Genomic DNA, 72,089 nt, shown 5'->3' with positions numbered 1-72,089 from the left:
CTCTTCTGCTCCTATTGCCCTTCAGGACATCACTGCTTTACTCAGATGAAAACTATGTCAAGTACCCTTGACGTCCTCACTGCTCCCTTTTTAAATAGAGTCTTTGACTCCATTGCGCCCTGTATTGTGGAGATGATTAATATCTCCCTGAGCGATGGCTCAGTTCCCAGCTTCTTCAATAAAGCTGTTGTTGAGCCACTATTAAAGAAACCTCATTTAGATTCATCACTTCCAACCAGCTAAAGACCAATATCTAAATTACTTTTTTTGTCAAAGATTATAGAAAAAACAGTAGCTGTGATATTCAACTTTCTGGGAGTAGAAAAGCAGTGTAAGTGAATACTTTCCATTCTGGTTTTCACAAATCACACTCTATAAAGTGATTTGCTTAAAGTCTCTGGTGACATTTTGATGGCAAAAGAAGAGAATACAGCTCTGGTTCCACTGGATTCCTTCCTGGCCAAATTATTAGACATTGCAAAACTATGTCTAAACAGAAACTTTGATTCCAGTTTCTGGACAAGGTGATCTCAGACATCAGATGAATGCGGCCTTATGAAATCAGGTATTCTCTCTGAAAGTTCCATGTTTGAGCATTGCTTTAAACAACAGAGTTTAAATTGTTTTAATCATTTCAGTTATACTTCAAAAGTTCTGGTGACAAAACCTGAATTTAGTTATTCATTCATGCTATTATCGCTTCTCGTTTGGATTATTGTCTTGTTCATTCTGAGCACCTTTGGACGGTCTTCAGACTGTGGCAGGACCACTTTTAAGTCTTATTGTGACGCACATGATTTCTATCTGTGAGAAGTGCTCCTTAAATAAAATGCACCTATTTACTTCATTTTACTGGAATTTGAAAAGCAGCCATAGAAATGACAACGATGAGATATTTGTGAATTAAGTATTTTGATGCTTTTTTCATTGTTCAAATCATGTTTAGGTTATGTCAGCTCTCATCACACACAAACACACACACACACACACACACACACACACACACACACACACACACACACACACACACACACACACACACACACAAACACACACACACACACTGATTATTTTTCAGTTGTTCACTTTTGAAATTAATTTCGGTGCAGCACAATTCATAATAGGAAAAAAAAATTCTAAATTCTCCTTTAATGCTTGTGTGCTGAAGTTTCATGTAAATCCAAAATGTGATGAAAAGACTGCAAACAGAATATCAGTTCAGTGACTTAGAATACTTTGAATGTGTGTCAGAAGTTTCTTTTTCATGAAATATCTTGTCATTTAGTGCACAAACTCAGGACAAAGTGAAAAGTCTTACTAATATTTTGTTGCATAAAAGTGCCTGTTTCCTCGTATTTACATCATGGCTCCAAGCACATTTAATCCCACTGTCACAATGATTTAAAGAGCGGAACAAATCTCTGAGATGTAAAGGAGGAAAATCACTGCAAGACAGTTTCCAGAGGCAAAAGGCTCCGAGTGAATTTAAGATACGTTGAGGTATTTCATTAATGTGAGCTGACTGGATGTGTAGTTAGCTGCTGATCTTCTTATACATCAACATACACATGAATATGTAAAGGTTTTCTCGTCCGTCCATTTATTCTGGATGGCTAGAGTCAATCTGAAAGAAGTTAAAAAAAAAGTTCTAAACACACTGAATGGTAGACTGAAAGTAATCCATTATCCAGCAGTATTTTATATCTTTATCCTATTTTGAAAGCACGCAGTGGTGGAGTGTTTTCACCTCACAGCAAGAAGATATCGGATTCAAGTCTGATCAAGAGCCTCTCTGGCTTTTTCTCTGAGTTCTCCTGTTTCCTCCTACAGTCCAAAAACATGCGTCTGAAGGCAACTGATGGTTCTAAAATTGGACTGTCGACCTGTCCGGGGTGTACCTGCCTTCACGCACAGTCAGCTGGGATCCACAGCAGCCCCAGACTAGAAATTGGATGGAGCAGTAAAGAGTTTGGGTGGAGGCTTACTGAATTATTTTATAAAAACACATACATACGAGTAATTCGCTTTTTAAAGGCTGTGGTTGAATGAGTTTTCCAAACTATAAAGGATTAAATCATATATTTCTGACATAAACCAATTTTTACTTTTCTTAATCTCACAGTAATTTGATGATATTCATTAATCCAAAAACAGGAGTGGCATGGTGTTGCAGTGGGTTCACTGTATTGTGTAGGGAGGATTAATAATTTGCTATTGCATATTTTAATCGTACAACTGCTCCTCGGTTGGTATTTATTGTATGACTGGCTGTGCTTGCTTGAATTTTCATATAAAGGAAGATTTTCTTTCCTTTAGTGAAAAGGCTTTAACTATCATCAGAGCAGTTTTATGATTAATATCCACTTAAAACCATGATCAGTTGTGTGATCTCCTCCCAGGAGTTCATATTAATCTAAATCATTACATCCTCAGCTCCTGTGAGACGACCTTGAACAGGTTAGATTGGGGTTTTTTTCCTGCACGCTGGGCAATAAAAGAAATTGACACCGAAATGGAACTCCAATCAGAAATAAATAAATTTACTGTTTACCATCAGAGATCTCGCCGGAGCGATAAATCACCTTTTGTCCTTGAATGCAGTCCGCGGACCACTGCGACCTTTGACCTGAGTGTGTTGTGACAGCATGTCGTTATAAGTCACGAAGGGAACCGTTACCTCGTGTGTAGTAACAACACTCGTGCATAGTCATGCACACGCATGGAAAAACCCAACAGAGGGTAAACTCGGAATTAAACATGGACGTCAAGCAGCGGAGGAAACGTCTGCTGCCTGTCAGCGACATCCAGCTCTGGAGTGGTTTTCTTTGATTTCCAGTCAGTCACACAACAGAGTAAAATGCTGAACATGTTGGAAACCGTTTCCCCTTGATGAATGATTAATAGTCTATCAGTGAAACTCTTGAATAGAAAACCGAGAATTGAGCAAATTGGTGTGATGCAATGAGTTTGCAATTTCTTTCTCTTCTGCATATTCGCAGAAAATCGAGTTTTCACTAAGTTCTAAACTAATTATATGACATAAAAGTATCTTTCCCTGGCTTGCAGCTCATCCTCGGAGTCGCACGCGGCGGGTGGCATCGGCCAGAAAATCCTTGTTTAATATCACACGGTTTGGGGAGGAGGATTTCTCAAACAGAAGCTGACAGTGCTGGAACAAAACCGTGGTGCGACACGGGGATGAAAGGACCAGTGACCAGGAGCGCTGTAAGAGATCGTACCGGATCACAGCGGCACAAACGGAGGAGCGGACGACACGCTGGATGTTGTGTCATAAAGTGCCTTTGTGCTCTTGGCATTCATCCCTCTTCGCTTCTTCCTGTTCGGACGGCGCCGATACCCCCAGGCGGACGCACAAAGCACTCACCTTTCAAAAGCAAAGCTCTCATTCAAACTAAAGGTGGATGGGAACCTTCACCCCACAGGACGTACGGCCTACGCCATCTTAAACATAAAACAGTGCTTTAAATGTTATTTACTGCTCCAATTCCCAAAACCTGACACATCTTTTCTTCATAAGCAGAACAATCAAAAATATTGATCACTCTGACAACAGACATGACTGTTTTTGAATCAGCGCTTGTCACAAAACATTGATATTTGTCCTTTATGTTGTGCTATTTAGGTATTTATATCAAAGCAGAAAGTTACCAGAAGTATTACTGAGGGATTTTATTAATCTGCTTCCTTTTCTGCCCATTAAAATAAAGTAATCTATTACTGCAGCCAGAAGATGGGAAGTCTCAGCGCTATTTCGCTGATATAATTTGAAATAATTTGCTTTTCTGACTGTAAGCAACAAAGCAATCGACTGTGATCTGACTTCTTCTTCTCCGGCTGCAGTGTCAGGAAGCAATGACCTGGAAGAAGGTAGAAGGAGAGGATGGGACGCCCCAGAGAGTGGATGCTGATGGTTCAGAATTCCAGGATCTGAGAGGTGAACGACCAATGCCACACTGATATGTTGAACAGCAGCGTAAAAAAAAAAAAAAGAGAGAAAAAGTCAGGTGACTTTTGACGCCTTTGAAGCTGAAAGTGATGAAAAAAATAGGGCAGCACAAATAATACATAATGCTCTTAGATGAATTCACAAAGGTTGTGAATGGGCAGGTTCTCCTCTATGAACCAATAAGTCTCTTTCCTGCATTTTTCATAAGTCTAAAGCAAGGTTAAACAACACTGCAATCCCACCTCCAGGCTGAAACTTGTTTGTCTTGGTAATTTCTGGTTGAATAAAATTAATCATCTGTAGAAATAATGGGTACATTTTACACCTTGTGATATTTATAATCAATCATGTTCCACAAATGTGTTTTAATAAAAAAAAAGAATTATAGCTTTACTCTCCATTTATTTTTTTTTCAGCATGATTCAGGAAGAGTTGCTGCAAACATGATCTGAGCATCACTTCATTGTGTCTCATTCAAGTTATTCATTCAACTGATTAATATCAAGCTATCAGCAGACACGACGAGACTGTTTTTATTGTTTGAAATAATACAGACGCCGTTGCTTCTTGGCCACTTTCACATGAATAAATCTGGTCCTTGTTCTTGGCACCTCTGCTGTAAAGCAACAGATATTTCCTCCCGGTGTTACCAACAACAATCCCAGGCTGCGTTCAGGTGACGTGACGCCCACCTGAGCCGACGGAGCAGCCGGGGTGTCGCTGTCACACGGCATTCAGCGCTGATCTCTGTTCATGCCTAAATGTGTTTGTACACACATACCACACCCTCACACACACACACACGGAAAATAACACTAAAGGTCAGAACAGTTTGCCTCACATTTGCTGCTAAAAGTCAAGCATGCGCACATTTCCACACACTGGCAAGTGGCCCAGCCGAGTGGCAGTTTGTTGGGTCACTCAGGCATGGGACACTGAGGTGTGTGTGTGTGTGTGTGTGTGTGTGTGTGTGTGTGTGTGTGTGTGTGTGTGTGTGTGTGTGTGTGTGTGTGTGGGTGCCTGTATGTCTGCAGAACGAACCCAATCTGTGGCAGAGGCTTGTTGTTTTAATCTTCTGTTATGGTTCACTTGGAAATAATAGCACAAAGGACAAAGCAATCATTTCTGGAAGGAGCTCAAAAATGACAGAAAAGACATTTGAAAGTCAATTTTTCAAATAATGGGCAAGTTGGGCCACGGGCTGAGATGAATATCCCAGACAGACTGACAGATGTACACAAAGACAACCAGGTGATCACAGAGGAAGTTTTTTTTTTTTGGACAAATTGCTCATTTCCATGAATTTCAGGCTGAAAAAACAAACAAAATAAATGAGTTTAGCTGCGTCATGTGCGTTTCCAGAGGTGAAGATGTCATGAGTCTAAATGAAATCAGACATATTGGAAACTAAACATCATTTCAGGAAGAGCAAAGGCAGATAACACAAGAATGACAAACAATATAAGAATTGGAAGAGCAACGACAGTGTCCACCGAGGACCTGGACGACGGTAAGGGAGGTTCAGAAGTCAAGGCTTCTTCTCAGTAATAGCACTACACTGCTTAAACAAACTGAAGTTTACAAATCACCCCCTCCGTGGCCCCCACTAAGCACTGTCCCCTGCTGTGATGTTGGGTTACTTCTCTGAGGGAACCGGTGTTGATCCAAGCGGTATCAATGGTGGATAGATTAAAGTTACACTTCTTTTTTTGATATATAAACAATTTCAAGAATTTATGAGATTTGAAGGACGTATGACATGGATTTCTCGAGGTGTGCACCTGTAGGTTATACCAAATTGATTTGGCTTGAGCTGCCAAACGATATCCAACAAAATCAGAGAAAGCTGAGAATCTCCGAGGTTTCTTATGATACTTTAGAGAAATACATACTTACAATCTAGCAGAAACAAGGGAGAATCAGTCCCTTCACTGCAAAATGGTCCAACAACAGTGAATTTGATTTAACAGGGTTGTTCTTGTGCTTGTACTGATTGCTTCAGCGCCTATCTCATCACCTTAGGGTCACCAGACCTGCATTATAGAACTGTCATATTACCGTCTGCCATACATATTTTTTTAATCTGTAGCCCAGGGCAAAATAGATTGCACTCTCCTGATGCACATATTATTTCCCGCGCATGGTAAAGATGTGGCAGAATAAAAGAGCAGAACTGGACGAGGCAGCGGTGGCGCGGAGGTTAGAGAAGCAGGACTGTGGTGGAGGTTCGCAGGTTTGATTCTACAGCAGGAACCTGAGAAAGTCCCCGTGGGTGCTGTAGTGTATCGGCCCACTGCTTCCAGTATGTGTGCTGAAGATTAAATAGATCGGATGGGTTAAAGGTGATCAACAAAATTTGGAGACTTTTAGAGATATTTCTTAATTTCTATGGAAGCCATCACCTCTCAACATCATATGTATTTAATACCAAATAATGCTCAAAGATTGCAGATATATTATACTATAAATTCTATGTAGATGAAAAGTTCATTTTTCCCTTGAGTGATATGTTGGGAATACATGATATGCAATCGATATTTCTCACAGATTAAAACCTGAGAGGGATCTTAAATCACACTTTCACCCAGGTCAGGTATGTTTATGGGTATTTGTGTGCACGGCCCCACTGCAGCTGTCAGAGACCTTGGCTGTATATGTGAGGCCTTGATGTTGTTTCTCTAGAATAAAGGGAGTGTTTTCTGGGAGGACTGCAAGCAGAAGGATGAACAGTCAGAGGTCAAAGCACAGCGCTGAGCTTTTGTCCATCTGAAGTGAATGCACGCACACACACACACACACACACACACATACACTTTATCCATTCACAAACACTAAGTTAAGTGATTTTTATACTATATGTATGTATCAGCATTTAAAATGAACCAAACACAAAATGTCTTATCTGTATTATAAATAAACATATTAAAAGGGTTAATATGAAGGTATTCTGATCACACAGACATGATGCAAACCAGAGGATTGGCTGAAACTCTGCCTCAGTAGAAAGAGAGAGTCATCTGTTTCCATCGCATTGAGATTGACAGCTATAGCTGAGCTCTTCATGTGGCTTGTAATCTTGGCAATGTCACCAGGTGGCATTCGAGGGAAAAAAACAAACAAAAAAAAAAACAACCAAAACAAAGCAGCCGTGGGGTAATAAGGCGTTTGGCTCGGGGTGTTGTGCAAATCCATTTTCTTTGCGCCCTTTGGACAGGAAGACATTTGAAAATGTCACAAAACGCACCAGCTTTATTAGGATTCTGCATACGACCAGGAGGGACTACATCCAGCCAGACTAGGTCATTGTTGAGGGGAGCTCCGGCACCTCGCCTGTCATTCTGCTTGTAATGTCACACCTTTAAATGCTTTTTTTCATCCCATGAAAACATGAACAATCCATCTTGCTAACAAGCGTTTCCTGATTTAGATTTTGGCTCTGAAGCAAAGCCACATCGTTCCACATAAAGACAGAGAACACTGTGGTGCCCTGCAAAGTGTTAAGCCTTCTTTTTTTTTTTTTTTTTTGTTGGCTTTCCACTGAAAATACTGACCATTACAGTGAGGCTGTAAATATTTTGTGATCTCTGTTTAAAGTTTTATATCTTTATTGAGAGCCGGGGGCTTCGGGTCTGGGTGACCATCTGATGCTCCAAGTATCAGGTCCTTTAATGGAATTTTGACTTTCAGATGTTTCCAGTGCCAGTGTTCACCATTACATAAAGACACTGTCTAAGAACGTATGTGTGCCCATACTTTAGGAATATTTCCAACATTAAGACACATATATCATTGTTTTGTCTGAAACAATCTGCTGCTGAATATTTAAATTTCAGCTATAAGGCAACTTTTCCAGCTCCAGTTGTTTTTAACAGCGCCTGTTTACACAGAATGATTTGTGGAAAACAATATTATCACCATGTCCATGTGCTCGAACATTCCACTGAGTGATTAGAGAGACGACTGGACTGGAGGAAGTTATCAAACATAATTGATAATTAATCCAGTAGAATAAGCTCCTTGCAGTATTTTGCATGATCTGGAACCAAGACCTTATATTCCATATTCATGAGGACAAATGCAATAAATGGATTCGGTATCATACTTTGCACGTCTGCGAGCATTCTTTTTGTAGATTAGCTTCCACACGTGTCTCTGCACAGAATCAGAGTTGGACCCATTTTTATCTGCCTAAACCTTTAGTTGATCTGACTCTAAGTTTTATGGGATCTTATTTATTGTAGAAGTTAACTGATTTAGTAAGAACTCAGATATTTATAGTTAAATGGGGAGGTTAGAAAGGAGCAGACTCATTTGGTCAAGTAGATGATAATAATAATAATAATAATAATAATAATATATCACATAAGTTAAAATAAGAGAATATATGTGTTTAAAGAACAGCTCGAGTGACTGTCTTCAGTGTGAATTTGCAGGTGGCTTATATGAGAAATGGGGAATGTAACATTAAGTGTAAAGCAGTGTTAGGACTGCATCCTTGTCTCTTACTCATGGTCAAACGCACACACACATATGATGAATTTCAATATATTCAGCTGATCATTAATTATGAATCACCTGCCTTGTTGGCTATGCATCGGTTGAGAAAAGGCAAACTAAGGCGCGCTGTATACAGTGAGTGCTTGAAGCTGAGAAAAGGTCTAATGCATGAAAAGTGTGTGTGCACATGCATGTAGCATGCATGATGTGTTTGTGTGTACAAGTGTGGGAGGAGGAGCTTTTACTCATATCTCCTTTGGCAAATACTAAACCTGTGTGTGTGTGTGTGTGTGTGTGTGTGTGTGTGTGTGTGTGTGTGTGTGTGTGTGTGTGTGTGGGAGGGCTGTGGGGATCTCTTTTTATGATATATTGTTTCTCTGGGGGCTTTAACTCCATTATCTTCTTGTTTGATTCTTGATACATGGCTGTTTGTTCCCTGATGCAAAGATTAACAGCAAGAAACAGAAAGAAAATGTTATTTATCGGCTCTGACATGGAGCTGTCACAGCCCGAATGACACCTAAAACCCTCTCAAATCATATATAAATGGGATTAAATGGAGAGCCAAGCCAATGTTCTAATAACTTCCCCATAAATGAACACATATGTGAAATCAGAAACAAGCACATGCATTCTGGGCAGTGAGAGCGAGGGTGACACACCACATCAGTCATAACGCAGGCATTCATAAAAGCTAAGGCAGGCCAGCCTAGTAGGTGGCATGACATTATTCCAACTCATTACTATCAACCTGGAGTATTACTACATGACAGGGCCAGTTCGCTTGTTAATAGTCTATTTTTACTGAGATTACACCGCTGTGAATCAGGGCCAGTGAATGCCCAGTGGCACATCCAAAACAGAATGAGAGAGCAGAGCCGACAAGGTTTGATAAAGAGCAGGACAACCGCAGAGAAACACGTCGGGATCAGGCTCAGCTTCACGTTGCCATAAGTGATGTTTGAAATGTTTAGATACCGTTTGACACTACCAAAGCTGTCAAAAAAGACATTAATCCTCGTGAAACCCCTTAATCAGGATAAATAATAGACTGATTTGATCATTTCTAACACTGAAACCAAACAAATCAAATATTTGATGATTGAATTTTCTCATTTTGTGTGAAAACACATTGGTTTTAATGATGAATGTTCAAGTTCCTGCACCACCATGAATGACTGCAGTATTGCATCGCTAACTGATTTAATTTCGATAACTAACAGTCTGCAAGCTCTGTTAATAAAGCATAACATCAGCAAGCTAAATATGTGCGGCTTTCCTAACTGGATCACCGAGTCACTAGAGGCCAAGTTTCTCACCATCTGATTTTAAGAAATATTACACCCGTCAAAGATTCACAATCTCACTACAGATTTCACCGTTTGTCTGTGGAAACCGAGCTGTCACATGAATTCCCTTCCTGTCAGTACAGGCCTTATTAAAATATTATGTCACATTATTTATGAGTGTGTGCAAAAATAAAAAAAGCCAGAAGAAATCTAGTTTTGAGATATTCTCTTTGCTGTGGTAGATCTCACAGGAGAAATTGCCAAGACCTCAACAGTCATTATAAATGAATCTTTCAAACAAGCCTGTCTGTTTTTCTAATGAAAACAGACCAAAAACAGTGTCCTGCATTAACTTTAACGGACTCAAACTTCATTTTTCACAACGTTCTACTTTTCGTGCAGGCGGCCTCTTTTCTCTTGAAGGACATACAAACATATTTCTTGTCAAAAAAAGAACATTTTCATGGAGTTGCACTGCTATAAGTGATATATATTGAGTGCTTATACTTAATGTTGTTGACTATTTTAGATAAAAATGCATATTTTATATGATGTTTAAGCATTCACAAAAAATATGGAAGGAGTTTTCTTATATTTTTTCAGATTATTTCTTTGTCTAACAATGCTCATTGAAAAGAAAACATATCAATGGAAATCTGGATTATGAATGTATATGGAACAAGTACATAAATATATTTAAGTAGGCTATATATACTTACTGTACACTGGTATGTTTTTAAAGTGTCATATAGAAAGGCGTGCAAAATAAGAAAGCCCTTGCATGGTTTAAAATTGATATGAACTTCTCAAATCTGCAATATGTTCTCCAAATGCTCTCATGAATCAGCGAGCTAATACAGACATTAAATCCAGTTCAAAGGGGCTGGAAGTACAGCCTTGAACTGCAAAGTTAAATCACCCCCACGCTGGAGAATTGGTTCGAATGTTGTGCACGCCTGCTCAGCAAAAAAAGCTGACAGGAGGACGGATTGTGAAACGCTGATCTAAGGAGATCTCCTCCATCCACTCCATAGCGGAGGTTATCGTAAACCACAGTATGAAAAAACAACAACATGGGATCGCTTGAAGATGTTGACCCTGCCATAAAAGCCTCTAAAGAAGCACTGAGAATTTAGAATTTTAAACACGCAACATATTCCGGGTCTGTTGCTTCTTTTTCTTCTAATGCTGATTGATTTTGAGATTAACAAGTCGGGCAAATGCTGCTGCAGAGCTTTTGGAAACTGCTTTATATGTGGACTCCTGTGTTACCCTACCAAGGATTGAGTTTTAGTATTCACAGTGAAGGCCGGGTCAGCAGTAAATTAATCACTCCCTGTACTGTAAGTAGAGCTTGTTAATTGGCTCTTTGAAGACACTCTCCACTGAATAATAGCACTGTCCTTTATTCCGCAGGCCTACTTAATTCAACAGCATGTCATTAGTTTTAGATCGCAGGTTTTCAGTGGATCCACCGACGGCTTCCTGGGAGTGAAAACTCCATCCAACACGCTTTTTATTTAGTTTCAAAGATCTCACAATGAAACCTGTTGTCCTCCTCCATGGTCCAAAACACCAAACACACAACACAGCTTCGATGAAGGAGACAAGTGTGTGAGAAGAGTCTGTTGGACAGATTATGGTGTCTTTAAGAGTTTCTTTTGTTTTCCCTTCAAGGGGTTTTGTGTTAAATTCAGCTCATATCTCTGTTGCATACCAGGCAGCAGCGTGGAGTCACTTTAGTTCTCAAGTATTCAAAACTTTTTCTTTATTTGTTATTCACTGTGGTCTAAATTAGGCCCAGAAGGTAAATGGAGTATATTTGCTTATCGCAAAGAATTCATTACAGCGTGATAACCAAGGCGTTCTTGCAGCTTCTTTTAGTGACTCAGTGCACTATATAGAGTCACAAATTTGCCTTTCAGGACTAAAATAATATGGAAAAGCTGGACTTTCATCGATAAACCCACAAAACTGTGTTTCAGGTGGAACTGTGGTTTTGACTGAATCAGCCAGTTATTTAAGGTTTTATAGACTCATACAAAACTAATATGTTCTACATTAATTGTATATTGTGAAGTGTAATACACTGTTTTTTTTACTGTGTTTGAAAAGGCGGTTTAAATCAGCTCAGCTCAGCTTATCACAAGAATTCAAGAGAGCAATTTTTTTATCTGGCTCATCCCGACTTCTGTTTGCCGACTTCACTGTAAGATACTTTCTACATTCTACACACTCCAAAAACACTCCAGTATGTTTGAAAACTCCCTCCACCAACATGTACAGCCACACATTTCTGTGCTGGAAGGGGCTCAGCGCCACATTCAGTCTCTCAGGGACAAGTCGAAGCGAACAAACACAGAAACAGTGCAGTTTATAGATGACTGTTCTTGTGTAAACAGGGTCTAAAACATGCAAAGCCCTTATTTAAATGCTCATGTTTGAACTTCATGTCACTCAAAGTGTTAATCTTAGGAGATCACCTCGACAATCTATTTCACTGAATGTGCCTTTTTACAAACTTTACAGAGTAAATCAGGCCCAGAGAGAAAGACGGTCACACATGTAAACATCCGCACCAACAAGCAAATCAAAACTCTGACATTAATTTCAATGGACTGTGGGGAAAAAAAAACAAGCTTGAATACAGGGAAAACATCCAGGCCCTACTCAGAAAGGCCTTGAGCCCAGAATCCTGTGACTGTGAACCAGAGGACCTGTGTGAGACGGCAGCCCCGCGACACTCTCGACTCCATTAACTAGGAAGCAAAGCAACACGCAGCGAGAATGTGTTTGGCATTTCAAAGGACTGTGTTTGCCCTCTTCACAATTCTCTCAGTGGTTTGGTTCAAAGGCATGTCTGAACCTGCGCAGCACTTTGCTACCGAAGCGCCAGCACCTTGGAAAGAGCACAAATTACTTTTTAACCAAGAATAGTAAAGTTGTGTCAGTATCTTTTTCTTAATATTTTTTTTTTTTTAACCACCGAGAGGTATTGCTGTTTTTCTGGCAGACATGGGTTAGACTTTCAGAGCTCTACAATGAATTTAATGTATTAAATCTTTCCACATTTTAGGTGTTTTTGCATTTTTCCAAAGCCAGATGTATTTTGGTTTCACAACAAACCTGCTTCCTTGGTGGAAAATACGTAAAAAATATGGTAAAAGTATGAAATTATATACTTTTACCATATTTTTTCATGTATGGAATTTACATGTTGAATCAGTGACTGAAAAAAAATAACTTTATGTAATTTGTTTTGAAAACAATACACATATAACATTGTACTGTTGGATTATATCATAAAGTGTTGTTGAATCACGACTCATTCCTAATGTTCCTTTACTGGTAAGCTGTTACAAGATGCAAACTTTTTCTTGACGGGAATTGAACCAAAGTCCTGAACTCAAGGTCAAGCCATAACCTCGTGCACCATATTTTCCTCGCGCACATTTCTATTGCGGAGATTAACATTTAAAAACATGCTTGTAGACTCCATTTATGAACAGCATTCATACTGAATGAAAGAGAAATAAAGAATATCTGTGCGTTGGAGGAGAAGAGGGAGGAGAAAATAAATAAGATTAAATAAAACAATGGAGAGAGAGAGAGAGAGAGAGAGAGAGAGAGAGAGAGAGAGAGAGAGAGTGAGTGAGTGAGTGAGTCCGCACCTCCTCCGTCGTGTCAGTCCGTCTCCGGCTCTCCGCTCAGCTCCTCCGCTGTTTCTCTCTCTTTCTCTCTCTCTCTCTCTCTCTCTCTCTCTCTCTCTCTCTCTCTGCCTCGCGCAGCCACATCTCTCCATTACTCCGTCTGCTCTCAGTCTCTCTGTTTCTGTCCATGGTCTCCTCCTCCTCCTCCTCCTCCTCCGTCTTTTCTTTGCATCTTTTCAGTCCTCGTGCTCGACATGCTCCCCACGTGAATCCCGCACAGCCGGTGGACGCCAGATTATAAGAATAATTAAAAAAAAAAAAAACAGTAAAAAAAAAAGAAAAGCGGGCAAATGCTCTAACGAGGGAAAACACGCAGGTTTGCATCTTTCATTGAGTGCCTTGGCTTGAACGGAGCAACAGTATGGATCTGTCATTCATGGCCGCTCAGGTGAGACTTTTTTCTTTTTTACTCTGAACTGGCTTCTCTTAACTTTTTTTTTTTTATTATTCTTATTTATCTATATTTTGTGATTTTATGGGCGTGGTCGATTTATAAGTTAAGACCGTGCATCTGTGAACTCAGTGCACCAAGATTAACCTGCTGATTTTTTTTTCTTTTTTTTTTTTTTTTATCATAATAGTCGTCTGTAATTATGAAAGTGATAATTGACCAAACTACACAGTGTAGTGTTGTGTCTCTGCTGAGGCACTTCTGGCATAATCACTGTCTCAACATTGTCATTTTTTTTTTCAAACTTTATACCTTTTTTCAATAGTCTGTGGTGAACATGCTGTACTTAAATGTATTTTCTGCATAAGTCAAGCAGAACAGCTGGGATTGAAGTATTTAAACTTTAACTAGCTCTCTTTCTCATAGTTAGATGAAGCTGGTCTATTGCACCAGTTTAATTGAACCAAATAATTCCAGTCATTTATGCAAACATCAACCTGCCTGGGTTTTACAGTAACACATGTGAGTCATTGTTTGGGACTCCATACAGGGAACATGTGTTCTGGCCATGTGCTTTGTTTTCATTAGGAGCTGATATGTTATATTCTTCCAGCCTTTCCTCCTCCTCTCACTGTGTCACCGCTTGTGGGTTTTTTTTTCTTTTTTCAGTGCCATCTACTTTGCTATTCTCCGTGCAACTACTATTAAACGGCTTCATACCATTATTTTGTTCTGCCAAGGGTTGTTCTGCAGGCCAGAGAGGCAAAATGCTCCCAAAATCTTTTTAAATGAAGGATCGCTAAATGGAAAAGCATTGGACCATGGCCCTAACTGAGAATACACTGTGGTTCAATATTGCTCGATTGAACTGAGTATTGAGTGAGAGGAAGAGCACAAAACCTGGTTACAGTGATGAAATCAGTTACATCTTTGCTCATCAGTCCCAAAACTCATTCAAACATGGCAACAAGTCATAATGCAACATAATCCGTGAGTCTCCAGAGCTGAGAAAAAGTGCATATGAAACCAAACAAAACCAAAAAATACCAGTTTGGCCTTTTAACCTCATTAGCACTAAAATTTGAATATGCTAATGAACAATCACAAAGCTGCAGTTCAGGGAAAATGGTTGATGTACAGCGATGCCACCAACACAGTAATGATAATTTGAGGCTTTCTACTTGTGGTGAAATTATGAGAGTATAATAACTTTAGCCTGTGTTCAAATCACTCCCATTGTTCTCTTCGCCACTGCTGCCTTGCAATGAACTCTGAATGATAAGCGGTAAATTCAGATTATGACCAACATTTGGCATCATTACTGACACAGTTAGAGTCCCTGGATGGTAATTCCCCCAGAAAGTTGTGCATATGTAATAAATATGACATTTTTGTTGGCATTATATAGTGTCTCAACTTACAGCCAGACTTTAAATATTCAAATAAATTATTATGGTCATTGCAGGGCAATCAGTGCAAAGAAAAAAAAAATGCTTAAAAAAATCCCTTATAGTAGTTGGAGGAGCTGCTTTAGATGAGGCTTTGCTTGGCCTCCAGTTCTTCGTTTCTTGCTGGTTTTACCAATTCACCTTTTTAAAGCCCCGATCTGCGTTCCGTTTTCAGATCAGTAATAGCTAATTTAACTAAAGTGAAATTCATTCCCGTGCCCCGAGTCACTCTGTGACTGTGAGTGAAGTCAGGCAAACGTTCCTGGAGTTTTAAAGACTGACTTCGCAATGGAGGATTTTTTTTTTTTTTTTTTTTTTTTTTAACCTATCCATCTCAGTGTGGCTCTGCTGTCTGCAAATCATCGGACCGTCGGCTTCACTTTGTCTTAAAAAGATGACGGATGCTGCCTCAGAGGGGCTGGATACAGATATCTGGTGATTTCGGGGCTCTAACTTTTAATACAGGTGCAGTCTATGTGGTACATGTGATTTTTTTTTTTTTTTTTTTTTAGAGATTTAGAGCTCCAGCAAGCACGTGGCTCACTTAGCATTTAGTCATAATATATCCTGCACGACAAGAATATAAATCATGTGCACATTACTGTGAAAACCCATCCAGATGAAGAACATAATTGGCCATTGTGTGGCTGCATTTATCACCCCTCTGTTTGTGGAAATGCTTCTGTACGATATCACAGAAACATGCTGAATAGGTCTCCACTGAACAATGCGGGCACTTTTGTTTTTTGGCGAACGATTTGCATTTTGGCAGCGATGCCTCGCTGGGCTGAAATGAAAAAGGGGCATACTTCATTAGGCTGAAAGTGGTGGCATCCTCAAGCATTGCAAAACACGGATTAATAGGTGACAATCACAGTGACGCTTCTGAATACTAAATTCAATGAGGCAATTTGTTTCCTTTTCATTTAGACCGAACTGGGAAACGTCTCATAACTTTCCTCGGCGTCAATGAGGAAACTGAGATTTGAACAGTATAAAAACTCTAAATAATTACTGATAACAGGATACTGACTCACTAAAAGCACCATGGACTTCAGCTCTTAACATTTCGGCTTTAAGACTCATCTCAAAAGTTCCATCCTAACATACATTTTTACATCCCATCCTCTTCCTCCCCTCGCCGGCTTCACTCCAGCTGTCGTCGCTCTCATGCTCCGGTTCCTCCTCTCCTCACACACCATCCCAGCTGCCAGTCAAAGCAATTGCGATACAGAATTTTAAAACCTCGGAACAGGTTGTTAGCAGCAGCGTCCAGCACCTGTTGGCTGGCTCGTCTTCCCTGCAGAACCATCAGCTGGTTGCTGTTCATTGACTGGCTCAGTCCACAGATAGCATCTATCATGTGTCCCTCGATTGTTTCCCCTGTTTCAAGGGTAAAAAAAAAAACAAAAAAAAACATTCAATACAGTTCAGTGTTTTGCAAATCTGTCAATCTCCAAATCATGACTGTGAGATGGAAGCAATGCATCTTGTGTCAATCGCTAAACATAATGAAAAATGCATGATTTTGTGTTTGATAGGTGATTTACTTGATGCAGCAATCATCATATAATAGACGTCATGCTATTGGAAAGTCTCTTTATGTCCTTTTTAAATGGTTTCACATCTGTCAGGATCATGCATTTGTGGCATGAGCAGTACAACCGAGTATTTACTTTGAAAAAATATTCAATACAACTTTTCTTTATGTGAGTCAGAAATGTGTGAATATTCTGTGCCATTCTGTCCACCATAAAATACGCGAAAGAAATGGTGACATGAACAGGAGGAAAAATAAAGTAACACGTTGTAGCTTGACTGCATGATTTATGTATGAGGGTCTATGTTTAATCTGGTTGAAGTGTTGCTGTATTTTGGGTTACTGAAGCAGAGATACTGCTTAATCTGTACAAAAGTTACCCAACAGCCGTCAGAAATCCTGTTGGGTTCTGCTGAGGCTCCTGGCATGTGGCTGGAAGCAGTAAATTGGTCTTTTTGTGCTCTTCTTGGCTTCCATCACACAAACAAGATAAATTAAGCTCAGAATCAGGCTTCAAACATGCTTAAAAAAAGAATTGTATGGCTGGATTAGATTTAAGGTCAGCTTGGTATGTTTAGACAGTCTTTTCAGCCATCCTGGGAATCTCGCCAGCCTCAGACGTGCTTCAGCTGACAGATTCGCCTCACACGGCAGCGAAGGACCCTGAAGGCCTGGACTATCCACTACTTGGTGACCCACTAGCCTTTTTATTCAATTTGGCCTGGACACATATGCTTCACAACCAGCATTTGATCTCTGCGCCTGATAAAAAGAGAAAAGATGTTTAGCACCAAGACTTCAGGCCAAACAGAAAGGAAACAATTACCATATTCCCACCTGAGACGTTTTGTCTTTATATGACAAGCAATCAGAATTTCTCATTACTCATCTACCTATTTAGTGAAGTTGGGTCTCTGAGCCGACGTACCTGACAGGAATGTCTGTCTGAGGACAGAAAGCCTTGGATGAGGGCGAGGGAGTGGATGGCAGCTGCGACAAACAGAGCCATCTGTATTTACCCTCAGCACCAGGCGTCCGCACCAGGCCGGGACTCAACTGGCAGAAACACTGCAGTTTGCTTTAGTTGCAAATGATACAACAAAACACTGGGCGAAGTAAAGCCAGTACAAGCTGACTTGATGATCTGAAGTTAGAAAGACAGGCCTGGAGACGCGGTAAGAAGATGCAAGTTCAACAGTTCACAAATGATGTTATTTTGCGACTAAACGCACTGTCTGAAATAGCGACGATAAATCAAGACCGTCGTTGTCCTTGGCTGCTTGAAGAAGAAAAAAAAAAAATCCAATTACATAATCACGTTATCTCGCCGACTGTCCCTTTAAAAACATCTCTGGTCTCCGTGGTGGAGGCTTATTTGAAGGGTGTAATAATGGCACAGCAGTCTTTCCGTCTCGAGGAGCTCATTTCTCCTCTGGTCTGCTTTTGTCTGCTTTCTCGTCGGTTTTATAGGAACGCTGTGCACCTTATCAGAAGCCCATGGCCATTAAAAAACATGCGATAGAGTCTTCTTCTTCTTCTTTCTGGGCCATACAGTGATGTAAACAGGTTGAGAAAACGTCACTCGCCGTAAACAAATTGCATTCTTGCACACAATCAACGGTTTAAATAGGTAATCCGTCTTTGTTAAGACCAATTTCTATGTTTAGCAGCTTTCCAGAAAAGCCCTCCAAGGGCGTAAAGCCCTATCGTGAGTCTTTTATGCTTTATTTATGTGCATACGTTTAATCATTTTGTGTACAGAAGAGCTAAGCGTGTTCGCCGTGTAGTTTCACACATGCAGCAGGAGCAGTCAAAGACATTCACAGGCGGCGGAGGGGCACAAAGCAACACCAGGAAGTTGCTAATGAGGAACACCTACAAAAAGCCTTAAAGATGTTGCCCTGCTTGACACGGCGCCATTAATAGATGATTTGCTCAGCCGGGTTGAAGGAGGGGTCAGGCTCTTCACAACAGGACCACTTCACGGTCTTATTCTCGCTTGATGGATCCACGTCAGGCAGACAGAACGGAGAATTCTCAGGAGACAAAACAAACAAGATGTGCTCCATTTTGGCAGAAGGGCTGGGAGCTTTGTTTTCCACCCTCCCTGTGATCAAAATAAGGATTCATTAAGGGAAGTCATAGCGGAGAGTCCCTGTCAGATGGTATTAAATGAACACCCGCAGGTTGACTCGCGTTCTGTTCAACTGAGGAATCCTTATTCCGTCAATGGGAACTATTGACTAGATAACAGGAAATTGCGAGTCTATTTTTGGCTCTGGGAAGCAGGTGCCAAACGGTCTTGTAACCAGCTGGCTGTATGCTAATCCCTCTCCCCAAGTCTCCAGGCTGAGACTCTATAAAAGCCCCGTGAAATCATCCAGCGGTTCCAGATTTACAGTTTTAAATATGAAGTCTCGCATGCGATTGTTTTTACAAGACGTGAGAGAGCGCAGAGCCGATTTGGCTGCAGTACGATTATCAATCACAAGTCACAAATCCAGTAAAAACCGTTGTTTACCCTCCGGTTTGGTTTAGCATGGTTGTGCCTTTCGGGGCAAAACACTGATGAAATATGGATAAAGATGAAAAACAATCACTGTTATATTTTCACCACACTTCAGTAAAAACCAAATGATTATGGCCGAACCAAGCACCTCTGAAGAGTGTCATCTACCAGCACAGAAAGAGAGTGCAGCATCTCAAATGTCATCATCTAACATGAAGGACTGACGAATGACGTGCACACATGCACACTCTCAGTAAATACTATAGCGCTGGCAATGGTGCAAGATGGATAAACTGAAAAAAGAAAACTACCTACATGAAAACTACATCATTTCCAAGTTGCTGTGTAAGGGCGAAATTTTCCTGAAATGGAAATGCAAAATTTTCATATCTGACGGGAGTAGAGCGGGAGGGAGAGCTGCAGTACCTACAGGAGGCGGGGCTAAGCGAGCTGTCAGTAACCTGACATGACGTGAAAAACCCGGTGATGGACGAGAGCGTGTCCCCCTCCATCGCCACATTGCGGGACATAATTTCCCAGTGTCTCCGGGCCGCCTCATTTTACAGCATGTTTGCGCTGCAGACGCAAAACATCTCCCAGCTGTTTTGCACCTGAAATATGTGACTGCATATTGAAAGAAGTCCCGGGGAGAAAGAATGAAAGAGAAACTTGATGGACTGTGACAGCCAAGAATGAAGTGATAACACCCCCCGCCTCCACCCCCGATAGACCCAACCCACTAACTGCATGATGCTTCTGATAGTCTGCAGGTATGAATTATGTAGCCGCACATAAATAATCTATTAACCACCCGCCTCGAGATCATTTCGAAGCGGCTCCTTCCCATGTATTGATATAGTTTTCAGTAAAATTGAGCTCTGATTGGGGGTTAAACTCGGAAGAGTCTTGGAAATTAGCTTCAATCCAGACATCTCCACAATTAAAGCAAGCCCGAACGGCACATCTGGAGCACGGTTAGAAATTCTGAAGAGTTTGCTTGGCAAAAGCCGGTGAGAGGGTGAATGGCAGCAGGTGATTATACGCTATCTGGAAGCAGAAATGAAATACGGCTACAGCTAAACATTACCGCAGCTGCTGTAATTCATTGCAATCATTGCTCTTTTTCTCAATCGTTATTTTAAGTGAAATTTCCAACACAGGTGTTCCAGTTTGAAATGAGACAAAAATTTCAGCGAACAAAGGACCGCGATCACCTGAAAACCAAATGTTGGCGTAATCTTTAAATTTCTCTTTAAATTTTCTTCCAGTTTGTTTCCCAATTTTTGAGTTCTGGGTGTGTCTTGTTTAAAGTCGCAGCCAAATCACCTTTTTTTTTTTTTTTTTTTTTCCAAAAATGTATTACCCCGGTGATTTCAAACAGCACCTCTGAAACAGTAGAAACAGCAAGGCTCCACTTTTTGATTTGATCTGTTTCGCTGGGCCTCACACTTTGAGTGTGACCTTGCTTCTGTTCAAAGAAAACTGACCTCAAGCGAGTGACACAACGTACAGACGGGGCTTTCTGTCTCTCTCCCCCTCTCACTCACCTCTTGTTCAATCTGCGAGGGAGCCAGGCTGCTATAATAGCACATAATGTACTTTCATTGCCGAAGAAATACTGTCGCCCTCGAGGAAAAGTCTGTCTTCAGATCAGCTTCCATGGCAACATTTAGGGTTTGGATGACAATCTCAGTTCAAGCTGTTGCCACAGTTAAACTATCAGCTTCATCAATACGGCATCTCATCGTGAAATTTTGCGATATCCTTTCAATTAGAACTTTATTACCGTTTCTTTCTCTCAGTTCATCCGAGCTGCAGTCATCTCATAATTTACACTACAAATGGACTCTTTTCAATTTCCCCTGCTGATGTTCCTCTCGTCGTATAAATTACATCCCTCCCGTGTTGCTGCTGTTGTCTGCAAGCAGCTGCTGGATTTTTTTTTCCTTCTTTTTTTTTTTTTTTTTTTAATATATATCCTCAGATTTATGGGAACGGTTTTTGTCCTACAGTATCAGCTAAGCCTGCACACCTCTTAATGATGCTTTATATAAAACAAATCTAACTGCGACCTTCTCATTTTCGGGCGCATGCAACTTTAATGCCGGGGTGATGAATCAGGCACTTACAGTACAGTCAGCTGGATTACATATGGAAATCATTTGCAGCGCATGCTGGAATGCATGAGTGCTGGGGAACTACGCCAACTTTGATGTGTCTCCCCTTTTTTTTAAGGTGTTGAATTTTTTATATCATTTGCGACTCGGGGTTGCAAATCAATTCTCAGCAAAAGCTTCGAGTCATTCCTCACTGATGCTGTGGTCTGTTTGAGCAACGTATCATAATGATGTATTTACTAATTTCACCAGTCAGAGTGATGCTTATGTCCTCGAACTGTTCACAGGGAAAGGAGAGATTGTAGAACTTTCATCTGGGTTTCAAATGTTGTTGCGTGCAGCCAAAATAAATAAATGATAATTGAGGCTTCTCATGTCGCGTCATGTAGAGCAACAAAACAATCTGCTGTGCAGTGTGCATGTCACAGATCTATTTGGGCTTGCTGCTAGTCTGTAAACATTGTATATCCCCTGCAGGGTTGGTGCTGCGTCGGATTACAATTCACTCACCCATGTGCAAAAGGGAAAAAAAAAAAAAAAAAAGTATATCTAGTATTTAAAAGCAGTGATAATTCAGTTCTAATCACTGCATTTGCGAAACAAAGAATGCTGTGATTGAATAATTTCACACCTGAGTGCCATGCAACATGAGTCACAACGCCCAACATTGTTCTCTGATATCCATCCGTCTCGGTGAGTGAGAGACACATAAAGATATTTATAGCAATGATTGATGGACTTAAGGTGCAACACAATAAACATGGTTTTGTGTGTGTGTGTGTGTGTGTGTTTCTGACATTTCATTGCGTGCGTGGGATGATTTAGCCTTCAAGTGTTTGCAGTGAAACACCTCACTTACATTTTGGCCGCTGTTTACAAGTGTTTTGCCACATCATCCATGAACCGACATCCTCTTCTCCTCCCCTCGATGCCCCACTCAGACTTACATTTTACACGGACACACTCCGTAGGAATCTAGTTAATTCAAGACTGAGGGCGAGCTGACGGAAAGAGGACCGCTCGAGTGTTTCAGTGTCTGGAGAAAAAAAAAACACAGGACTGTAACTAGGCCAACATGGCACACGCGTGACAAATTTATAACACCCACCCGGCCGCCCCCTCCTCCCACAGGGAAAATACATACAGTAACCATTCATAAACGCTGATGCCAACCTGCAGCAGTATATACTAAAGCGAAGCAGCAAGTGTGCGCCAGCGTCGGCACTGGCGCACTAATTTAATTTTACAGCACTTGTGTTGTTGTGCTGTTGGCAATTTACACACTGAGGAAAGATTGTCCTTCTTTAATAAAGACATGAAACTCTGTCACCCATGGGGGTGCGGCGGTATACAGTTTTTCATTCTGTTTTTAATATTTACACGCAGTGTGAAGAAATGCTGGGCTGTTTACCAGTGATACATTGTTGGGTTTTAGTTCTGCTTATTCTCAGTCTTTATTGAGCTTATTATGAATAAAAATGAGCAGACCGAGGCAGATTTCTTTAATGGTCATCTTGTATCAAATTACCAGTGGAGATAAAGAGAAATACACAAATTGGAAATGTAACGAGTATTTTCTCACATCCACTGAGTGGTAATATTATTGAATTTGCTCATAGGATGAGCAGCAATTCAATATAACCACCCTGCCTTATGTTTAGAAAAGGAATTCTCTTGTTGTTTTTGTTTTTATCTTGCCTTAGATGAGCAAAATGAACACGTTTAGTTGTTTTTCACACAAATGAATATATTGTGGTGCTCCTATTTCCATAACACACTCCATTACAACACTAACACTCTCATCTCAAGGCTTTGAAAAACAGAAATGTTGGGATCATAAAAAGTTACCTTACAGTTATTGGATTATTGAGGCGTGACGTGAGATGAATCTAACAGTAAGTACTCAGTGTAAAGTTTAAGAATAGTGATGGAGGCCCCGTGGTGCAGGAGGAGGCTGCATTCTTTCCTATTAGTGAGATTATTTGGGGACTTTCTGTGTGCAGTTTGCATGTTCTCCCAGTGCTTGTCTGCCCTTTGGTTCCTTCACACAGTCCGAAAACGTGTGTGTGAAGTCTCACTATTATTAGCATGCCTGCCAGCCTATTCAGCAGTGTTTCTTAGTAACTGAATATTTACACATTTGTGCGATTTTGTCTACATCAAAAACTGGAAAGTCTTCTTTTCTAGTGAATTTAACAAATGTGAAAACGTTGTTTGATTTGCACCATAAAGTGAGGAATCGCGCTCACAGCTCCACCAGCACGCTGTTTCTGTCGTCTGTACTCAGGACTTTTTCCTTTTATAAATGAGAGCTGCTGAAGTCTGTGCACAAACAGACATTTATCAAAATGCAAATTTCCTGAACAAAAAAAAAAAACAAAAACATTTTAAACAATTAGTGACTGTTTTCGGTTCTCCTTCGAGACATTTTCTCAGCAGCAACAACTCTCCTACCTCTGTTTCATTTCATTTCATTTTTAGTATGCATATTAACTTTTTAATATACTTATGTCGCTTTTACGTGCTGAAAACCTTCTTGGGATTAGTACGGAAGGGCGAGACGGCGTTTCTACAACTTCTCAGATTTAACAGAGGAGATAATTAATCATGTTCCTTCAGAGGATTCAGACGTTGCGACAGCAGCCGGCAGGCTATTACACAAGAGAGAAACTGATCAGGAGGAGGAACAAAGGAAGGATATCACTGGAAACTTTAAAAATGAAAACAACAGAACGGGGATGAGGGGAATTGAAATGCGTTCGTGTCATTCTGATGGAAATTGGAGCTGCACTGGTTTACTGGGAATCGGCACAGGATACACAGTTTGTTCAGAGTTTTAAGTGTGTTTTTTTTGGCCGATTAAAAAAGTGAGATAACAGCACTTGCCGGACTTCCATGGAAGCTGCCATTGTTGAAGCACTTTGAAACCATTCTCTGACGCGCTGCAGCCATCAAGACAGAAAGTCCATCAACTATGTGTGTGCAGAGTGTCTGTGCGTGTTGGCTTTCATCCATCCTGTATGTTTATCTGCTGAGAGGAGGAATTCCTTTCGTCGGGCCATCCTTTATGAATGACCTCCGCTGCCTTTCAGTCACATTCCCCCGTCGAGTTCATCCCACGGCTCCGCCTCGCTCCGGCCGTAAATATTCATAATTATAAATGTAAATATAAATATATCATAGTAGGAGAGGAAAATAGATCGCTTTAGCAATGCAACACAGAAATTAATAAGACGGGACATTAAGTTAGAGAGCAGCAGAGATATATGAATACAAATTATTCAGAGATGGATGGAGATGTATCAGATTCTGTAATCATGCATATTACATGAATGCCATGGGAGGGTGCAAGAGTCAACTGTAGAAGGCTCTCTGTTCTCCGTGGGGCTGCCGTCTGGTAGATACAGACGGTTGAAGGAGAACAAAGAGGAAATAAAGCGAGGAGATATGGTTCGGCTTAGAAGGCAGATTGTGACAGGAGGTGGTGTATTCCTTCAGGAGAGGACTTCACGGCCTACATGAGACGAAGAGTGAGTCTACCACTGTGAAGCCTTCAGGAGCCGAGAGAGAAAAGATTTGAGACCAGCAATGACAAGGTCAGAGCAGCGAGAGCTTCTATCGAAGTGGAGCTGCAACCTGGAGCATTCATTGGACACATGTGGCACACAGACCTCAACTTAGTGCGATTCTGAAGTTCAAAAAAAGTACTCAACATGCCTCGCAAAGCTGTTGCTGTCATTCTTTTAGAAATGCTATTGATACAATTCCCATTGTATCTTAATTAACTTCAACCCTCATAGAGCCGTTAAAGATTAGCTTTTGTGTTTGCAGTAACCCCGAGGAGGCGCATATTAATGAAGTTCTCCAAACAGTCTCCGGAGCACATGCCAATATTTGCATTATTAAGCAAGGGCAGATAAATTCATACTTTGTTTCTCGGAGTAATAAACACTGGATTGATGCCTTCAAGCAGGAAGCGTCTGTCTGTGCTGAAACCTGCTTTGAAAAAGCAGTGTGTGTGTGTGTGTGTGTGTGTGTGTGTGTCTGTGTGTGTGTGTGTGTGTCTGTGTGTGTGTGTGTGTGTGTATGACAAATGAACCAATCTTTGTAGTTGTGAGGACCCGTGCTGACGCTGATCCAGTATTAGAGCTAATGGTAAATACATTTCACGATTTAACAGCAGACGATATGGCGGCTGATGGGTTTAGCAGAGATGAAAGCTTTTCATTTTCCACAGCGGACGACCACGGATACAATTTGCATGACATCAGTATTTGTCACGACCATTATCTCCCCTGCTTATTATTTACCATTGACAGAAATTATGTGTACACATGAGAAGTGGAGGGCAGTTCTGTTAGATAGTGGCAAAGACGTTTCTTCATCATAATATCGCCGTCTGCCTCGCTGTTGGATCGGAGTGTGAGAGGGGGGCAGAGCAGGGCCTCCCCTGCTGCACCTCACCCCAAGCCAAGTGTTGCATGCGCCTCACCTCCAACCAAGTCTTACATGAGTGGAGATGCAATTAAGGGCCTCCATCTCCCTGCCTGAAATGTCTCAGTGTTGCACAGTGAATGAGCAGGCATGGATGGAGCCGTAGGGGGGCGGCTGACGCCAGCAGCAACAGATACGCCGAGCGCGTTCTGTAAAATTTCCCCTCCTTTTTCTCTGTTCCTCTAGCTCTCTTGCACAGCAAAATATTCTGCATTTTGGGCAAAATGCTGACATCAGTGTGTGTGACTACATCTACGTTTAACAACGCTGTTTAATTTTGACAGAGTGTTTCCTTTTTCATTTGCTTTTAAATTTCTAGAGGAAATCATGTTTACAATTACAAATAACCACTGTAAAAAAAACCACAAATGTAATGCCAAGTCTCTCACTTGCATGAGAAAAATTGATGTTTTTATTGCTTATTAACAAAATATCTTAGAATGGGAAAAACACTTGGGAGTCTGGCATTCATGCAGAAATGACTATTTTGCGTGACACAAAGCGTCCGAGATGAGAAGCAGTCAGCACAAAGAGATTTAAGCTCAGTGGGTGGGGGCTCATCCTCCTCCACTTGACTCCAGCCTTTTTCCCACAGACTAGTATGCAGAGTGTGATTTGTGGTGAAAGCAGAAAGGAAGATATTTTCGGCGTGCAGACGGTGAGAACTCCGCCGTATTCCAGTGGCTTTCCAGAAGCTCGCATGCTATGTTGCATGCCTTTTACAATCTTAGCTCAAGGCATGAAAAAGTGTGGTGGCCACTCGTGAGTAACTCAAAAGTACATGTCAGCTCAGTATAAACAAAAAATAAAATAAAAAAAGATGGGCGACAAACAGAGGGCCACAGGTGGCTCCACCCTCAGGCTCTGAACCGCCAAGAAACTTCCATTATTGAACTTAAAGGAAAATTCTGCATCCAAAACAATCTTCTCATACATCTGTACTTTTGCCACAATTGAGAGATTTTTTTTCTTCCTTTTTTCACGATAAAGGTCTATTTGCTTGACTCCATGTTGGCATGAGCACAACAGGGAGCCTGTTTCAAAAGGGCTCAGCATAAGCGGCAGATACCGCAGACGCTCAACATGGAAGAGGCGACATGTGACTCCACCGGGTGCTTTTTAATTGAAATTGCTCACGATGCAAAATGCATGAGGCGGATCTGCATGGAGATTTTGAAGTGGTGTGATATTGTCCAGCTAGAAGCCTCTGTTGCTACAGCATGATGTGTTCTTTGGTGTAAACTGTACCATAAAACACATGCTGCACATAATCCAGTTTATACATATTTAAAATATCTGCTCCCATGAATATTTAATCGCTCCTGCCTTTGGTGAAAGAGCGTTTTTCTGTAAATCTTGAAAATAACTTGAAATGAAGATGGAAATTGATATTTAATCAAGCTCAAACACACAAAAGTATAAAAAACAGTACTGTATTATACATTTTCTTCAGAGAGAAAAGTATTTTCAAGATTCACTGAATTGTAACAACTTGGGCACGAAAGTTTCTTTTCCAAGCTGTCAGTTCTGTCAGATACGTGCTGCTCACAGTCAAACAGTCAAACTGTATTCTTTTGACCTTCATCTACTTACGTTTAGAAATACCTTCAGCACAAAGCAAGAATTCTGCAGATAAGTGAATAAATGATAATAGTTATTATGAATTGAACTATCAACAACAAATCATTGAAATAACTGCTCAGTTTGAACAAAATAACTCCGAATACTTTAAATATGCAACTTTATTCAAAATAACTTATTTTGTATCTTATTAATTGGGCACTGCATTACATTTGAATTAATATGGAATATTGACTGTGAAGCTTTTGTCTGATTGTGTGGCGCCCCCTGGAGGCCACAGTTCCCTCAGCATTTGCCTATATTGCCTAATGGGTCAGCCGCCTCTGCGGCCTCAAACTACCAACCGCAAAGAAGAGTCAAATCTTTTAATTGTGAAGAACACACTGCTGCTAAAGTAGCTCAACACTATTAGACGATATAAAACAGAAGCAACACGTTCTTCAGTTTTACTTACAGTTCGCTTGTTAATGGTGAAAAAAAAAGAAACTTGAGCGAGATCTTTTAAAGTTTTCAGTTTATGAATCAGATGGTGTCTTCTGTGATGTGAGCTCCTCAATTATTAAACATCTGTATTCGTGGATAAAGACAAAATAAAGAGATTTCTTATCCTTTGTCGGTGCTGGGCTTTAGGCTTTTCACACACTTGCCGTAGTTGTGTGTGCCCGGTTTTCTCCTTGACCTCCCGTGTGAGCAGCCCAGGGAGTCACGCATGGAAGCAAAATGTGTAAGCAGTTAACACACGATGACGGTAAAGCGCCGAGACGTGCCCAGATGTGTAAACAGATAAACTGACACCCACACACACGCACACACACACACACACCGTCTCCCGGCCTTTTCATGTGATCATCTGGCACTCCTCCCCAGTGTCATCTGGCTGGAATATGAAATCACTCCCTCTGCCGTGAATTTTAATCATTCATAAACCGATGGATGTCACACTTTAGGCAATCACACCATCGCTTATTAAAGCCAATAGGAGTGATAGCGAATGATAATCCACGACGGTATTTGGCTTTTACCTGTTAATACGCCGTCATGTTTAAATGAATAAATAAATAAATAAAACATGCACGGCACAGAAACATGAAAGCGATAAATTGATCACATGTAGTATCAAAGTATAATAAACTTTCTCCCGTCCTGGAGATTTTCCATTGATTGATCGAGGTGTCAAGTGAGGATCACTTGGGCTACACTTGTTCTATTGAGTTATAAGATTTATTAAAAAATGCTGCCGGGCCGCAGAGACAGGGAAAATCAATGAAAGCAGAGCTGTAAATCTGACCAGTAGGAACCAGGCCTGAAACTAGAGGTTTCAATACCACAGTCCTGGTGAGCAAGACTCCCTAAAACCCCCAAGATTTATGGCATGACCGCTTCAATATGCCACTGTCTACTAGGGAACAGACCGAATCTACTGTTTTTTTTCTTGGCCACTGCAGCTCTATACCACACATAAGTGCTACTTTTTCACCAACACACTGAAAAACAGTCCACAGATTTCTGCTTTTCTCAATACTGTGATGCTAATTTATTCACTTCCCTCATTTGCTTCATTGTAAATTGTTTTTATTTTGAACTAACGTCTCTGAAAGCAACAATAAACGTGACATTATTCTCCATTTCTAATTGGGAACTCTAAAGAGATATACGTTGGTGGTGTACTGTCTCAAAATATACCACTTCTGCTATTTATCTGTCGCAAACAGGCAGTTAATGTTTGTCACTGTGCATTAAAGTGAAGCGGAGCTTTACATCAGCTGGCGCCAACTGTGTCTGCAGACGTAAAGAAAGTGATGATGATACTAAGACAAATCTAAGGTAAAAACAAAATGATTAAGGTCTGGTCACGGCAGTTAGCTATGTCGTTTTAACCCAGTGTTACACACCTGTGGCACCAGGTCGAGACGTCGCATCTGTGTGAAATGACATCCAGCAGCAGGCCGACGGACGAGCCGCTCTTCATTCACTTTCACTTTGCTGACAAAACTCTGATTGGACCAGAATCATTTCCAAGACTGATGCGTGTAATAAAACATGCACACAGCTCCTCGATGGCTTCAGTCATTGCTCCAGGCAGCATTTAAATTCAGCGCGACTGTCAGACAGATGCTTTATGTGCCACTCAGACTTGTTTCTGAAATATACCGGATTGTGATGCAACCGTCTGAATGTGCTTATTGTTCACCCACGCAGGTGGTTTCACTCAGGTTTCCTTATTAGAGATCTTCTCATTAGTCTGTGCAGCTGTGCTGGGATAATAATCTGCCTATTTCTACCCACGTACTTCTGCACATCCAAAATCCTGCAGCTTTTATTCAAAAGAAATCACCTTACAGATGAAAAAAAAAAAAAAAAAAATTAAAAGCAATTTCTATTTACAAATTGAGGTTGTGTGTGTGCAGACTTAAATCATTACACAACTTGCTCGGAAATATATTGACAATTAAATTTCCAGCGTTCGATACGGATGCGTGCAGCGGACGCTAAACTGGCCGTGAGCGTGAATATTTATGTGAGCCGTGGCGGAAAGTATTCTAGGTGGGTCTGTGCTTTATGAGCTTCATGCACAGCTCCACGACTCTCTGAATTCAATGCAGCCCCTTTATTTCCCGTCTGACGTTATTGGACAAACTGGTTAATCCAGCTGTGTCCTCAAACAATGGACACCAGTGCTCTGGGACGTGCCAACACAATGTTTATCACCTGAGATTATTTTGTTGTGGCAAATTTAAGCACACTACTTACTTAAAATAAGGGATTATTGAGATTTTATTATTAAAAAAAAAAAAAAAAATAACACCCAGCCCTCAGTGTGGAGAAGGCAGATTGAGAAGATGGACAAATGTGTTGAGCGGCTGTCGTGTCAAGACCAAAGTCAAAAGCTAAATGTCTGTAACCAAAGAGGAGGTCTGCGTTCCACTGGTTAAGCTTCGTGCCAAAACTTGCATTCCTAACAGAGGAACAATTAGACAGCTGTTGTGTTGTATATCCTGCAACAAAAACTTGACAAATACCACAGTAATGCATGATGACGGGGTAGATGTAATGCAATGCATGGGCAATTATCGCTGTGGCATTTTCACCAGCACGGTTGCAGTTTAAAGATTTATTAAGGAGTCAAAACAGCTGTGCTCATCAATTAAAACATCGATTTAACTAAAGTATATGAAGCTCATCACATCGCGTGTATTTTGTCCTCACTGCATTCAGATTAGAATTTTAATTGAATCGCGTCACGGATTGTTTTGAAGTGGTATAAAACCTGCTTTTCAGTGTGTGTTGGGTATTTATTACTAAGCAAGGCGAGGAAAGCATTCATTCACCAGACAATTCAAAGTGCTTCATAAGAGCAAAGAAATACATAGAATTCCCAACACAATCGCAGTTCCAAATGTGTGTTACAGGCATTAAAAACAGCATAAAAAGGAGAAAAAATAAGATGTTTGTTAGGATGAAGGTAATAAAACAAGTAACATGTTTTTGACAGCCTGTCTAAATAATAAAGACCTGTAAACACATCGTTAAGATAATTCAAACTAATGAAATTGACAGTGTAAACAAGCTTTTCTCACTTTTGTTTGGTTGTAAATTCTTTAATTCATGCAGTATTTTTTAGGTGGTAGTAACATATATATATATATATATATATATATATATATATATTTTTTTTTTTTTAATTGCCTTAATGGTGGTTGTTCAATTTCAGGTCAGAGTCCATAATTACACCAAGATTTCTGGCTTGTTTCGATGTTCTGAGTGACATGGCGTCAAGATGAGCACTAACCTTGAACCTTTCTTCTTTGGGGCCTCAAACAGTTCCCTCAGTTTTTGTTTGGGTTAAGTTGTAAGACGTTCTGACACGTTCACTCTTTAATTTCATTTTTGCACTTATTCATCAGGTTAAAAGGGTCTGCAGTCCTTCGCCGACATCCACATATAGAACCGTGTGCCGTCTGCATAATTATGATTGGAGATCTTATAATGTTCCATGATCTGAGTCAGAGGGAGCATGGAGATGTTGAATAAAAGGAGTCCAAGGATGGAGCCTTGAGGAACCCCACAAGTGATTTTCATTCCCTGAGATTCATTATTACTTATCGACACAGAATAGCCACTGTCTTATCAGCAGGACTTAAACCAACCAACTGTAGTGCCAGAGTTTTCCAACCATTTTTCACGTCTGTCGAGCAGTATATTTTGGTCAAGTGTGTAGAAAGCAACACAATGATACAGTAACATTAAAACGGAGATTCTGGATGTGCTGTTTCGGTGCTGTGATTTGACTTAAATCCAAACGTGAAAACGTGGAAGTCATTGTTTCGTGCCATAAAAGCATTAAGTTGTATAAAAATGTACTTTTCAATTATCTTACCTAGGAAAGGCGGGTGTGATTTTGACCAATAATTGATAATAACTGATGCATCCAGATTACTCTTTCTTAAAAAAGGTTTGAAAACTTTTGTCTTCAGAGCTTTTGGAAATTTCCTGTCTGAAGAGAGACATTGACTATCTGGAGGATATCTAGAGCTTAGCAATCAAAAACGTATTCAATATATTTTGTGAGCAAATTTTTCTGAGCTTGAGGGACTGAGCAATGTCGGTTAACGCTGCACTGTCTTGCTAACAACAAACAAAAAGCTTATTGTTTTTTTGGACTTCACTAGATGCAGGTAGACATGATTAAATAGAGGAGGTACTGTATGGTCTGAGTTCAGGAGGGTTGTGCAACAGCAGGGCCGGGTGGACCTCTTTGTTTTCCATATGTTTCAACACACCTAATTGTAATGAACAGCTTGTTATCAGGCTTTCTGCAAAGTCATGATGTTGCATTTATTATATACTGAAAACCTTATATACTTTATTAGATACTGAAAACATGCAGATCTGCCTCTACCAACCTCTGGATCTGAAAGTTCTTACAGGCAATTTTAGCAATCTGTCTAGGTTGGAGGCCATCAAAAAAAAAAGCCATGTCAGTCAGCTAATGAGTGTGGCTAATCTAGAATCAAGGCATTGTTAAAGTAACCTCTTCTGTTTCGGTGTTAGTAGCTGAAGCTGGAAGAAGCAGTTGCAGTTTTCTAGGTGTAAATCACACAGCACACCGGCCTCAAATGAACAAATCCAGCCTGATAAAAAGATGCAGAGTGAACAGTTTAAGCTGTATTGAACCTTTCTGACGAAAGCCTGATTCAAAAGAACAGAAAAGAAAAGTCAATATGACTTCAATTACAACGAGATGCAGTTGTGAACAATACACACCACGACCAAATGGCCGCCAATAGAGCTATGATTGCTGGGACTGCTGACAAAATCGACAGCCGTGTGTTTTCATTGATTGTACGTGGAAAGCAAAGCACAGAGTCCATCCTGTACACTGCAGGGATCCACTTCTACTCTCCCTCACCTCCCCAAATGCACCTTGAGTTTGTTTTTCTTCCTCCACAAGGACACACGGACTCAGGAATCAACTGAGATCAGAGCCTGGACTCACTATCAGTGATTGCAGAAAACTCACATGTCTGATTGTGTCTTAACTGTTAAGCTGGAGTGCTTTTGGCGGTCAGGTATATGTTTCGGTTTCTCCACTATTTGGAAAGGTTTTTTTTTTTTTTTTTTTTTTCTAGTTTGTGCCAAAATCATTTCACTTGAGCACTTACTGGTGTTGACATCCCACAGGAGGCAATTACAGCCCATTCTATTTCACAATTACTGTGATCATCCGTGTAGGATGGCACAGCTCTCAGAACAGCTGGGACGAATAAATCAGAGCCGTTGGGGGGACGAGCGGGTGGAATTGTACATTTCACTGTATCATCTGCTGTGGATTGGGGTTTTTCCGCGTGCGGCGTTGCACAGGTGTAGCCGTCACTCAAAGCCAAGTGGGTGTGAAATATGCAAGTGTGGATATTCTCCTGCTTTTGGTTGTTCGTTTTAACGGTTTCTGTTGCTCTGACTCACAGGTCAGGGAAATGCATGGCATTTTAAAGCATTGATTAACCCATTTCTTTTTTTTTCAGCAAATTGTAATCATTACTGTGTGTCTGCTTTGTTTACTGTGGAGGGAGACTTCTAAACCCACCCTGGCTGAGTAGAGTCAGTTCTAGTTTTGTGCTGCTCCGAGGATAGACAATTACACTTGAAAAATTCAGTAACTGCATGCCTTTCCAAAAACAATAATCTGGTTGCTTTGAATAATCCACAGGCTGAACTCTCTATGGCTTTATGGCTTTCCTACTTTATTTTTACATCGCTCAAAAAAACAAGCTATTTACACAATGTCCCACCTTTACAAACGAACTGTAAATTCAATTTATCAATCGCACCTGGAGTGATTATCTGCAATTTTTGTCTTAATAATCCCAGATGTTAGGACATTCACACGTCATACCTTTCAGGTTCGTCAATCCTGATTGAGTTTGTCTGAGAAGCACTGAAGAGAGACAGCAAAACAACAGCGGAGTCAGAAAGGCATCAGAAAATGGTGACAGTATGTTTTCTTCTCCAGGCTGGTCAGCTTCAGTGTGGTTACTGAAACCATTTATGATGCTTTACCATCAAGAGGGGTGTGTTCGTAGTTTCCAGGAAACTTTGGTAAGCAGCATAAACGATTCTGCTTACTCATCCACGTGTGCGGAGAAGCATGGGCTTCCTCAGAGGAATTCCTCGGGGATGATCATCATTACCGCCTAAGTGTTCCGATGCTTTGGGATGCTACTTATCAAGGTCTCCGTTTCCCTCTCTTCCATTAGTGCTTAACTGCGCGCTGTACTAACCTTACATCCACCATCCATGTGGGACTCTGTCGGCTTGGATAAGGTGGCCGAGCGGCGCTCCCGTGAAAAATAATGATATACTGACAATATGTCATTGAAACAACTGTGTGTACATTTTCACACAGCATCGCTGCCAAAAATAGCAAACCTGTGCAATCAAATATTTAGATTGAGGCTTTACCCGTGGAAAACTGGTCCACGTATTCCCAGAATCAGCTTCTTTTTATTCGGTACACTTCCCCATTTATGCAAACAGCTCACTCCTGTGGACAATGAGCTACTGATAAATAAAACATCAATATAAAGAATGCAGACAGGGTTGAAAGCTTTACTTATTGTCTGACTGAACATCACATTAGGAAAGATACATTCACGTTTGAATGCAAGATAAGGTTTTTGAACATTTAAAAGGCCAAAGGTCAGAACAAGGGGACATTTAAAAAAAAAAAAAAAAAAAAAATCAAAATAGTCACACGTTGAATATTTTTAAAATAGGTCATAGGTGCAGGTGGATGGTAAAATAACCTTTAAACACATTTAAATGAATTATCAGATTTTCAGTGTTTGCATTTGTAGGTAAATACATATGACAATTATGGATATTACAATGATAAAGTTATAGCTTCCAACTCTTTGAAGTAAACTGGAATCATCCAAACCTCTCTGAAAACAGAGTCATTTGAAATTCAATTTTTCCTAATTCTAATTCCCTACATAGGAGGGATGATGTGAAACATAATAATAACATAATAATGTTTATAAACATAAACAGGCGGCAGTGAGTTGAAACTCTCACCAGTCCACATTTTATTCAGAATGTTCATTTTGCCTCTGTCCTAATTTAACTCTCCCCTAGGAAAAAGAAGATGGAAGATAGTGGCATCCATTCTCTCATAAGCTTTAAGTCACATTTGCGGATTGCACGACACTTTGTGTTCACGGAGCACTGGAAGTGTGCCGCAGCCCTCGAAGTGGTTTCCGGTACACATCGCCGTTACTAATGCAGAGTCGCCTCAGGGCCGGGAGATCACAAGTATTCAGTATTGACCTTCAGGCTTGTCCCTCATGCACAGAGGATTCTCCACATAATCTGAATGATTTGATGTGATGAACTGTGGAGGGTGGGATTTTCAAAGACTTTTTGTAGCAATTCCCCTGAAGGATGGTCTGACCCTTTAGATGGATGGTTCTAAAATTAATTGAAAATCCATAAAGACAACATAAGAGCTGAGCACAAAACACAGAAACACTTTATTCATTTCACGTTTTTTTTTTTTTTGTATTAACTTAAATTAACATTCAGTCATTGCCTTAAACTGGTTAAAGCTAAATTCGATTAAAAACACCATAAAATTTCCTTGTGTCAGTGTGTTTACCTCTCCTCCTTCTTCAGCTAAGATCTGTATTCCATCCATCCATCTTCTCCAGCACCTCATCCTGTGCGGGGTAGCCGGGTGCTGAAGCTAATCCCAGCTTACTGCGGTCGAGGACAGAATACACCCCACACAGGTCGCCAGCCCTTTACAGGCCAAACACAGAGACTCCCTCAGACTCACACCTCGGGGTTAGTTTAGTGTCACCAATTCACCTCAACATGCACGTTTTTACACCTGGAAGGAAACCGGAGTACCTTGAGGAAACACACACACACAGGGAGAACATGCAAACTCTGCACAGAAAGGCCGGTCGCTGTAAGGATTTTTAAACATAGTCTCTGCTTCTTTAAAGTTCTGCCTTCATATCATGAATAGAGCTCTTGGTCCGTTGATCTGGCTGTGGCTCGCTCTCAACATCAGATACATATGAAATATTTTGTTTGGTTTTGTTTTTCCAGTCGTTGTCATCGTTGAAATATTGCCTTCATCTGTCGGTTCCCAGCATACATAAATGTAGCGTCGCAGTATCTTCGATGCAGTTTCTCAATCTGTCACTTTCGCTTACGCCGTGTTCCGTTGACCTTACCCATACATGTTGCATGCATATGGACGAACGTGAAAACGGATGAAGTGTGTGTGACATGCTATACTTGGACGAATCAGCGGCTGCAGTGGCGGAGACGATGGGGGCTGGGGGACCCAGGTTGCCGGACTTCATGCATGCCTGTCTGCCTTCATCATGCTCACGCGAACGGCGGGCGCTCCACAGGATGTGTCATGTCATTATTCACCACCAGGGGCCAATGAATGGAGAGCAGGAGAATGCTTTCTAAACAGTGTTTTCCCCTGCGAGAGGGAAGACCAGAAGTGTGTGTGTATGTGTGTTAATGTCTTTGTGCATTAGCCTGTGTTGTGGGGTGGGGGGAGTGTGTGAGAGAGTAGAAGGTGAGCAAATGAGCAAGCAAGAGAGAATTTCTGTGTATGTGAGTGCTCAGCATCCCTCCGAGGTATTTTTAGCATTGTTGTTTCCACATCTTCAGCAGAAGTCTCTTTTTTCCAGTCTGAGAGAGATTTGTCATGCATTTCTCAATCACATATATCTGCCATAAACACACACACACACACACACACACACACACACACACACAAAGATATAAATATAGATCTAACACATAAAGGGCTCAGATTGTCCCCAGCAATACATCATTTCACTAACCCACATCTAAAATATTCATAACCTGTTAATCAAGCGTTGCTTCCTAAATACATTCTAAATACACACATGCACATTCACACACTTAATGGTGTGTGAGACGCAGAGGGGACCCTTCATGTCTGTGTGTTAAACCTTGTAACCACTCGCTAATGATGCCGTGCGCAGCTCCATCTCGTTTTTTTTAATACCGCGCTCAAACTTGTTAATGCATGACCAATAGGGGAAAACGTGGCATGCGATGGTCGCCAGGAAAAGAAAGATCTTGCTCAGAGGTTTAGCTCGCCGCTCCGGCTTCACAGTGCTTTGTCTTTATTGAGGTGTAAGGGTTAGATCTTTGCAAGGGATCCCCTTCAAAAAAAGGAAAATTAAGTTAACAGTATTGAAATAAGTGAAATGGAAATACTGGTCTGCTGATGTACAGACATTCTCTAGGTATGTTTCATTGTTTAGGGTCTGTTGAACTGGCACAGGGCTGTTTGGATAAAATGAAACCGCTTTTAACTACACGAGTTGGAATAATTGCACAAATTGAATAAAAGAAAACCTGAAAAAAATATAGAATAATGGCAATAAAGATGATACTTATTGTCTTAACATACAGGAAAATGAAATGAGAGATTGTGCTTAACATTCAAATGGCCCACACTGCATGATTATTTACATTAAATCCTCTTTTTATGATAAGTGAAGACATAAGAACTGACTGGACTCAACATGCCAGACACCAGCTATAGTGAAGCAGAAGCTCGTTTTAAAGCTAACAAAAATCCAAATGATCAGCGTCACACAGTCTTTAAGATCACAGGAGGTAATGAAGAGACACTGAAAAGTCCAAACAACCACAACACACAGAGGACATCCAGTTTATACCACAGTCAGCAGGTGAAGATAATCACACACAGGTGAAACACATCAGGGAACGGCAGTCAGGCACGAGGAGGGGAAGCCAAAGAAATGATGAAAGCTGAAAATTACCAATGTTGGGGACAATTCAGTTCAATTCATTTTCCAACATAACCCTCTCGTGGCACTTTTACAACGAAAAAACTCCAGAGACAAATCAATCTACCGTAAACAAGCATTGGTGACAGTGTCAATCTCTTCTGACCTGTAAGAATCCTGAAACAGATTTAGACTTCAGGTGGAAGCTTTGTGCTGGCTGCAGCTTTCGTTAAGACAAGGGGCTCTAACTTCGCTGACTGCGCCGAATCCGCCCGCTGTCAGCGGAGGGCAGAGTGCGCCGTCGGCGGATAAAGTCAACGGGGCGTGTCCAGAAAATTGTCCCAATTTCGTGAACCAGGCGCAGTCACGCCTCCATCCCGCCCACCGGCGCAGGTGGCGCAAGAGAGAGGAGAGAAAGTGGGTTTAACCCAGCTGAGCGCAATTTGACCAATCAAATGAACACCTCTCCTTTTTTTCAAAGAAGGACACTGCTACATTAACATGATGAAATACATTTTATTTCCTGGCCTCAATACTAAACCATAGTGAAGCAACAATGTATATGACTGCATTTTGAAATAAATAATCTCTTGTAGAGCTTGGGGAGCCAGACAAATGAAATAAAAATGCAGACACCCTGCATTTAGCGGCTACATACAGACTTTGTAGGGAAAGGGAAAATCTGTTTTTATTTGTGTGCATCATAACTCTTAAAGATACATTTGGGAAAGCACAAAGAATTACAGGTGCCAATCACTCAGCGCAGCTGCACAGCGGAGCTGGGTGAGTCTACTTAGGACTGCTGGTTCAGTTGTCATCAGATCGATGTCCTCTGAAATGATTCCCTGTAATTCCTATCACACACATGGCATTCCGGCCATCCCAGACGAAGGATAATCATTTATGAGAGAATGGTGGCGACATCTGCTATCTGCTCCGTCCTCCGCTCTGCTTCACGTGTTGCCAGCATTCTTACCCCCCTCCAAAGGCCACTATGGTCAGCCAGGCTGTCATATGCAGTGTTTTTGCGCAGGAGCACACCAACAGGTTGCTTTTCTGTAATCTAATGCATTAGAAATTAAGGTAAAGAAACAAAATATTAAATCAAGTGGATCAGCAAAACGTCTGCCTCATATCTGCTTTATTAATGCCTAAAATCAGGTTTTAAAATGTATTGAACTTTTTACAGTGCGCATTTGCGCAGCGTACCTCTCATTCACACTCCGCGCACTCGTTTCCCTGATACACACGCACACACACGCCAACACACACAAAATAGTTGTATTATTAACTGTCAATAATAATCAAGAACATATTAAAATTAGTAAAATAAGTCTCCCCGGTTGCGCACCAGGACGGACACCTTCCCACACCGACCCGTCCTCACCCTGCTCATTTTATTCTGGGACTGCAGGCTCAACAGGACAAAGGTATTTATTCAGAAAATATGTTCGTTCTAAAATTAATTTTTGGAAACGAAAAATACATGGTTTGCTGTACTTTAATGGAGGATATAATATTTTACCTGAATCTGTAACTGGCACATCTGGAGACGCTGCAGTGCCCCTGCTGTCAATACCGTGTTCACTGTTGTGCTCAGATTTATTACATTAGTTTAAATAATAATAATAATAATAATAATAATAATTTTACACCATTTTATGTTATTATTATTTAGTTGTAAACTGACAGCAGCCTACAGTAATTCTCTACCTGGAGGTGACGCGTGAGCGCTTCCATGCGCCACTGCAGGTTCTACGCTGGACTGTACAGCAGCTGGAGGTCGGTCGGGTATTTTTGGGGCAGCAGCATTATATTTGTTTCGCTGTTTGTCCCGCGACTGTTCTGACTCTGATTCAGAACATTCCTCCTCTTCACTCCAGTCAAGATCGCTGATGTCCGACACGTCTCCGCCATCCGATTCCCCCTCACTGACCTCCTGTATCATTGCTAAAGCTTCTTCCACCTTATATCTCTTATTTATGCCTGTTTTTACTATCTTTCTTTTGGGATTTGCTTGATATTTTTGGTCATCTGTCTGATTGTCTGCTGTCAGAGCTAGCCCCCTGTTCAGATGCGCGCATGAACCAAAACAAATCAATCACAGAAGAAAAAAAAGCCCCGTGAAGTGCATCATTTTAATCAGTCTAATAATAATAATAATAATAATAATAATAATAATAATAATAATAATAATAATAATAAATAAATAAATAAATAAATAATAAGTCTCACAGACCACTGTTGGCCTTTGGAGGTATAAATGCTTTGTAATATTATCTGTGTTATTGTTAGGACCTTATTTGCTTCAGAAAAACATACAAGACACATATTTAGGAAAAGTCAAAGAATTAGAGGACAGGGGAATTATTTTTAACAGATTTATTTGAATTCTAAAAACCCAAATGGTCTGTCAGATTGTCTTGGATGTTCTAGTGCTAAAGAAGATAATAAAAACAATTATGTGGTTCATGAGTGATTGTGTGTATCTTTCATGACACTGACAAGCTGTCAGTGTCATTAGATCCTCCGCTCCCCAGCCTGCTCACACCTTCTGCACGAAACTATCACTGCGCCCAGCTGATTCTGTCGACCCCTCCCCCTGGTGCGCCGCCACGCCCATCTCGGCGCAAGTGCAGCGGACCTGCCAGACACCCTCTTCTGCGCCTGTCGAAAATAGGAATGCGCTGCCTCCGCCGCTGATCATCGCCAAGTTGCGCCGTCAATTTAGAGCCCAAGAGAGGAAGAGGGGAGTTTCCAACTATATTGCAATATAATGATCAATGAGTGCATCTGCAACAGCTGGTTTAAGTCCAATCTGCCACAGAAGGTCATTGTGGTGGTCGCCATTCTGCTTTACATCCTGACCTCTGGATATGCTGATTTGCATTATTTTTTTTCTCCCGAAGTCCTCCTGCAGCCGTGTGCGCTGCTCTCCATATATTCAGTATTGTCAACATGTATGCTGGTGTTACAACCTCAGCACATGTTGCCCCTGAAACTTCACCATGAAAGGCAAAGTACAACCTGTGAACCAAAAGACACAGGCGACAAGTCTCCTGGGATTTAAAGTCAGACTCTGTTTGTGAGGCTGGCTGCGTGGAGCCTTCGGACTTCATTATGCTGCCTGGGGACTTTGGCAAGACGTGCTGCAGGAGTTTGGATATTTCTACTTTTCCCTGCTTGTCTGGGTTTTGCATTCTGATGTAAAAAACAATGGACATGACACTGTTAGTGGTTGGGCTACATTCACGCTACATCCGTTCAGATTCCTATTAAAAATGGTTAAAAACAAAATCCCTGATGCGTGGGCCAAGCAGAGCTCAGTTCCCCTGATTTACCGCAGAGCTAATTGGAAAAACACACTTCTTCTCTTCTCTAACTTAACTTTAATGCACAGGTTGTTTATTGCACTGCAGTCACACATATCATTTCTTTTCCAGATCCCAGTTATGACTGGAGCCTTCATGGACTCCTCGCCCAACGACGACTACAGCGGCGAGCACTCGCTCTTTAACTCGTCGGCCAGCGTCCACGCCGCGGCCTCGGCCGCCTCGGTTCACGGCCAGCAGGACGAGCAGCAGTCCATGTCCAGCGACGCCATCTGGCTCTGGATCGCCATCATTGCCACTATTGGAAACATCGTGGTGGTGGGAGTTGTTTACGCCTGCACTTTCTGATGAACCTGCAAAGACAAACTGCTTTTTTCTGGATCTCTGGACTCGTGAATGAGGCACTGTAGACAGACACACATCCGCTCGCTCTCTATTTTTTTTTTCCTTCCTCACATTCGGTGTCGGGATCAGTTGGGGCCCCCGAGGCTGTCATAGTTTTGGATACTTGACAGTGACATATGGACGACTATATTTCTTCATGGAAGAGAAAGACGTGGATTTGGCAGCATTTGTCAGCAAAAAGCACTTTTGAAGGGCCAGAAGTTTAAGAGGAAGCATGTGTGCACGACAACAGCTCTTTAGTCAGACGCAGGAACAACAAACTGCTCTCGACCATTAATCAAAGGAACTTTTTTTTTTTTTTCTTCAGCCTAAGTTTGTTTCCGTGTTTCTGCTCAGACGACACCCTCGATGGTAATGCACGGAGGAGAATGGAGATTAAATGGGGCTTGAGATTCGGGTTGAACCGGGGCATCCGAAACATCCACCAGATAGTTGCAAAGCAATTTAGAGCACTACTGTTTAATTATGCGGCTGAACAGAGAAGCTAAATGTTAAAAGATTTACAAAGTACCAGTATTATTTTCATGTTAGGCGGCGCTGAGGCCCACGACATTAGATTTCATTGAGGTGGATAAAACAGGATCTTCACTGATCAGTGAGTTTCCAAAACAATCTAACCAATAACAAACACTTCCTTCATTATAGTAACTTCAATCCACTTAAAAGCTCATAAACATTCTGTCTGCAGTTCGAACTCCACACACACAAGTCATCCCATTATAAATGAATCCAATTCAGTGAAAAACTTACAGATGGGTATTATCAGAGAATCTAACTACATTGTCACAGCCTGTTCTGTTATGTTTCAGTGATATCCACATGTTGACAAAAATAGATGTAGAAGCACAAATTAAACACACGTAGCCTTCTTTCTTTATTCACGTATCTCGGTAGTCGTTCCTCTCAGTGAAAGCAGCGCTTAGATGACTTTGAATAATCAGCTGCAGAAGCAGAAAGTTCCTGATTTACTCTGCTGAAAACCAGTGCTTCATTTCTTTGCCGATTTATTTATGCTTGTTCAGTTCAGCGGGTCTCAAAGTGGGAATGGGCCTCTTTTGAGGGTCATCAGAGAGCTTTGTGGTAGAGAAACGATTTCCAGCATGATTCTTTCCTCCAGATTGGGAAGACATAAAGTCATAAATAGATTTTTTGTTTTTTTTTTTTCAGAAATTTAAAGTAGATAATACAGAAAGACCTGCTGCCATCCTTTAAGAACCCCTGGTTGAACTGATGCTCACCAGCTCCATATAAACTGCTAAGATTTGCATTCGTGATGCTGGTTATTTTGATCTTTCCAGCATATTCTGTGTTTTGGTACACCTAGCTGGTGATAGCTGGCACTGAGATGACGCTGAACCTCCATCCAAACCTGATAAATCAGCCGTTTCCTTCAGTAAGTACAGATATTTATAGACGGATGTGGAAAAACAGTGCGTGTAGTGAAAAGAGCTGACCGACTCTCTAGTGAACTCTGTTGTAAATGTATAGTTACGTGAGTGGGGGGGGACGTGATGCCGACTTTCAAATAAAACGTTGCTATGTATCAAGCTGTACCTTTAACATTTCCACTGCTCAGTTAATTAGTTTTGCGTTACTGCAGATGCTGGAGGCTGTCGTCTCCATGGCAACTAGTCCTCGTCCCAATTGGGATACAGTAACTTTACCCTAAACTCCAGCATTACCTCACAGCCAAAGATGCTTTTTTTTTTTTTCTTCTTTCTTTATGCTTTTCACAACTGACAATGTACTGCATCCACCCAAATATTACAGCTGGTGGGCTTGAATCTGTTTCTGAAGTCTGCTGATTGATGTTAATGCTTTTGTGCCCCTGTTTGAGCCCCTGGGGGAGGGTGGATTAGGATAAAAATACTCATCAAAATACGAGTTTTAATGTCAGCAAGTTGCTTTACTTCCAATTTGTCCTTTTTTCATGATATGATCTAACTGATTTTAGACACAGGGCTGGACAGAAATAGATAGAGATAGCACTCCGCGCAGTCATCTAATATATCTCCTGGGTTTTGGAAATAGACACCAAGATGCTGTAAAGATATAAATGCGTCTTCGAAGCACCATAGCTGTTCAAATGTTAATACACTGGAGTAGAAATAACAATTCTGGCTTATTGTGTCTATTGTACCATGTAAAGAGGAATTTGGACACAGAATAATCTCTGTTATTATGTGTGATTTTACATTGTTGATAGAAGGACTTTCAAAGCCTGTTATTTTTAATAAATGGTTGATGTAGGAATATTTAGAGATGTTGTAAACCACATACACAAGCCTCTTTTTGTAATAAAAGTAAAATGAAATAAGCTACTATTCAGTTTTCTGTATTATTGCAAAGTGGTTGTCGTCACCGCCTGAAGACCCACATTGGACAAGATCAGTTCATCAATTAATCTGGGTGTGAAATGAAAACTCGCTCAATGGAAATCTCAATGCTTCAGTGCAAACTTTTGATTTTGCATACAGTGTTTGATCACCCGAGAAGATGTTTCGGCTCAGTCTTTTCTCCGTTTGAATCAACCCGTCGTTGCTCCCGGCAGACATAACCCGCTGGCGAGACGTCAGCAGTCGCTGCTGAGGGATCAGGTGAGATTGATGCTGAGTTTAAACAGCTCCATCTGTCACTCTGACACGGGCGCCGGGCTGTTCAGAAATCACCTGGACTCACTGCTGCGTTGCTCGTGCACCTGCTTTTTGCTGACCAAACAGGAAGAGTTCTGCAGAAAGTTTCATATTTCACATCAAAGAGGAACTTCACATGGCGCGACACAAAATCCCACCCCCCCAAAAAATCAATGAAGTGGATCTGTTGCTTTTTTTTTTTTTTTATTATTGATAGATGTGTACAAGTAATTTGAAACTAATCTTCCAATGAGGTCATTAAAAATTACAGCAGTCTTGCAAATCTTGGATATTTTCTCAATTTTCTCTTTTTTCTCAATTTTAAGTGTAACCGTTGTGGTTTATAGTTAATTAAATGAGAAAAACCTCTGATTTTATTCAATTTTAGGACTTTACATTTATTATTTTATTGACTCATAGCCTGAAATATTGAATAAAGCAAAACAATAAAAAAAAAAAAAAACTTACATGTAACAAAACAAAAATAAGGCCGTTTCATGGCACTCAAATCATAGGAAAAACAATTTTTTATCATATTCAAATTTTTTTGGCATACAGCTTTATGTACGGCAAGCTGCAGAGGGATACATTTAACTTCAATTTTACAGTTTTTATACAGTTAGTATTTTGATTATTTTTTTATCACGTCAATATATTCCAATATACTCTGTTTAATTGCAAGGACTCTGTCAAAATCATTTGTTTATTTTTTTTATTACACATCACTGCAATTATATGGTATGTTTTCACTGAATGAAAAAATAATACAAGCTGAACTAATCAGCAGGAGGGTAGAAAACAGTCCTGCTTTCATCTCAAAGATACTAGTATACCTGAAAATGGTACCAAAAGTGCAACTTTCTGCAGCTCATTTAGTGTTGCAATACAAGTTTACACCACCAGATGGTGTGTTGAGTCACTAAGAGAAGCAGCTGGAGGTCACAGAACAGTGGGTGAACATTTTTAGATATTACAGAGGGAAGTAGTTACATTACAAACAGGTACACAACATTCACCTTCTGGATCACAATATAGTATTTAAAACAACTTTAAAATGTTTTGCTGGGATGCACCTGTAACTGTCAACATCTGAGCATGACTCACTTTCCAAAAACCAAGATGCAGATAATCTTTAATTTGCTTATTGTCAACAAAAGCTAATGGAAATCCCATCAGGTCCATAACCATGGGAACATATTCCAAACAAGGGGGTGATGAGAAATTAAAAGCTTAGCGCAGAACTCAACTCGCCACGCTCTACATTGAGAAATATAGCAGCGCAACAGCGTCGACTGCGTGATATACTCAACACAGGTATGTTTTCATGCTTTGTTGCTTAAGGGTATGCTTCATGTAATGGAACCAGAATCTGAGCACCAAATGAGTCAGACTAAGTAGCGATCAATTGTGCTGACATGATTACTTCACATAGCACCTGGGAGCTGTCCGTGGTGCTGAACACAATCTGTAAACCAAAGACAAATGTGTGGTGTGCTTCGGAAGCGTTTCAAAGAGAAAACTGTTTTACCACCCGCATCACACAGCCTCAAATGTGGCCTTCCTCTCCTTGTTGATGCTGATGAAGCTTCTCGTTGCCACAGCTCCTGTCAACACACTCCTGATCATCACACTCTGGGCTGCGCTTTGTTGCCGCTTTGGCCATTTCTGAGGTACTCGGACTGGGCTGCGAGCCTGCCTCTGCCAAATGATTCTTCTTGTGTTTTATTGAAGCTTCCCAAAAAAGCCTAAAAATACTTTTTTTTTTCACAATTTCAGTCAGCGATCAATTGGCTACAATGCTTAGTGATGATATGTGACATTTGACCTCAGGTGTGGTGTTGTGGATTACCATGGCACAAATTGTAAAATGACCATTAAGATGTTAAAGACAGCAACAAATTATAGTTGAGTGTGTCCAGAGATTTTTTTATGCATTTTGTTTCATTTTTTTCAACCTTTATTTTGTTAATTGATTTTTGAATAAATTTGTTTTTTGATGCTGGAGCACCACTAGGGGATGCCACAGCATCCCTTCTTCCCCTGGTGATGATCAGGAATGGTATATTACTCTTCCAGGTACAGTTAAGTCAAAGTTAGTGTTCACATGAAATATTGTGATGCTTGCCAAATTTAAGACATCGTCTAAATTGAAGCAGGCATTCATCATCCTAAGTGAAGCTTAATGTCTGAACAAACGCCTGGAGAATATCAGAATAAAACAAATGGTTGGAAACAAGAGAAATCTTTGATATTTTGGTGATATTGAAGGAAAACTAGATTTTGTAAAGACTTTTTTAAACAGGCCCAAGTTCTATTATTGTGGGTATAATGACTGTTAAAGTCATGTTAGCTTCAACCCTGTTGAAGATAAAAGCTAATGAGGCATTGTATTCACAATATTTACCAGAATCACTCAGAACCAAATCTAATTTTCTTGAGTCATTTTAAATGTGTGTATTTGTGCCTTTGATACTGAGTGAAGGTAAACACAGACAATACTGACCTGGGACGGAGCAAATGATGACTCACTTTAGGATTCTCCGTCCAGATCAGCAAGGCGTGGTCCCCATGGTAGTCATGTTAGCTTGTTTACATGTGAGGCTGCAGCTTTGCTGTATCAAGGACAATAAATCATTATGAGGATGATCGTTACGTCATTCAAAGAGGAGACACAAAAAAATTAAATTAGGCACCTGAAGAAGACTGCAAAATACAGCTTAAAAGACGATTTATGCTGCTGAGCTCCAGGCATCAAACCTTAAATTAATTATTTTACCCGTGTTTATCATATAAGGCCGCTGTGGTTCAGTTGGTGGAGTCGGCCGTCGTCCAGTCTCCACGTGTGTGTCTGCATGTGTGTGACATAATGTGCAGTGCCTTGGGACTGCTGAAGTAGCAAGAAGTGCTGCATAAGTGAAATCCATTTACCATTTTAAGGCACTTTCATCCATTAGCGGTAGTCTCTAACATTTTACGTGAACCCGCCCATCAGATTCCCTTCAGTAACGACTCTGGACTCTCTTCTCAGACCATCAGTTAACATAACACTTAAAGGCAAACACACACTACCTCTGAGTCAAACTAAAATCAATGATGTGATCTGCATGTCTTATCTTTTTCTTCTACAAAGTTTCTTGTGGTTTCTCTGACTTGTGTGAGCCTCAGACCCTCTCGGTTGTTGGACAGCCTTGATGCAAGCTGGTGACCTGACAAACAGAAAATTAGAAGTTCAGACCAGCCAGACCGAAGCTTCCTACTGTAAAAACAATCAGCTGTCAGCCAGCGAGTTTCCCCCATCGGGGGTTTTTCCTTCATACTAATGAGTATCAGCATTTTTCCAGCTGTCTAATTCGTGTGTGCCTTCAGTCAGCCTCAAAAACAAACATTAAGTAAACTCAAACTAAAAATTGCATTAGGGGAAAATGTCTTTCGGCCCCGCGATGTATTTATTGAAGTACAGCATGTTGAAAACAAACAAGGATTTTGTCCTAAGTTTCATTAAATGTGTCAAATACTCAAGCTTTTTCACTCTGGACCAAATGTTTGATTGAGCTGAAAGAAAAGTAATACATATCAATACATATTTAAAGATCAGATTCATTATTCCCGAAAAACCTTTAACTTTCACAAGCTAAATGAGTCCACTGCTCACTGAAAACCACAGCTTGATTGTATAATCTGTGGATCCTCCTTTGTTGGATACGCCGTGTCTTTCTGATCCCCCTGTGCGAGCGAGATGGAGCTGGAAGTGAAGTCGACGACACATGATCCCTGAACAACCTTCACAGAGCTTTCTGCTGCTTTCTGCTTTTTGCTCATGCATCCGATCAAGAAACTCAGTAGGGGGACGAAGAAAATCCCAGAGGCCTCAGAGCAGCCGCTGACTCCCAGAGGCACGAGAGCCTCAAGAATATCGCAAAGAGCAGTCAAGTCGATTGAATTCATTCCAACCTGAAACAGAAACAACACGTGCTATAATCTGTTTATTTAAAAAAATGCTCAACTGTGATGATTATTAGACTTTCGGCGATGGTTTTGAGAAAAATCCACTTTCTGCTTGGTCACTGAGAGCATTAAGGTGTGTGTTTTTGTAGCTGAATCACAAGTTGAACGCTCTAAGTACGACATTTCACACCGGGCATTAAAATGCTTCACCACAAGTGTCTCCAGTGATCAGTCATGATTGGATCTCTCTTTCCTGCTCTATATGCTAATAGACACCCTTTTTTTCTATTTGCCAGAAACACTTTCTGTGCCTCGTCCACTGGGAATTAGAAGAACAGTTCAAAACGATACAATCTGCTTGTTGGCATGTTGCGGACCAACACAGACCACCTGTGAATAATGTGCGACTGATCCGATCTCCCAGTGTCCTCAGTGCCTCTTGTGCACATTTGAAGTGAAGCGTGAGCTTCCTGATTTATAATGTCTGGGCAAGGTGAGGGTGACCTTGCCTGGAAGCGGTTGATAGTGTCGCTAATTTCAATAAAGGAGAAGATTAATCCGTCTGAAAGGAAAGGAAAGGAGAGGAAAGGAAAGGAGAGGAAATATGTAAAATTTAGCCCCAAACTTCTAAAGGATGTAACACTTCAACTCAAGTCCTGTCCAGTGGAGAGTGACAGCTCAGCGATGAGGTGCTGGGTATGCTAATACATGCCAAGCTGCTTAGCCACATCTTATCAAACTGTCACTTCAGAGGCACATGGGGACGTGAATGTGTTTGAACTTTTCTGTCGCCTTTACATGAGCTTCACATTGTGGCGTGTCTGAAAATGTGAGAAGCATCAGTTGTAACAGAGTACGTGCGTATTTTGTTGTTGTTACATATAATTTGTTGAGGTTTGGACTTTTATTCCTGTGAATGTTTGAAATAAGAAAACCATTTGATCAAATAGAGAAGTTAAAAGCCAGTGAGTCAATTCAATTGGTACTCCTAAAATATTAGTTCAAGTTATAAGTTTGCATTTGAGTTTACTGTGTACTCATTACAATAATTAGTCAAGTAAAATATCTTCCGAATATGTGATGAATCCATTAGGAACACTTTATTGTCTCTGAATATCTCGCTGCACTCCAGTGACCAAAAAAGTCTCAAAAAGTTGGATACATTTCAAGGTCTGTTTCGATCCCAAGAGAGCTTCTTAAAACTTTTCTTACTGGATAAAATAAACACAGAATGCACTCCTTTGGAAAGCTGTCATCGATAACAGTGGCGACACTACTGCGTAAAAGCTTTGGGACGCTCGGGACCAGGTGAAAAAACTAAAAGCAGCAGACACAAAAGAAGGGACTTAATTGAGACACGTTGTTTGGCTGCAAGGTGATGTTAATTTGTTTATCTGACTCAGAATTAAGGTGTTACTGGAATCAATAACAGGCTTTAGAGCTGTGTGTCTTTCTCGCCGTCTCCCTCACAGAGGAATGGAGATTGCTTGTTCCCATCAAATCAACAGTCTGCCCTCATTCCCCAACACTCGGTATTTGCTCGCCTCTGATTAAAAAAGGCACATTTATGGCTCAAGTACTCGAGCATAACGTGAAATATGCTGCACTTGCATCATCTGGTAATTTGCTCTGACACCGGAATGATGTATGTTTTTGAGAATGACTGCTTGAGTGCCTGAGCAAGATGAAGTTTTAATCCATGGTCCGATGGCTGTGAGTCAGTGAGTGGCAGCTGTCGTCAGAGATCCAACCACCTGGCACTTTCCGACTGCAGCTCGATGTTGTGGGATTCGGTGAAGCGCTGCACCGGCAGCAGCAGGCTGGAGAAGATTTAGACAGTGACTTCAGTTTGTGACACCCACCTCTTTTGCTCGCTTCTTACATACTGCTTTGTTTTTTTTTTTTTTACAAGTTATTCTTTCTCAAGCTTTAATACACCCACAAGCGTACAATCTAATGATGCTGTTCATTAAAGATGCTTTAATCTGGCTAATATCCTCTGATGAGGGGTGTAAAGTGCAGCACCTACAGCTTTTCATCTGGTTTAATCAAAATAATTAAACAAGATGCTAAGGCCTGTAGGCCAAACCAGGCAGAACAATCCTGCTAAAACTCACACAGAGCAGCGATCTCCTCATCTCCATCCTGTCAAAAATAACACGACGTAGATGATGTGCAGATTGATAACACTCAAAATGATCATTTTCCTGTAGGTTTAAGGCTATAATTGAAAACTGTTTCCTCTGATTTGATTAAGTTATCTTCACACAAATTACAGCCAAAATGTGAAAGATGCCATGTGCAATCCATCTTTGCATTAGGCTTGTCTTTCTGCATCCAGCCACATGGGATGGTAAATAGTGTGCCAAGTGTGACAAGAAACAGAGAGTCTAAATGCAATCCCGGGGGCTCCACCGCCCCCCAGATGCTGCTGCAGCAGCCTCGGTGAAAATGCTTCATTACTGTTACCTCATGATGGGAGCTCAGCCTCACCCGTCATCCAAAAGGCAGCAGCCCTATTCTTTTGATTTAGTATCGTTGCTGAGTGGATGGCTGGGCCTCGTCTCTCTCTCTCGCTCTCTCTCTCTCTCTCTCTCTCTCTCACACACACACACGCACACGCACACACTTCTATAAGACAAGGGAACACACAAAATATCAGTCTCTGCCTCTCATCTCACATAGAAAACATCCTTAGAAAGAGAGGCGGATTTACGAGGACACTGCCCTTTGAACAAGATGGATGCAGTCCTTCCCACCTGTGCCTTGAGCCAAATGTCTTACACACACTCTGCTTACTGCTATTATGAGCCATACTTTTGTTTTTGGCAACGATCTCAGAAAGTATGTTGTTGTGTCGAACATCAAAACACTAGCGGAATACCCTTTCAACGTCCACATGAATGCTAAGTACCCCAGCAGCACAAAGCTCCTTCTCAGGTAAGTTACTCCCATCCATCCATCTATCCATCTATCCACCTATCTATCTATCTATCTATCTATCTATCTATCTATCGGTCTGCATCATTTTACATCAATGCTTGCACGTCTTTGTGTAAATGTATAGGAAAGTGCTGGAGCGCCACTGGATGACCTCAATGAACTACAGAGAGTCAGGTTCATTCAGTCTGATCATTTGAGTCATCCTCCCTTATTGGGTGAATTCAACCTACTGCCACCAGGGGGCAGATATAATCTGCCATCATGCAGAGTGAACCTCTGAAAAACTACCTGATTCCTGCTGTTGAATGGATGTTTCACTCACTTTATCTGGCATAAGTTATAATGTTCTATACAAGAAGTGTGAGAAATAATCTTTGTTGCAACTCGCTACAGTATTTTCCTTTGTATCTGATGTGATGAATAAAAGGAGTCTCCCAGCACAGCACTGCCTGCCATGATCTTGTCACAGTTCTTAAGTGTGTCCAGATATCAGCATGCAGAACATGCCGGCTGTCACCATGGAGACTGACATGTTTTACGCCCGCCGCCTGACGCACCCATTGGCAGTTGAGTCTCACTCCTGTGGTTGCTGGCCAAAAGGAAAGTGGAAAAGACTCCAGGGGCTAATGGAGGATCCATGGAAGGCAGAGTCAGACAAGGGGGGGAGGCAGATAGACAGATGGACGTGCTGAAAGGAAATGACAGCATGATTGAGATCAGCAAAAATGCCAGAGAATGAGGAGGGAAAGGATCGGGAAAGGCTCTGTCCATTTCTTTGGGAAGTGATGAATGTGTGACAGGTGTTCTCTAAAAGCAGAGTAGAGATTGATTGATGTTGATCTCTGTCATCTCGGGCTCACTCTGAAACACTGACGAGCTTGCCGGGATTCTGTTTTCTGTTTGCAGCTGCTCTGAGATGTACCGTGCTACTTCTGATTTATAACACCTGTAAGGTTATTGTAGTGTAGACCAAAGGCCGAGGTAAAATATGATGCTTTCTGCGGTTTAAAGTGGGAGTGGCACAGTGTAAAACGCTCCAGGTAATACAAACAGTCTGCATTTCAGACGAGAAAAAAGCTTTGTGAGCAAAATATTCATAAGCAGAAGTGTAGAAAGTCCACATCTGAGTGAATCAGTGCTGAAACTAAAGCATCAGCAGCGGCACTTTTGTCTAATACAGCTCTCAATGCAGTTTTATCCATCTCTTCTTACCTCATCCTTTTTTTTGTTCAAAACTCAACATTTTATTTATGTTACATATTTCCTAATAAAATTCAATGACTTGCTTGGATTATCTACAGCATATCATGCATCTGCATGTACTGATACGGTATTATTAGTCATGCCCAGTCGGTATAGAAAAACCAAGCAGCAGATATATTTTTAATTACCTCCTTTTATCAGTGATGTACACTGCAAACTTCATCAATAATTTACGATGGTACACTTTTTTCTGAAACACTTCAAATTCAACCACAAAGTGCTGATGACAGCTCGAGGACTTCGGTTGTTTTTATTTTTTATTTATTTATTTATTTTTTATCATATGCAGTTTTTAGTTAATGAAACTTGTCGGAAAGGGGGGAAAAATAAAAAATGACACATTTTCCTTAATTTCCAGCAAATTGTGTCTGAAATTAACTCATGTATCACAGTATTTTGTTCTATTGTGGTATCTCATTATCATGTAGAATATGCTACTAAGAACTACAATCCTAAGATAAAATATGTGTGTTTTGTTCTTTCCATTGAGTTAGTGCTGTGAAATTATCCCAGTGTACTAGTTATTAAGATTTTATTGATGAGCAATTTGCACATGGTTTTGAGAGTGCTTTATGCATTAAGTTGTAAAAATTATGAGCTTTTCCAACCTGGTTGCATCATTTTGACTGCATGTTATGACTAATAAAGATGTTCTCAATTGTGATATTTCAGTTTAAGCTTAAGGGAAAACTCTTTTTTAAGGGGTTTTTTTCCCCCTGTACTTTTCCCACAGTCTTGTATGCATCATGTGTTTTTATGAAAGGATGGTTGTTCTTCAACTGATGCTTATCAAGTGTCCATGGAAACTAAGACATGTGTTCTCCAGTAGAGGGCGCTGTGTTCATTTTTTTCAGACACTGCTATTCCAAGGTTGTTAAACTGCAGAGAGCACAAATTAACTGAGGGTAATGGCTTTATAAACTCTGACAAAAAACTGTAACTATTATTAAAAAAAAAGTAAAACACAATCTCCTACAGTTGTCACATATATATCAATCTACTTTAAAACAGCTCGTATCCTACAGAGAGCTCTCAAGTTCTCATTTGTTGCATCATTTAAACCAACATATCATTTGAATCCTATCCTGATGAGACTCTTAAAAGATATTTCCGCACATCAATATTAGATCTCCTCTTCATCTTTAGAAACAGGTTATGTACCACAGGCCTTGATGGTTGCTGTTGATTTGTTTTAAGAAGTTATTTGACGATATCTAACCTCACCCAAATTCCTGGAAGAAGTTGTTCAAGCCAGCTACTTCACCATCAGGTTTTAGCTCTGGTAAAAGTTGTTAATGATCTTCTCATGGCCTCAGACAAAGAACTGCTCTCTGATCTACTGAATTTTAGGCTATATTGATCATAAAATCCTGCTACTAACACTACTACTGTGTTTAAAGACCACAACTTAACCTTGGACTCCCTCATTAAACAGGTCTTCATTCTCTCCTTCACCTACACATGTTGACTCCGAGTGACACTGCGAAATTATTCTATACATGCGTTACTTCTAGACTAGACTATTCTTCCTACTATCAGGGCGTCTAGTAACCTGTTAAGCAGTATTTCTTTGATTGAAAATGCTGCAGTGAGAGGACTGACAGGAGCAAGCATGAGTGATCACATCTAAGATTAGCATCTCTTCATTGACTTCCCATGAAATTTACTCAACAACCAGGCTTCCTCATATCTTAAAGAGCTGTGTGTCTCATTGCCCCCGGCATTACATTTTGCTCTCTGAATGCTACTTACTGGACATTTATGGAGGATCTCAAAAATAAAATATAGAAATATTTCCATCAGTGCGTCAACACATATAGCTATTGCCTTAATCTGCTTCAATTCCAGTACAGCTCACACTTTTTTTCCCACATGGTTCAGAACTAGTGACTGAAGGATGAAGCTCAGTATTGTGGTCCTATGAAACTTTTGCAGTGGCATTCACTGCGTCCTCTTCAGTTTTGTTTTAAATTTCAGGTTTCAGCGCTGCCAGCTTCAAGGGCTTTCATCTGTGGACCATCCTTCTCAAGCTCATGTATAATCATGGCGGCTTCATCGAAGCCGTCTATTCTAGAAGAAGCTGTCATTCCTCGAAGAAAAAGATTTAACTGCTGAGGAGCTTCCAAGATCAGCTCTACAATCTCAGCACTTGGTTCTATCCCTGACATGACATGCTAAGCAAAGCAATGTTTTGATACTGGTCTGTTGCAACAAGAGTTAACTTGAAGTCGTTGGTGTTACTGAAATCCTCAGTCTGAGCTGCCCTGATTTGTAGTTATCTTCATAGAAAGGTCAACAAAGGTCCTCATGCTCGACCACTTTCAAACATCAAAACAGCAATAACTGCTGGAGCAGGAATTACAGTTACAAGAGGAATGACTGCAGGGATCGAAAACACGAGAATAGAGCAGAAAAAAAAACAAGACACTGGAACAGACGGAGAGTTCAAAACAAGAGAATTCAGAGCCCAGCAGTTGTTTCCAGGTTTCAATTCCACTGCCAAGACGTCACTACTGGGTCCCCGAGGAATGCCTTTAATCCCCAAATTCTCCAGAAGGGCAAAGCAATGAAGAGCATCTGGTGTGAAATCTTGTACCACAAACAAACATGTGGCTGACATAATGTACTGTGACAAACTTGGAATTGAGCAGCCAGAACCCATTCCCCAATCCATCAATAAATGCCCAGAAAGAAGTGAAATCAGCCTCAGATCAGGACAGGCGGCTGCAGCAATACAACTGTGGTGAAGAGCGAACTGACTGAGCAATACTATCTGTTTACTGATCCCTCTGAATCCCAAGCCAGTGAAAGTAGTTTAAAATAAACCAAATATAGAGTAATACATTTGAAAAAAAATAAAATTGTGATGAAGGTGAAACAATGTGATCTTCCACAGTTTTTTATTTATTTATTTTTTTCCTTAAGTAGATGTCGTCAGCTTCGTTAATAAGTCGCCTGGTCAAAAAAATATTTGGGTCAAAAATAGCTTGAGGCCATTAGCTTAAGGGAGTCTGGTAAAAATCAAAAACTAAACAGCGTTGGCTATTGTTGAGACGCCAGAGCAAATATATGCTGAACAATTTTAATTACAAGTCGAAACACAGTCTAGGCCAAATAAAATTTTTGTCATCATTAAGTTGATCAAGAAAATGGGAGGCTGAAAGACACTGTAACAATGATGGGAAAACACTTGTTTCCCTCTCACGTCAACATTGACTCTAATCGTGTGTTCTTTGGCCGAGTGCTGAAGCTTGTCCTCAAGTCCACTCACCATTTTTCAGCCCAATTCTATATAAACCACAACTTAATTTCCCTGATGGGAGTTCGATATTTCCTTTTAATGCATTTGATTTGGCAGATGTTGACAGGAGGTGTTCTTTTTAAAGTTATGTGGCTCATAAAAAACAGCCTCTCAAAACACAGTCCCAAAGCTCAAACAGTCCCCATTAGACTCCAAAAGAGTGAAATTCTCCCACATAGTTTATCTCGTACTTGTTTCCGTTTTACTCTCAAATGTAAACAGATGTGGCGTTTGTGTCGCCATGCATGGTGACGCTCCTGCTGAAACAGTGATTTGTATTTGCCCTGACGTTCAACAAAGAATTGAAAGAAAGGTGAAACGCAGAAGAAATATGTTTTGCATCATTGTTTTGAACCGGCAGCTGACTCAAAGTGTTGCACATTGTCTTATTATGATTATGCTGATAATAGTTGGGCACATTACAGATGGATTGAACTTTTGCCTTCATTTGAAAATGACAGAATGTGAAATTCAAACTTATTTTGAATGAAGGAAATGAAGCCGATAACATAGGCTGTTTATAAACTCATATCAGCCTTTGGATGACATTAAAGTCAGTGTAAGTGAAAGCATCGTAAAAATAGCAGCAGTAGATGGCGTGTGTATTCTATGCCAGGAACATTCGAGCAGCACTGGTTGCTTCATCTTCCCGGGCCGTCGCATTAGTGGCTTCAGACATTAGGTCATGCCAGGGACCACTCCCAGCACCAAACCCAAATTCTGCATGTCCTCAAACGTATTGTTCAAGACAGTTGTGAAAATAATAAATGAAGTACAAATGAGGAGCCTTGCCTCACTTTGCTGAACCAGTATACGTTTAATGGATCCCACACATTGGGAAAAAAAACCACACGAGACAGGCAGGAGACAGGAAATTAGTTGAATGTTTTGAAGAGGAACATGAGCTTTGCCGCCCCCTCATCCAGACGTTGGATTTGTACCTCGCTGCGCGTCACTGACACATAGCTAACAGCAGCCAACGCACTTGGAGCCTATTTTTGTTTTTGCCCGAGGATCCTTTGGTGTACATGTCTAAGAGGAGTAATCTTTTAATAGAAGTGGATCAGAGACACATGAAGGATTGACTCATGTTGTTCCTCTAGCCTCTAACTTCAATGTTATGTTTTAACCTAGGAGTCCTGTGTTGCATGATTTTATAGAAACTGTATCTTAGAAACCCCAATTAGGGTTTTATTTGCTGAGATTGTTAAAACACCCGAGAGTAGGAGGTGGGAGGTTTGGGGTTTTTTTATTTCATGCTAACAGGGTGATTGCTGTTGTGTTTATGGTGCTTAAAAAAATACACTTGAAGTTTCCCACAGCGTCACAAACCATTTATTAGTGAGTCAGAATATATCCTGTTTACAATATTTGCAGTTTTGTTTAACACAATTTTAATATTTGACCCCAAAGGGGGAAAAAAAACCCCATCTTTTTCTTCTAAGTTCAGAAAGAAACCTTCAGCTTTTAACCGCAATAGAAAAACTGATGAAAACCAACAGAGTCTCTACATCAAGGTTTATATATTTTGGCAGACATTCACTATTGTTTCTGAATGGTAATAAAACAATGACTGGAGGGTTTTTTTCTTCTTTTTCTGGTAAGTGACAAAACCATGTGTAAATCCAAAAGCATAAATTGAACACTACTTTTGTACAAATCATTTTCCAGCATCAACAGTTGGCCATAAAATCATCATTTGCAGTAGTAGTTGTTATATTTCCAACATCTTATTACACAGTGTTCTCCTTATCGCATGGATGAAATTACAGACAGGAGTGAAGTCAGTTAGCAACAACAAACCAACTTCAACTCGTCCATCCATTCATCTTCTTCCAGGTCAAACACAAAGAGAAAGACGATCATACACAGTCACATACTGGAGCAGTTGAGCAGTTGTAGAATTACTAAGTAACCCCAAAACAGACTGTCAGTTTAATGTGAAAAGCTTTTGGCACAAGCAGTATGCATGAAGCCATTCTGTGTTGTCTTACTGGCAACTAAGAAATCCAGCCTGATCGCTGAAATGGAGCCTTTAAATGGAAGTACAGATATATATTGACATACATCTATTGTCTTTTACAAAAGTAGAAATCCTGTTTACAGCTAAAATTCAAATTTGATAGTTGTGTTATCTCATATTATCATGCAGCAATGTTTGAATAATTTAGAATAATGTGGTGTTTCCGGTTTGTGATTTTTTTTCTGTCACATGTCCATGTATTTCATTAATCCAGTTTTGTAATAAATAACTGAACATGAATCTTAAAGTTCTGTTAAGAGGGGATCTAAATTCTCTGACATATTGAAACATGTTTTTCAAAAGTAACACAATAGTTAGATTACCTAGTAATTAGTTACTTTTAAAATGTTGTAAAGCAGTTACTTTTTTTGAAAAAAGTAACAAAGTACAAGTAATTACTTTTTAAAGTAACTTGCCCAACACCACCAACCTGTGTGTCTCTTCTAGTCCGTGTCCTCCTCTCTCTCACTCTTCTGGAACTGATATGCTTTTCTCCATAAACGTGCTTGGAAATGACTGTGTTGTTCTTGGCACAATATAAATAAAACTGAACTGAATCAAATGGTGTGTTATACATATTACAATGTCATAATAATTTAAATGAAAGTGCATAATATGAAATAATATTTACAACAAAAGCTTATAATCAAATTAAATATTGTAAAAAAAAAAAGAAAGAAAAAGAATGTTGCTTTAAAACTGATACATTGTTGCCGACTCTCAGTGAAGGAAGTTCTAAATGACATCATCATCATCTAATTTGCATTTCAGCTCATTTGCATATCTAGGTCAAATTGGGCTTCAACAGGAAGACCGGTAATTGGAGTAACTTTGTTAAAATAAATGGCATTTGGCGTTACTATTTTTAGTAACAAGTAATCTAATTACTTTTTTCCAGCATTACAATGCTGTCGCAATACGAGCTGCTCTGTCCACCCGTCGTGTGCAATGAACATGGGCATCCTCTGACGAAATGGATTTGTGGTTTGTGAGGTGAGTCAACGGTGCATATGTCTCAACATCAGGCTCTCAGTGACCATTAAGGTGCTAACTAAAGTCCTTTCTAGGAAGAGTCTGTCATACATTGTTTGTTTAAAGCACCCAATTTTCTCAGTGTTAATTGAGACTGTTAATCAGCCATGCCTTTTGAAGTGGAGCTTTCTCTGACAGCTATGTGAAAAGCATTCTGGTTTGTTCAACCTATAATAAATAAGACATTCACTACCGGCTACAATAGTAAGGACAGTAGAACATACCTGGTGTGGCATGAGATAAGATTTATTGTGGTGTAATATTGCATATCACTTGAAGTGTCTTTGGGAATACCAAGATAACGACTTGTAGCTGCTGTGGTTATATTTTTATTGAAATTGTACCTTGGAGTGTCACGTAACAAATACTGTATGGTTTGATCAGCAACTTCACTGTGAATCTTTAGTGAGCTCTATGAAGACAATGTCACAACCAGCAACAAACTTAAATCCTCCGCTTTAAATTTCAGCATCACAGTTTAAGAAGAGGGAGAGCAGAAACCGAAAAGACAAGAGGTAACAGGTTGGAGAAGGAGTTGCAGAGTTTATAATTATGCATGAGATAAGACATCAGCCATGATGATATCTTTTCCTTTTATGTGACGTATGCCAAGGTTGTAAGGCTGCAGAAACTGAGCCCATCTCATAAGTCTCTGATTAGCATTGTGCAGTCAGCTCAGGAATGTCAGTGGACTGTGATCAGTAAACACCTTGAGAGGTATTCCAGAGGCCACATAGACATGGAAATAACGTAAAGCCAAACTCAATACCAATCAATTTTCTATCACTGAGTAGTTAAGCTGATCAGGAGAGAATTTTTTTTTTTTTTTTTTTTAAAGAAGCTAATTGGACATTCTTTCTGTGTCGAAAACCATTCACATAATCAATCAAGTTTAAAGGGTCGTCAGCTGCACCACAGCACCGTCAGTGGTCCCTGCACCTTGTGTCCAATTACAAGGTCATGGGAGCTGAACCAAGAACTCTCCTGACAGACTTCCCTGGCAGACTGCAGCAACCACGGCAGCCATTCCTCCCACTGATCCATCTCAGAGCAGAATGAGGATTAGTACAAGGACTGGAGAGTCTGGTGAAGCCTGTGCGTGGTCAGCAGAAGCCTGATCTTAAACTGCCTCAACACTTGTGAAATCAAGCGTGATGAAAAATTTGACCCCTTGTCACTGAATAGTTTTGGTAATATGCTCATAAACTGAGTAAAGCCTTGACTGCAGACTGAGCTGTGCTGGTGCGCAGCGGATACGCAGCAGGATGACAAGTAACCTGACACATCACAGTCAACAGATACTCAGCACTAGATCTTGATCTTGGCAAAGGCCAACACAGTCTAACACAGTCTATTCAAACGGGTTATCCACAACTGGAAGAGCACACAAGGGGGCAGGTTTGATGGATTGGTGGATTGCAAAATGTTGCAGCATGTTTTATTTACTCCCAAATGCCCGGTCTGGTCATGTGAGCACTTCAACACTTCATCGCGATATTTAGTTGAACCCACAATCTGGATAACTGGATCACCTACACAGTCAACTCCCTGAGGAAGCCACTGGCGCACCAATTCATCTCCTTGCAAAAAACACACAAAAGCTCTGCTTTTGGCTTCAACCTGAGGTTTCACCTGAGCAAACATATCACTCAGAGATGTGTCAGCTCTCTGCTCAGTGATAAACTGACTAGGGAACAGGAAGATTTTCAGGAACATTCAAATCCAACTCCATATCTGAATCGTCCTCCTCTACAGTCTCACTGATACTGGCCAGTGTCACAGCACATTCTTTACAGTCATCTGATTCGTTTTTCGAAACAGAAGACTTAACAGGTGGGACACCATCAGGCCAGACACGATTACGTTGCAAGTCATTCCCCAGAATAACTTCTATCCCATCTCTCGGCATAGCAGGTCAAACTCCGAGGTGAACTCCACCACTCACCGAGCCACAGGGCAAATTGACTTTGTGCAGCAGAACACACAGACCGGTCAAACCCACTCCCTACCAGGTGTGATGGAATCACTGGTAATTCTCAGGTAACTCTACCCGCAGATACCTGAAAAAGAAACTAAGCCAGTAGGCCATCACAACAACAACAACATCTGGGCAAGTTCATTCCTGCCTCGAGGTGTGCCTCCTCCTCTCACACTTACCCAGTCTGTTCTATCTCTGGCGCTCTCGGGCTTCAGTCTGCACACTGAGCAGCAAAAGGCCAAGCTACTGTAGTTTCCCTCAACACTACTTGCTTCCCCAAGGGGGCAAGTGTGGTTAAAGGGTCTTGCTCAAGGATTTAACTCTGAAAATCTCTTGACCACAGAAGGGCTCGAACTTGCTGAGTGACTCTCCGAACAGGCCGCCGCCAAACCCACAGTGGGAGCTGAGAATGTCAGAGCGAAGAGGAAGGAATGTGCAGACAGCATCACAAAAATCTTCAATATTTCAAAAACATCCAATATTTAGGAATTTCCTCTCTAAAGCCAAACGCGTGAATGGGCACTGCAGGCTGAAACGAATTTATTGATTGCTAAATCAGAGCATAATGTCCATGTATGTTTAAATCATCAGCATTATTCCTGCATACACTGGGTCATCAGGGGCATCTTTTGTTTCTGTTGAAGGTATTACACAACTGCTATTGTTCATATGTCCACTTTCCCTTTCTATACACTGTGGCTTTGAAGGAAATAACTCGGGCTAATGTCCGTGGAAAGTCAACACGGATTGTTGTTCGTGTGAAAGAGTGTGAATGGTGTTCAATGGTTTCCGTGAATGAAAACATTTGTCGAGCCTCGACATCTGTTTCAGGTACTTATCATTTCAGGACATGAAAAGGAAAAGGTGGCTGAGTTAAAGAGGAAATGATCTATTATCTATTTGCTTCACCAATTCAAATTCTAAACATAAAATGTATACTTTTTGTACTGTATTATGAATATGTTTTAGTTGAAACAACCACTGAAAAAACAACTATCAAATATTATTTTTTAACCTGTCACACTTTGATCCATCAGAGAAAAGTACCAGTCATTAATCTCTCACTTAAAGTCAAGGGAATCTCCCTGCCAACAGACATGTACCAATCACAAAGCATGTTTTTTCCTCAAACATAATCAATGTGCTCATTGTGCATAGAACACACACACACACACACACACACAGATTTTCACTATCCATGACCAACATGATGTGAAGAACTAAAATGTGTCATTTCAAAACAGTATGAAGGAAGGAAGTGGTTTACTCACTGTCATCACACTATAAGCATCTGACTATGACACACTCCTTTTTTTTCCGTCCTACAGACAGCTCTCAACCCTCAAAGTGTTTGGAAAAGGCTTTTGCTTCACTTTTTTTTCCCTCATTTAGCTGCACTGTGAAATCTTAATGTCTTTCAAATTGCCTTGCGCTTCCATTGGCTGCTTCAGAGATGAATGAATGTGCAGGCCTCACACCAAAGCCAGGGAGCAGGTCTCATGACGGCGCAGCCATCTCAATCATCGTGGGTTGCGCATGCACACCGACACTAATGACATTCTGTGGTACAGTATGGAAAAATCACATTAGCTGGAAGCATTAGAGTCGGTGTAAGACGAGACCGACGAGTTAGTATAGATCTCACTCAGAAGGAGAGGAGCTCGTGTCACAGCGTTGACAAAGGCAAATGGGTGTGTTGATTGGTCGTTTTAATCAATGTGACTAGTTCTGTGGTTAACAATAGTTTTAATCCGTTAAGAAAAGCTGTAGAGCATCTGTCTCATCTCTGAAGTGAAGTAAAACCCTGGCCGACATTCCGACTCTCGCTTTCCTTCCACAGGGGCTGCGCCTCTCAGAGGCTGCTTAGTGAAAGCTCTCAATTTCCAGGCACGCTTCTCATCAAACGGAGGTTTGCTCCACTTTTATTGACTGAATATTGATGAAACAATTAGGAACTATTAAGGAAAAACAGCTGGTGAAACAAAATCAGTGGTTATACAGAACAATGACAGGAACTGGGCATCTATTAGGCACCAGTCTTTAAACACAAAGGTGCAATTTAAACATTTTTTTATTGCATTTTTCATGCATATTTTATCATAACATAAACAGTATCAACAAGCTGCACAATAGTACAATAATTTCCTTTTCTTGACACTGTCGGCTACATTTAGCACACTTTTAAACCTCTATAATGTATTTTAGAGATCATTTTGGCTGCAGTGGTCATGACGACAATTATCTGCCATGAAATATAGTGTGTGTGAGTAAATAGATTCATTTGTCTCTAATTGACTGCAGCTGTGCACAGATACCCTCCTTAATGGTAATAACTGAAGGTGTTTTCATTTCATCACAATCCAAGTATATAGCTCCGCGACTATAATGCTGAGAAAACATCATTAGCGTACTGTGGCAAAACAAATCAAACTAATGTTAACTTAAACTCGTTTTTGCAGTGCAAAGTGTTTCTGTAACGACAAACAGAAAATGCTGTGAGATTAAGTAGCTTAAATAGATTGTTTGTATTGAATTGTAAACAACAGGCGACAAGCCTCTCTTGGATGAGTGAAGTTTGATCTATCCATCTATTGCTCTATTTACATGTCTGTGGTTTGTCAGGTCTTGAAACACGCAGCCTGGGCCCATTAGCCGAATCTGATTATGAACGTACAGATGTGTTTCTGTGGATATTATTTTTGAGGAGAGCAGTGGAGACAAACAGGGAGGAGAGAGAGAGAGAGAGAGAGAGAAGAAGAAACCAGACTGAGGTGACTCAAATTACTTTTCCTACCACACAAACACACATGCCTCGCCTTTTGGGCTGACATCACCGTAATTATAGTTTGGTTAAGGAGAGCAAGTCAGACACAGGCGGAGAAGACTCAGAGAGTTTCCTGGTAGCAGCGTGAAGGGGTTCTGGGAATACTCCTGAAAAATGACTTTCCAACCTACAAGGTATGTATGAATGTAATATATTCATGGATTCAAAGTTTATTCTAATGGAATGGATTACAATCTTTAAGAGAGGAAAAAGTCTGTTCTCATTGTGCTTTATGAAGGATATACTGTATCTGAATGAATGGAGGATTTCGAGATACAAAGAAGTGACTCTGTGTCAAATATAAAGGGAAATGAAATTGTTCCTTTTTGCGGAGATGTGTAGGAATAATGTCAATCTTTTCTGTGAACTTCTTTTTATTTCACAAAAGCCACTTTGTATTAATTAAGTTTATCAAGAAGATGCAGTATACATGTTGACTTCTTTTTAAATGCACCAACAGACACATGTGCTTCCATTTATTCACTGCCTCAGTGCTGGCGCCTTCCTGTTACCAACCACGAAGAAAAAAAAAAAAAAAAAATTGTGGTTTGATTTGATTTCAGGTATTTGAATAACGCATTTGGCTTGTGGACAGGTGTTGCAAAATAACTGAATGAGTGTTTATTTATTCAAAAAACCACAGTTCAAGTATGTAGACGTTAGCAATAGTTGCCAGTGGCTAACTTGTGACGACTGAATTTAAGAGTTTGCTATTAAATATCGATTTGAACCGTAAGCGTTCATAAATGGAGATACAGTTTCAAGAATTGAATTGAAATCCTTGGCCTGATTATTGGATCGCGGCTGAATCTCTGACCAACACTGAAGATAAAATGTTTGTGCAGTTATCATCACATCTACTACTATGTCTGGACGGTCATTTTTATTATTTGTGTCAGACACAAAGGCAACTTCTTCAAGCTTTATGTACAGCAGATGGAAACATCATTTTACTCTGCTGTTGTGTAAGAACAAAGAGGCCAAGTCAGGGAATGATCATGCAGTGAATGTTTCCCCAGTGGGTGGAGGCACACCCCCCAAAAAAAATCCAAACTGCAAATTACATAGCTGAAGCAGGAATCAAAGAAAGAAATGTGCACACAAATGATTGCTAAGCCACAGAAATGGCAAAAGTCAGTAAAATCGTAGAACTGAGATCGAAGGATTTAGTTTCCCAGAGTATAAAACTCTTTTCTTCTGTTGATGCATGCAGCCCACGCTGAAAATACATGTGTGTGGCAACGTACAGCCTGACTCACTTCTTCATGAAACACATCAGTCTGGTATTTATTCTTTGTGACAAAATGCTTTCAATAAAATTAAGGAAGCGAAGATGAAGAGATTGAGCAATCAGATTATGTTTGCACACAGTCTGAAAATGGGAAGAAACAGACACATGCTATTTATATCAATAACAGCAGAGTGACATTATTCTTCAGAAAACTTAGCGACAATGCAAAACAGGCATGGCTCAAAACACGTACGGTTGTCATTTATTGTTGGTGTCACAAGTAAATGTTAAATTTTGTCTCTTGGCAGCGTCCCGGACTTCAGCACTCCAGCGTTTCATGAAGCCCAAAACCAGACTAATGGCTCCCATTGCCCAGATCCAGAGGCCTGGGAGTGGCTCAACGCTGGGCAGCCAGTGTACATTATGCTCATCGCTATCCTGGGAATTGCATTTAACCTGTTTGTTTTGATGGTGTTCCTCCTCCACAAGAAGCCCTGCACTGTTGCAGAGATTTATCTGAGCAACCTGGCCGCCGCCGACCTCATCCTGGTGTCCTGTCTGCCCTTCTGGGCCATCAACATCGCCAGTGACTTCGTCTGGCCTTTCGGTAACTTCATGTGCAAAGCCGTCAGCGTGGGGATCAAAATGAACGCCTACAGCAGCATCTACCTCCTGGTTTTGGTCAGCATCGATCGCTACGTGGCCCTGGTGCACACCATGTCGTACGGAAGAATGCGCAGGCCAAAGTATGCCAAGTTGGGCTGTCTGCTGACTTGGGGGTTTGGCCTGCTAATGAGTATTCCCACATTCATCTTCAGGGGGGTCAAATATCTCCCCGACTACGACATCAGTGCGTGCCTTCTGCTCTATCCAAGTGAAACAGTGGCCGTAGTCTATGAGGTCATGCTGACGATTTTTAGCTTCATCATTCCCATTTCGGTTATCTCGTTCTGCACTATTAAGATCATCCAGGCACTGCAGAAACAGGGAATTGAACGGTGTAATGTTGAGAAGACAGAGCATAAGGCTACCACTCTGGTCCTGGTGGTCCTCCTGGCCTTCCTCATCTGCTGGGTGCCTTTCCATCTGGTGAGCATTTGGGACTGGCTCCTTCGAGCAGAAGTCATGGGAGGATGTCTAATTGAGAGTGCGATTGACATCTGCAACCAGATTACCTCCTACTTAGCCTTTTTCAACAGCGTTCTCAACCCCATCCTGTACGTTATCGTGGGAAAGAACTTCCGGAAAAAAGTTTGTGAACTCTTCAACCAGTGGAAGACGAAAAAAGTCACATCGGACTCTGGACAGTCGAACCTGTCCAATTCATCGAAGTTGCAACATGACACACTTATGCCAAATTCTTGAGCTGTCATTTAATAATCATGCCACAAATTCAAATAACCATAATGGCGTAGTATGTATGTGATTATACTGGTTATAGTTGCATAGTAAACAGATCAAATCAGTTGCTTCAAACAGCTTTGATTGTTTATAAAGTAACATATATGCTTGCATGATAGCTCCTGGAGACATTACAGTGTTACAGATTATATCATATGTGAATGTAAATACATTTTTATACTGTTTGTTTGGTCGATTGACCTGAAAATGTAAAATAAAATATGTCTTTATCCAATAACAATATAATGGTTGAAAAAAAGCAGTGAGTCTTGGGGGTTTTGAGTCCCTGTTGTTAAACTGAGACCTGGAATAGAGTCAACTCCACACAAGTTTTTCTTGGGGTTACTGACTCATTGTCGGCAGAGTAAAAACAGAAATCTGTCAAAGACTTTCCAGCGGTGGCACACAAACTTGCTGGCTGTGCAGACATCAGTCACTTCTCCCCATACTACCGTCTAATGGCTGAATGTTGACTCGTGTGGGTTGTGGACTGGGGTACAGTCTGAGGTTATAATTAAGACCCGGCGTGCCAAACAGGAAATCAGACCTTACCACAAGTGCCAGACCTGAAAAGCTGTTGTGGAACAAAAAACATGCATGCAGACAAAGTTCCCTCAAAAGGTCTACCAAAAATATACAATATGGGCACATTTGATTTATTTTCGTCTCTCCGTTCAGGGTTATGCCACAGTGTTTTTCACTCTCATATTCTAAATAATGAGACAACAGCACATGCATGAGCAAATTATCAATGCTTATTTTAGAGTCTAAGCATTTTTGGACAAAATTGTACTTACGACAAAGGAAAATTTCACTCCTGCACTGGCAGAGTTCTGGCATCTGACAGCATCTCTTCCTATATGGTTCTGTCAATTCCACACTGATTTGAACTGAACAACACAGTGACATGAAAAGGCTTTTTCATCATTGTGCAGTGTTGGTCACTTTGTCTGCAATGGAAAGAGCACCTTCTGACTCAGTCAGTCTCCAAACAGGTACTTTATTCAACCTCTTGAAGACCTAAACTACCCTTCAACATACACAGTTTTAGTTTCTGGAAGTTGTTGGGTTGTAATAAACAATATACAATGGCTCACAAAAGTATTCATACTCCGTTGACTTCGTCACATTTTGTCACATCACAACCACGATTGTATTTTTATCGGATATTCATGTGGTCGATAAACAAAATATGCTGCATAATTGAGATGATGAAGGAAAACGACTAATGATATTCAATGTTTTCTTGACAAATAAAAAACTGAAGTGTGATGTGCAATAGTGCTTATACCATGTTTTACCCTGATCCTCCTAAATAAAATTGTGCAACCGAACCCCTTCAGAAGCCAGCTCATAGGTAAATAAAGTTCACCGGTGTGGAATCTAATCTCAGAAGGAATCCAGCTGTTCTGTGAAACGCTCAGACATTCATTTGATAACATCTGTAAACAAACGGCATCATAGAAACCAAGGAAACCAAGGGAACAGGCCAGGGAGAGAGTTATGGAGAAGTTGAGTTATCAAAAAGAATATCCTGAGCTTTAGACATCTCACAGAGCACTGTCTATGTCAGGAAAAGTATAGAGTATGGCACAACTACTAACCTTTCACCTGAACTGCCACGGCGGGAAAGAAGAGCATCGATCAGAGGAGCAGCCGAGACGTCTGTGGTAACTGTGGAGGAGCTGCAGAAATCCACAGCTCAGGTAGGACCATCTGAGTTGTGCTCTCCACAAATCAGGCCTTCATGGAAGAGTGGCGAGAAGAAATTCATTGTTCAAACAAAGCCAGAAGATGTCCGGTTCACATTTTACCACAAGCCATGTTGGAAAATCACCACGTGGAGGAAGGGGTTCTACTCAGATGACAGCAAAATTAAACTTTCTAGACTCACTACACATGTCAATGTCAACTTCATTTATATAGCACATTTAAAAAAGCCCAAAGCCAGCCAAAGCTCTTTACAGTACGACACAGCCAAAACAAAACAGCAAAATAGTGAAATAGATCAAGCTGCAGAGACGACTCTGCTCAGCCAAAGGCCAGGGTGAATGAGTGAGGTTTCAGATGTGATTTAAAAATGGAGAGGCTATATTCACACTGCCGACACAGAGAGGGGCAAAGCGTTGCATAACAGCCTGGAAACCACGACTGCAAAGGCCCGATCTCCTCTGGTTTTTATGAGGGATCGAGGGGTCATCTGACCAGCTGACCTAAGGACTCTGGAGATTTGATGCACCTTGACAAGGTCATAAATATTCCAGTCAAATATTCAAAGACTTAAGAGTAAATAAAGGAATCCTAAATTCAACCCTGAACACACAATCCCCACTGTGAGATATGGCTGTAGCCGCTTCATGCAGCGAGGAGACTTTTCCTCAGGAGGGACAGGGAGGCCAAAACAGAACAAACCTGTTCGTGTCTGCAAAAGACTTGGGACTGGTGGAAAGGTTCACCTTCCAGCAGGACAACGACCCAAAACATTCATACACAGCTGCAATGGAATGGTTTAGACCAAAGAATATTCATGTGTCAGCACAGCCAGAACTTAAGCCCGCTGAAAATCTCCAGCATGAATTGAAAATTGCTGCTCACTGATGCTCTCCATTCAGTCTGACTGAGCTTGACCTATTTCACACAGAATGGCGAAAAAATTCTGTCTCTAGATGAGCAAAGCTGGTAGAGACAAAAATATTCACTCAGGGAGAATGAATACTTTTGCATGCCACGCTTTTCAGTTTTTTATTTTTGAAAAAAAAAAACAAAAAACAACTGAATCACATAAAATCCCAGTGAAATACCGCGATGGTTTTTTTTTTTAATGTAACAAAATGTATAAAAATTCAATTAATAGGAATACTTTTACAAGCCATTGTAAAACACATTCTTCCTTTCTTGCCTTCAACATAAATAAATCAAACATAATAATACTGATAGATTAGAGAAATACCACATCAACCGAAACTGAATAATTAAAGGGTTATTTGTAAAGTGAGCTGTTCAAATTAAATTCTGAATGGATGCCGGCAAGCATTGATGTTAGAGGATTGTGTTTAAAAACAATAAACATCACTTCAACTACCCTCTGGATTCTTAAATAACATATTTGAAAAAAAAGAGTTAAAGTTATGAATTAGGCATGCATCATGAGAAAAATCCAAAATTTACTTGAAGTTGTAAACAGTTTCCTGATCTGTTAATAAGAACCGCCATGGTATTTGTGTGTGTACGATAAAATGAATAGTACCTTCAGAAAGAAATGCAAATGACACAAAACATCTGGCACAGAGTAGCTCAGTAGCTGAGCTCTGCTGTAAACACAGAAACGTCTGGGAAGGACTCTGCTTGAATGTGTGTCATCATCTTGAAGTGATTGCTGACATCTTTTATGCTATTTCTGCTTTCAGGAGAGATCAACCTGACGGAAGATCATCTCCAAATGATTCACAAGACGTTTCCCTTGTGATTTAGTGAGTACATACTCTAGAATTTACTGCATTTTTCCATCCATCCATCCATGCATCCATCTTCTCTCTTCTAATAATCATCCAATATGTGGTCCAGAGAGGCTGTAGCCGATCCCAGCTGACAGCCGAGGGCAGAGTGCAATCAGGACAGGTCACCAGTTCAACAGACAAGACACGAACAGTTTGCAACCACTTCACAGATGCTGACCGTTGACTGGAGTTACCAGAGAAATGCGACATGGGTACTGGGAAAATATGTGAACTCGATACAGGAAGTCCCCCAAAGCCAAACATATTCATTTTTGACTCAAATGATAACTTTAGTATGTTATTTCCCACTTTTATGTCTGTGGAAATGTTATTTCAGGTCACTGTCACATGGAGAAGGGATTAACTTTGTTGATCGACTGGATATGCTACATAGCATAGCCTAGAAAAGCGCACTTCGAGTTAACTTGGAGCCTTGTTGGCTTCATTTTCCCAAACACCACATCAGAAACATTCACGGGGGAAGAAACGTAGACGGAAGTGGTGCAGAGAGGAAGGCAGCGCAGCTTGTTTAGGCTGTTCTGGTTGTGTTTGCTCTACGCTGGCTAACCTCCCTGACTCAGGTGGCAGTGAAGTCATCCCAAGACGTACCGGACACCTACGACCCGTTAGTGAATCTGAAACTCTCGACGACTCACCAAAAGATTTACTGTATGTGACGGAGGAGAATTAATCAGCACAGCAAGCAGACAATAGGATACACAGTAATCAAAGAAGTCTGGTTATTTTAATCTAAACTTTGCACAGAGAATTAAAGCATCAGCCTGCATGAAGCTCATTTTACATACGAACATGAAATGAGCTGGAAAATAACACTTTGATGTCTTAGTGGTAAGAAAAAGACTCCCACCAGCAACATTCTGAAACATAAGCAAGACATCCAGTTCAATTGGGATTCAAAAGAGCAAAGAGAGATTATTTGAGTAATGTTGAATCAAAGCCAGTGAGCTGCTTTCCCCATGACTGATCTAACTCTTGGCGGGGAAGGGAGTCGCCTTATCAAGGATTTGTGATTATTATTAGGATGAAGTGTCCTTTCTGTTTTCAAAAGATGGGATTGTTTATACATTGGATGGCAATGAGTATGATTTTATTACACAAGCCCTGAATAAACAAAATGAATGATAGGGCGGACTTCAGTTTCAATATTGTAAGTTGCTGTGAAGCTACAACCAACACACAAATAGGTTCACTCTACACTGAGCAACTAATAAATTGCAATTTCTTAAAAAAAAAAAAAAAAAAAAAAAAAAAAAAAGACTTCAATCTTCCTCCACACCAGGAGCAAGGGAGGCCTCTTTAACCAGCCACGCCTCAGAGCAAAGAGCAAGGTGCAGAGCATTCTCACCAGGAAGCTGTTCTTTGCTGATGATGCTGGTTTTGTTGCCCAAACTGAGGAACTGCTTTGCTGGTGCCCGCTCTGAGTTCGGCCTCACCATCAGCCTTAAAAGAGCGAGGTTATGGGCCAGAATGTCAGTAGTGCTCCCAGTATTAACATTGGCAACCACACCTTTGAGGTGGTGGACAAGTTCATCTACCTCGGTTCAATCATCTCCAGCAACCTCTCCCTAGATGCCTAACTGAACACCTGTATCGGCAAGGCGTCAACGGTGATGGCCCGTTTGGCAAAGCGTGTCTGGGACAACTCCATGCTAATCACCAACACCAAGATAAGAGTCTACCAGGCCTACGTACTGAACACTCTCCTATATGACAGTGAAGCATGGACCCTCTACTCCTGTGAGGAACGTCGGCTGAATGCTTTCCACCACCAGTGCTGCCTTTGCAGACTACTGTATCACTTTGCAGGAAAGTGTCTCCAACATGGACGTCCCGGCCAGAGCAGATGTGCCCAGTATGTTTGCCATCCCGACCCAGAGATGCTTGCGATGGCTTGGCAACATCACCCGAATGGACAACGACAAAAGATTTACTGTTCGGGGATCTGGATACTGGAAACAGGTCAAAAGTCCGCCCAGCTCTCAGGTTCAAGAATGTCTGCAAGAGTGACCTCAAGGCTGGAGGCTTCAACCCCTCTGACCTGGAGTCAGCCGCCTCCGACCGCTCCGACTGGCGGACCACCACCCAGGATGTCATCAGAACAGTAGAAGAGAGAAGAGACACCCGCTGGGAGGAGAAGAGACTCCACAGACAGCGGAGACCGCTGACATCTCAACCACACTGTGAAGAGTTCATCTGCAGTGGCTGTGGCAGGATCTGCAGATCCCGTATCGGCCTCTAGGACCAGGCTACAGCTCCCTGACTGAAGACCCACGACACAAAACCCCCCATGATCTTTCGAGATCGATGGAGCCAACAATTGAACATTGACTTTTTTCAACAAGTTTCTTAAGTGCCACACTACACAATACTGTAAACCGAGCTAAGATATTGATGCTGCTACCAT

The 72,089-nt window shown here is 40.8% G+C and overlaps 2 protein-coding genes across 2 annotated transcripts; both read left to right on the top strand.

Moving 5' to 3' along the window:
* The first annotated feature begins 13,735 nt into the window (after positions 1 to 13,735).
* LOC115406806 (uncharacterized protein C14orf132) lies at positions 13,736 to 41,589 on the top strand. Its single transcript, XM_030117049.1, has 2 exons — positions 13,736 to 13,851; positions 41,300 to 41,589. The coding sequence occupies exons 1-2, from the start codon at positions 13,825 to 13,827 to the stop codon at positions 41,534 to 41,536; spliced, it is 264 nt and encodes an 87-aa protein (XP_029972909.1). The 5' UTR covers positions 13,736 to 13,824; the 3' UTR covers positions 41,537 to 41,589.
* Positions 41,590 to 63,534: 21,945 nt separating this feature from the next.
* Positions 63,535 to 67,295, top strand: bdkrb2 (bradykinin receptor B2). The gene is made up of 2 exons (XM_030117005.1): positions 63,535 to 63,669; positions 65,075 to 67,295. The coding sequence occupies exons 1-2, from the start codon at positions 63,650 to 63,652 to the stop codon at positions 66,129 to 66,131; spliced, it is 1,077 nt and encodes a 358-aa protein (XP_029972865.1). The 5' UTR covers positions 63,535 to 63,649; the 3' UTR covers positions 66,132 to 67,295.
* Positions 67,296 to 72,089: the final 4,794 nt, after the last annotated feature.

Source organism: Salarias fasciatus, chromosome 19 (assembly GCF_902148845.1).
Source record: "Salarias fasciatus chromosome 19, fSalaFa1.1, whole genome shotgun sequence".
NCBI classification, from domain to species: Eukaryota; Metazoa; Chordata; class Actinopteri; order Blenniiformes; family Blenniidae; genus Salarias; species Salarias fasciatus.
Note: the sequence above shows the minus strand (reverse complement) of the source record. Positions and strands in the feature narration are given on the sequence as shown.

Bases quoted from the DNA above. Each gene is read 5' to 3' on its own strand.
- LOC115406806 (XM_030117049.1), top strand. From the start codon at position 13,825: ATGGATCTGTCATTCATGGCCGCTCAG. The intron at 13,852-41,299 runs GTGAGACTTTTT...TTTCTTTTCCAG, and splicing joins TGTCATTCATGGCCGCTCAG to ATCCCAGTTATGACTGGAGC.
- bdkrb2 (XM_030117005.1), top strand. From the start codon at position 63,650: ATGACTTTCCAACCTACAAG. The intron at 63,670-65,074 runs GTATGTATGAAT...GTCTCTTGGCAG, and splicing joins ATGACTTTCCAACCTACAAG to CGTCCCGGACTTCAGCACTC.